Raw genomic sequence first — 72,089 nt, 5'->3', positions numbered from 1 at the left:
GCCTGAGTGGGAATATTAAATCTTGAAAAGCGGTTTTGGAGTGCTTTGGTGCCTGGAGGATCTGTGAGAGGGATCCATTACTGCTCTTTGATCCGCAAGGGTCGAAGGGATGAGGTGAGAGGCTAATCCAGAAGGTGGTTGGATTCATAAGATCTATATACACCCAGATACCTGCACGATTTGTTTCACCTGTGGTCACTTACAGTATTATTTGGAAACACCGTTTACTGTTTTGTTCACCTTCAACATTCTATTTTTGGACTTTGAGTTTTGCGTGTATCATTATTATGGTTATTTTTTCACTTCACAATATGCACGTGTGATTTAATTATATGTATGTGTATTCTTTTATGCACATACGTATAGATACAGTTTTGTGTTTTTCATCTTATTGGGTGATTTATTTGATATTTTTGATTATCAGTAAGCACGTATAGATTTATATTGTCATTATTATTGTCACAATTTTGATTTGAGATGTTGGATTCCACATTCACATAAATTAGTTTGAATGTAGCGCAGCATTGTTTATGGTTTACAGTCTTTGAGCATGTCGGTCTCTGCCAAAGTGCACGGCAGCGCCGACGTGTGGAGCTGTAACTACGGTCAGGGACAGTATATGTCATTTACGGCCCACTGGGTGAACGTGGTGCCGGCACAGCCGCACCAGCAACTTGGACAGGTCACGACGCTTTTGCCTCCACGTTTGCACGTCCTTGGTCCAGCAAACATGTCCGCCTCTACCACCTCTTTTTCCGCCGTGTCCTCAGCCGCCACCCCCGTGCCAAGTCCCATTACCCGACCGGCATATCACATGTGCAGGGCGCAACGGTGTCACGCTGTGCTGCACCTGGTATGCCTTGGCGAACGTAGTCACACAGGGGAGGAACTTCTGAGTGTAATGAACAGAGAAATCGACAGATGGCTGTCTCCGCGCAAACTGAAAATCGGAACCATGTTGACCGACAACGGAAAGAACATGGTGTCTGCTCTGTGTCAAGGAAGGTTGTGCCATGCGCCATGCATGGCTCACGTGTTCAATCTGGTTGTCAAGCGGTTCCTAAAATCCACCATCCCACTGCAAGACATCCTTAAAATGTCACGTAAACTGTGCATGCATTTCAGCCATTCCTACACCGCAAAGCACACCCTCATTGAGCTGCAGCGGCAGAACGGAATTCCACAGCATCGCCTGATCTGCGACGTTGCAACAAGGTGGAATTCAACCCTACACATGTTAGACCGCCTTTACGAGCAGCGAAAGGCCATCACCGATTTCCTGATGTTACAAGCGGATAAAGGTACTCCCCTGTGTAACTTCGATGTCAGCCATTGGCAGCTCATGCGTGACACCTGCCGCTTGCTCAGGCCCTTTGAGGAGGCCACGCTATTCGTGAGTCGGCAGGACTATGGGATGAACGACGTCATTCCTCTGTTGCACATCTTGGAACAAATGCTGTTAACAATGGCTGGTCAGGGTGCGGTAGACGTGGCGCACAGATCTCAACGCCACATGACCCCTGTGGGGCCAGGACAGGAAGAAGAGGAGGAGGTAGAGGAGGACATTTGTGCTCAGGAATTTTTGAGTGAAATGGGTGGTTTTTCCACTCAGCGGACAGGAGTGGAGGAGCAGGAGCATCTGGTAGAGGAGGAGGAGGAGGAGACAGAGGACCAAGACGCACCGTGGCAGTATGCTGTGGAGATGGAGGCAGGGAGTCCCTCGCATTCCTTGGCACAAATGGCCCATAGCATGCTTGGTTGCTTGCGTAGCGACAGCCGAATAATAACCATCAGACAGAGGGATGACTTTTGGCTGTCCACCTTGTTGGACCCTCGTTATCGTTCCAAAATGGTGGCCTTTTTCACACCTGCTGAGAGGGAGGCCAAAATTACGTACTATAAAAACCACCTATGTAGTCAGTTGGTCTCTGCCTTTGTGCGCCAACGTCCATCCTCAGACACTGTGGGCCCTGTGCGCTCGCGTTCCGCTGCCATGGCAGCAGGGGAGGGGTGGGGTGGTAGGAGCAGTGGCAGCTCCACCAGCAGCGGCTGCCTCAGTCTGCAGTCGATGATGAGTAGCTTTCTTCACCAGCGCAGTGAGGAAACTACTAACCAGCCGCAGCAGCAGCATCAGGTGGACCTGGAGCAGGAGCTCAAACAACAGGCTTGGGCCTACTTGGACAGCACCCTGCCAACCGAGGTAGACAATCCCCTTGACTACTGGGCAACGAAACTTGACCTTTGGCCCCAACTAGCTGAATTTGCCCTTGAAAGGCTGTCATGCCCGGCCAGTAGCGTGGCATCGGAGCGCGTGTTTAGTGCGGCAGGAGGTATTGTAACTCCGCGGAGGACACGACTGTCCACCCAAAGTGTAGAGAGACTCACGTTTGTGAAAATGAATCAGGCGTGGATTAGTCTGGATTTCAAACCACCAGTTCCTGACACAACTGACTAAATCCGCCATGAATCATGCCCCTGCCATGTGCCACTTTCAGGTCTCCTCACACACTGCTGGTGTGTTCCATTTTTTGTCATAGGGTGCTGGCAGATTACGGGCCTCCCATTGCTGCTGTCTCCATCGCCACACTCTGCCATGTGCCACATTCAGGTCTCTTCACACTGCTGTTGTGTTGAATTTTTTGACATAGGGTGCTGGCAGATTACGGGCCTCCCATAGCTGCTGCCAGGCCCCTAATCTGCCATGGGCCCCTATATACCGCCTCCTCATGCTGCTGCCAAGTCCAGAGTCTCTCATGGGTCCCTGTACGGCCTCCCATTGCTGCTGTCTCCATCGCCACACTCTGCCATGTGCCACTTTCAGGTCTCCTCACACTGCTGGTGTGTTCAATTTTTTGACATAGGGTGCTGGCAGATTACGGGCCTCCCATAGCTGCTGCCAGGCCCCTAATCTGCCATGGGCCCCTATACCGCCTCCTCATGCTGCTGCCAGGTCCACAGTCTCTCATGGGTCCCTGTACGGCCTCCCATTGCTGCTGTCTCCATCGCCTCACTCTGCCATGTGCCACTTTCAGGTCTCCTCACACTGCTGGTGTGTTCAATTTTTTGTCATAGGGTGCTGGCAGATTACGGGCCTCCCATAGCTGCTGCCAGGCCCCTAATCTGCCATGGGCCCCTATTCCGCCTCCTCATGCTGCTGCCAGGTCCACAGTCTCTCATGGGTCCCTGTACGGCCTCCCATTGCTGCTGTCTCCATCGCCACACTCTGCCATGTGCCACTTTCAGGTCTCCTCACACACTGCTGTTGTGTTGAATTTTTTGACATAGGGTGCTGGCAGATTACGGGCCTCCCATAGCTGCTGCCAGGCCCCTAATCTGCCATGGGCCCCTATATACCGCCTCCTCATGCTGCTGCCAAGTGCAGAGTCTCTCATGGGTCCCTGTACGGCCTCCCATTGCTGCTGTTTCCATCGCCACACTCTGCCATGTGCCACATTCAGGTCTCTTCACACTGCTGGTGTGTTGAATTTTTTGACATAGGGTGCTGGCAGATTACGGGCCTCCCATAGCTGCTGCCAGGCCCCTAATCTGCCATGGGCCCCTATATACCGCCTCCTCATGCTGCTGCCAAGTCCAGAGTCTCTCATGGGTCCCTGTACGGCCTCCCATTGCTGCTGTCTCCATCGCCACACTCTGCCATGTGCCACTTTCAGGTCTCCTCACACACTGCTGTTGTGTTGAATTTTTTGACATAGGGTGCTGGCAGATTACGGGCCTCCCATAGCTGCTGCCAGGCCCCTAATCTGCCATGGGCCACCAATATACCGCCTCCTCATGCTGCTGCCAAGTCCAAAGTCTCTCATGGGTCCCTGTACGGCCTCCCATTGCTGCTGTTTCCATCGCCACACTCTGCCATGTGCCACATTCAGGTCTCTTCACACTGCTGGTGTGTTGAATTTTTTGACATAGGGTGCTGGCAGATTACGGGCCTCCCATAGCTGCTGCCAGGCCCCTAATCTGCCATGGGCCCCTATATACTGCCTCCTCATGCTGCTGCCAAGTCCAGAGTCTCTCATGGGTCCCTGTACGGCCTCCCATTGCTGCTGTCTCCATCGCCACATTCTGCCATGTGCCACATTCAGGTCTCTTCACACTGCTGTTGTGTTGAATTTTTTGACATAGGGTGCTGGCAGATTACGGGCCTCCCATAGCTGCTGCCAGGCCCCTAATCTGCCATGGGCCCCTATATACCGCCTCCTCATGCTGCTGCAAAGTCCAGAGTCTCTCATGGGTCCCTGTACGGCCTCCCATTGCTGCTGTCTCCATCGCCACATTCTGCCATGTGCCACATTCAGGTCTCTTCACACTGCTGGTGTGTTGAATTTTTTGACATAGTGTGCTGGCAGATTACGGGCCTCCCATTGCTGCTGCCAGGCCCGTAATCTGCCATGGGCCCCTGTACCGCCTCTTCATGCTGCTGCCAGGTCCAGAGTGTCTCATGGGTCCCTGTACGGCCTCCCATTGCTGCTGCCAGGAGGCAGCAGGGTCGCAGCAGTGTCAGTGGAGGCAAACGGCCACGGAGTAGAGCACCAGCTCCACTGCAGCCTACCACCACGGCCAGTAGTGGTGCCGGTGTGCACGGAGGAAGTAGCAGTCAGCCAGTGAGGAGTAGCAGAGGCAAAGTTTCCTACTCTGCGGTGTGGCAATTTTTCGTCAAGCCGCCCGAGGAAGTAAACGTAGCCGTATGTCGACTATGTGGCCAGAAAGTCAAGCGTGGCCAGGGGGCCCATGTTGGGACTACAGCGTTGCGTCAGCATATGCAGCGTCGCCATTCGGTGGCCTGGGAAAACCGTGATAAAGATACGGCGGTTCTGCCTGCCCCAGCCCAGGGTTCCATTTTGTCATAGGGTGCTGGCAGATTACGGGCCTCCCATAGGTGCCGCCAGGCCCCAAATCGGCCATGGGCCCCCGTACCGCCTGGTCACGCTGCTGCTGAGCCCACAGTGTGACCTGGGTCCCTGTACGGCCTCCCATTGCTTCCACTCTGCCATGTGCCACTTTGAAATCTCCTCACACTCCTGCGTTGTCCATTTTGTCATAGGTTGCTGGCAGATTACAGGCCTTCCATAGGTGCCGCCAGGCCCCAAATCGGCCATGGGCCCCCGTACCGCCTGGTCACGCTGCTGCTGAGCCCACAGTGTGACCTGGGTCCCTGTACGGCCTCCCATTGCTCCCACTCTGCCATGTGCCACTTTGAGGTCTCCTCAAACTCCTGCGGTTGTCCATTTTGTCATAGGTTGCTGGCAGATTACAGGCCTTCCATAGGTGCCACCAGGCCCCATATCGGCCATGGGCCCCCGTACCGCCAGGTCACGCTGCTGCTGAGCCCACAGTGTGACCTGGGTCCCTGTACGGCCTCCCATTGCTTCCACTCTGCCATGTGCCACTTTGAAATCTCCTCACACTCCTGCGGTTGTCCATTTTGTCATAGGTTGCTGGCAGATTAGCGGCCTTCCATAGGTGCCACCAGGCCCCAAATCGGCCATGGGCCCCCGTACCGCCTGGTCACGCTGCTGCTGGTCCCACAGTGTGACCTGGGTCCCTGTACGGCCTCCCATTGCTTCCACTCTGCCATGTGCCACTTTGAAATCTCCTCACACTCCTGCGGTTGTCCATTTTGTCATAGGTTGCTGGCAGATTAGCGGCCTTCCATAGGTGCCACCAGGCCCCAAATCGGCCATGGGCCCCCGTACCGCCTGGTCACGCTGCTGCTGAGCCCACAGTGTGACCTGGGTCCCTGTACGGCCTCCCATTGCTTCCACTCTGCCATGTGCCACTTTGAAATCTCCTCACACTCCTGCGGTTGTCCATTTTGTCATAGGTTGCTGGCAGATTAGCGGCCTTCCATAGGTGCCACCAGGCCCCAAATCGGCCATGGGCCCCCGTACCGCCTGGTCACGCTGCTGCTGGTCCCACAGTGTGACCTGGGTCCCTGTACGGCCTCCCATTGCTTCCACTCTGCCATGTGCCACTTTGAAATCTCCTCACACTCCTGCGGTTGTCCATTTTGTCATAGGTTGCTGGCAGATTACAGGCCTTCCATAGGTGCCACCAGGCCCCAAATCGGCCATGGGCCCCCGTACCGCCTGGTCACGCTGCTGCTGGGCCCACAGTGTGACCTGGGTCCCTGTACGGCCTCCCATTGCTGCTGCCAGGAGGCAGCAGGGTCGCAGCTGTGTCAGTGGAGGCAAACGGCCACGGAGTAGAGCAGCAGCTCCACTGCAGCCTACCACCACAGCCAGTAGTGGTGCCGGTGTGCACGGAGGAAGTAGCAGTCAGCCAGTGAGGAGTAGCGGGTGCAAAGTTTCCTACTCGGCGGTGTGGCAAGTTTTCGTCAAGCCGCCCGAGGAAGTAAACGTAGACTAATGTCGACTATGTGGCCAGAAAGTCAAGCGTGGCCAGGGGGCCCATGTTGGGACTACAGCGTTGCGTCAGCATATGCAGCGTCGCCATTCGGTGGCCTGGGAAAAACGTGATAAAGATACGGCGGTTCTGCCTGCCCCAGCCCAGGGTTCCATTTTGTCATAGGGTGCTGGCAGATTACGGGCCTCCCATAGGTGCCGCCAGGCCCCAAATCGGCCATGGGCCCCCGTACCGCCTGGTCACGCTGCTGCTGGTCCCACAGTGTGACCTGGGTCCCTGTACGGCCTCCCATTTCTTCCACTCTGCCATGTGCCACTTTGAGGTCTCCTCACACTCCTGTGTTTTTTCATTTTGACATAGGTTGCTGGCAGATTACAGGCCCTCCATAGGTGCCGCCAGGCCCAAAATCGGCCATGGGCCCCCGTACCACCTGGTCACGCTGCTGCTGGTCCCACAGTGTGACCTGGGTCCCTGTACGGCCTCCCATTGCTTCCACTCTGCCATGTGCCACTTTGAGGTCTCCTCACACTCCTGCGGTTGTCCATTTTGTCATAGGTTGCTGGCAGATTACAGGCCTTCCATAGGTGCCACCAGGCCCCAAATCGGCCATGGGCACCCGTACCGCCTGGTCACGCTGCTGCTGAGCCCACAGTGTGACCTGGGTCCCTGTACGGCCTCCCATTGCTCCCACTCTGCCATGTGCCACTTTGAGGTCTCCTCACACTCCTGCGGTTTTCCATTTTGTCATAGGTTGCTGGCAGATTAGCGGCCTTCCATTGGTGCCGCCAGGCCCCATATCGGCCATGGGCCCCCGTACCGCCTGGTCACGCTGCTGCTGGTCCCACAGTGTGACCTGGGTCCCTGTACGGCCTCCCATTGCTTCCACTCTGCCATGTGCCACTTTGAAATCTCCTCACACTCCTGCGGTTGTCCATTTTGTCATAGGTTGCTGGCAGATTACAGGTCTTCCATAGGTGCCGCCAGGCCCCAAATCGGCCATGGGCCCCCGTACCGCCTGGTCACGCTGCTGCTGGGCCCACAGTGTGACCTGGGTCCCTGTACGGCCTCCCATTGCTTCCACTCTGCCCTGTGCCACTTTGAAATCTCCTCACACTCCTGCGGTTGTCCATTTTGTCATAGGTTGCTGGCAGATTACAGGCCTTCCATAGGTGCCGCCAGGCCCCAAATCGGCCATGGGCCCCCGTACCGCCTGGTCACGCTGCTGCTGGGCCCACAGTGTGACCTGGGTCCCTGTACGGCCTCCCATTGCTTCCACTCTGCCATGTGCCACTTTGAGGTCTCCTCACACTCCTGTGCTTTTCCATTTTGACATAGGTTGCTGGCAGATTACAGGCCTTCCATAGGTGCCGCCAGGCCCCATATCGGCCATGGGCCCCCGTACCGCCTGGTCACGCTGCTGCTGAGCCCACAGTGTGACCTGGGTCCCTGTACCGCCTCCCATTGCTTCCACTCTGCCATGTGCCACTTTGAGGTCTCCTCACACTCCTGCGGTTGTCCATTTTGTCATAGGTTGCTGGCAGATTAGCGGCCTTCCATAGGTGCCACCAGGCCCCAAATCGGCCATGGGCCCCCGTACCGCCTGGTCACGCTGCTGCTGAGCCCACAGTGTGACCTGGGTCCCTGTACGGCCTCCCATTGCTTCCACTCTGCCATGTGCCACTTTGAAATCTCCTCACACTCCTGCGGTTGTCCATTTTGTCATAGGTTGCTGGCAGATTACAGGCCTTCCATAGGTGCCACCAGGCCCCAAATCGGCCATGGGCCCCCGTACCACCTGGTCACGCTGCTGCTGAGCCCACAGTGTGACCTGGGTCCCTGTACGACCTCCCATTGCTTCCACTCTGCCATGTGCCACTTTGAAATCTCCTCACACTCCTGCGGTTGTCCATTTTGTCATAGGTTGCTGGCAGATTACAGGCCTTCCATAGGTGCCGCCAGGCCCCATATCGGCCATGGGCCCCCGTACCGTCTGGTCACGCTGCTGCTGAGCCCACAGTGTGACCTGGGTCCCTGTACGGCCTCCCATTGCTTCCACTCTGCCCTGTGCCACTTTGAAATCTCCTCACACTCCTGCGGTTGTCCATTTTGTCATAGGTTGCTGGCAGATTACAGGCCTTCCATAGGTGCCACCAGGCCCCAAATCGGCCATGGGCCCCCGTACCGCCTGGTCACGCTGCTGCTGAGCCCACAGTGTGACCTGGGTCCCTGTACGGCCTCCCATTGCTTCCACTCTGCCATGTGCCACTTTGAAATCTCCTCACACTCCTGCGTTGTCCATTTTGTCATAGGTTGCTGGCAGATTACAGGCCTTCCATAGGTGCCGCCAGGCCCCAAATCGGCCATGGGCCCCCGTACCGCCTGGTCACGCTGCTGCTGAGCCCACAGTGTGACCTGGGTCCCTGTACGGCCTCCCATTGCTCCCACTCTGCCATGTGCCACTTTGAGGTCTCCTCAAACTCCTGCGGTTGTCCATTTTGTCATAGGTTGCTGGCAGATTACAGGCCTTCCATAGGTGCCACCAGGCCCCATATCGGCCATGGGCCCCCGTACCGCCTGGTCACGCTGCTGCTGAGCCCACAGTGTGACCTGGGTCCCTGTACGGCCTCCCATTGCTTCCACTCTGCCATGTGCCACTTTGAAATCTCCTCACACTCCTGCGGTTGTCCATTTTGTCATAGGTTGCTGGCAGATTAGCGGCCTTCCATAGGTGCCACCAGGCCCCAAATCGGCCATGGGCCCCCGTACCACCTGGTCACGCTGCTGCTGAGCCCACAGTGTGACCTGGGTCCCTGTACGGCCTCCCATTGCTTCCACTCTGCCATGTGCCACTTTGAAATCTCCTCACACTCCTGCGGTTGTCCATTTTGTCATAGGTTGCTGGCAGATTACAGGCCTTCCATAGGTGCCACCAGGCCCCAAATCGGCCATGGGCCCCCGTACTGCCTGGTCACGCTGCTGCTGGGCCCACAGTGTGACCTGGGTCCCTGTACGGCCTCCCATTGCTGCTGCCAGGAGGCAGCAGGGTCGCAGCTGTGTCAGTGGAGGCAAACGGCCACGGAGTAGAGCAGCAGCTCCACTGCAGCCTACCACCACAGCCAGTAGTGGTGCCGGTGTGCACGGAGGAAGTAGCAGTCAGCCAGTGAGGAGTAGCGGGTGCAAAGTTTCCTACTCGGCGGTGTGGCAAGTTTTCGTCAAGCCGCCCGAGGAAGTAAACGTAGCCTAATGTCGACTATGTGGCCAGAAAGTCAAGCGTGGCCAGGGGGCCCATGTTGGGACTACAGCGTTGCGTCAGCATATGCAGCGTCGCCATTCGGTGGCCTGGGAAAACCGGGATAAAGATACGGCGGTTCTGCCTGCCCCAGCCCAGGGTTCCATTTTGTCATAGGGTGCTGGCAGATTACGGGCCTCCCATAGGTGCCGCCAGGCCCCAAATCGGCCATGGGCCCCCGTACCGCCTGGTCACGCTGCTGCTGGTCCCACAGTGTGACCTGGGTCCCTGTACGGCCTCCCATTGCTTCCACTCTGCCATGTGCCACTTTGAAATCTCCTCACACTCCTGCGGTTGTCCATTTTGTCATAGGTTGCTGGCAGATTACAGGCCTTCCATAGGTGCCACCAGGCCCCAAATCGGCCATGGGCCCCCGTACCGCCTGGTCACGCTGCTGCTGGGCCCACAGTGTGACCTGGGTCCCTGTACGGCCTCCCATTGCTGCTGCCAGGAGACAGCAGGGTCGCAGCTGTGTCAGTGGAGGCAAACGGCCACGGAGTAAAGCAGCAGCTCCACTGCAGCCTACCACCACAGCCAGTAGTGGTGCCGGTGTGCATGGAGGAAGTAGCAGTCAGCCAGTGAGGAGTAGCGGGGGCAAAGTTTCCTACTCGGCGGTGTGGCAAGTTTTCGTCAAGCCGCCCGAGGAAGTAAACGTAGCCTAATGTCGACTATGTGGCCAGAAAGTCAAGCGTGGCCAGGGGGCCCATGTTGGGACTACAGCGTTGCGTCAGCATATGCAGCGTCGCCATTCGGTGGCCTGGGAAAAACGTGATAAAGATACGGCGGTTCTGCCTGCCCCAGCCAGGGTTCCATTTTGTCATAGGGTGCTGGCAGATTACGGGCCTCCCATAGGTGCCGCCAGGCCCCAAATCGGCCATGGGCCCCCGTACCGCCTGGTCACGCTGCTGCTGGGCACACAGTGTGACCTGGGTCCCTGTACGGCCTCCCATTGCTTCCACTCTGCCATGTGCCACTTTGAGGTCTCCTCACACTCCTGTGCTTTTCCATTTTGACATAGGTTGCTGGCAGATTACAGGCCTTCCATAGGTGCCGCCAGGCCCAAAATCGGCCATGGGCCCCCGTACCGCCTGGTCACGCTGCTGCTGGTCCCACAGTGTGACCTGGGTCCCTGTACGGCCTCCCATTGCTTCCACTCTGCCATGTGCCACTTTGAGGTCTCCTCACACTCCTGCGGTTGTCCATTTTGTCATAGGTTGCTGGCAGATTACAGGCCTTCCATAGGTGCCACCAGGCCCCAAATCGGCCATGGGCCCCCGTACCGCCTGGTCACGCTGCTGCTGGTCCCACAGTGTGACCTGGGTCCCTGTACGGCCTCCCATTGCTTCCACTCTGCCATGTGCCACTTTGAAATCTCCTCACACTCCTGCGGTTGTCCATTTTGTCATAGGTTGCTGGCAGATTACAGGCCTTCCATAGGTGCCACCAGGCCCCAAATCGGCCATGGGCCCCCGTACCGCCTGGTCACGCTGCTGCTGGGCCCACAGTGTGACCTGGGTCCCTGTACGGCCTCCCATTGCTGCTGCCAGGAGACAGCAGGGTCGCAGCTGTGTCAGTGGAGGCAAACGGCCACGGAGTAAAGCAGCAGCTCCACTGCAGCCTACCACCACAGCCAGTAGTGGTGCCGGTGTGCACGGAGGAAGTAGCAGTCAGCCAGTGAGGAGTAGCGGGTGCAAAGTTTCCTACTCGGCGGTGTGGCAAGTTTTCGTCAAGCCGCCCGAGGAAGTAAACATAGCCTAATGTTGACTATGTGGCCAGAAAGTCAAGCGTGGCCAGGGGGCCCATGTTGGGACTCAAGCGTTGCGTCAGCATATGCAGCGTCGCCATTCGGTAGCCTGGGAAAAACGTGATAAAGATACGGCGGTTCTGCCTGCCCCAGCCCAGGGTTCCATTTTGTCATAGGGTGCTGGCAGATTACGGGCCTCCCATAGGTGCCGCCAGGCCCCAAATCGGCCATGGGCCCCCGTACCGCCTGGTCACGCTGCTGCTGGGCCCACAGTGTGACCTGGGTCCCTGTACGGCCTCCCATTGCTTCCACTCTGCCATGTGCCACTTTGAAATCTCCTCACACTCCTGCGGTTGTCCATTTTGTCATAGGTTGCTGGCAGATTACAGGCCTTCCATAGGTGCCGCCAGGCCCCAAATCGGCCATGGGCCCCCGTACCGCCTGGTCACGCTGCTGCTGGGCCCACAGTGTGACCTGGGTCCCTGTACGGCCTCCCATTGCTTCCACTCTGCCATGTGCCACTTTGAGGTCTCCTCACACTCCTGTGCTTTTCCATTTTGACATAGGTTGCTGGCAGATTACAGGCCTTCCATAGGTGCCGCCAGGCCCCATATCGGCCATGGGCCCCCGTACCGCCTGGTCACGCTGCTGCTGGTCCCACAGTGTGACCTGGGTCCCTGTACGGCCTCCCATTGCTTCCACTCTGCCATGTGCCACTTTGAAATCTCTTCACACTCCTGCGGTTGTCCATTTTGTCATAGGTTGCTGGCAGATTACAGGCCTTCCATAGGTGCCGCCAGGCCCCATATCGGCCATGGGCCCCCGTACCACCTGGTCACGCTGCTGCTGAGCCCACAGTGTGACCTGGGTCCCTGTACCGCCTCCCATTGCTCCCACTCTGCCATGTGCCACTTTGAGGTCTCCTCACACTGCTGGTGTGTTCAATTTTTTGACATAGGGTGCTGGCAGATTACGGGCCTCCCATTGCTGCTGCCAGGCACGTAATCTGCCATGGGCCCCCGTACCGACTCCTCATGCTGTGACGTTGCAACAAGGTGTAATTCAACCCTACATATGTTAGACCGCCTTTACGAACAGCGAAAGGCCATCACAGATTTCCTGATGTTAAAAGCGGATAAAGGTACTCCCTGTGTAACTTAGATGTCAGCCATTGTCAGCTCATGCGTGACACCTGCGCTTGCTCAGGCCCTTTGAGGAGGCCATGCTATTCGTGAGTCGGCAGGACTATGGGATGAACGAGGTCAAATCGGCCATGGGCCCCCGTACCGCCTGTTCACGCTGATGCTGGTCCCACAGTGTGACCTGGGTCCCTGTACCGCCTCCCATTGCTCCCACTCTGCCATGTGCCACTTTGAGGTCTCCTCACACTCCTGCGGTTTTCCATTTTGTCATAGGTTGCTGGCAGATTACAGGCCTTCCATAGGTGCCACCAGGCCCCAAACCGGCCATGGGCCCCCGTACCGCCTGGTCACGCTGCTGCTGGGCCCACAGTGTGACCTGGGTCCCTGTACCGCCTCCCATTGCTCCCACTCTGCCATGTGCCACTTTCAGGTCTCCTCACACTCCTGCTGGTTTCCATTTTGTCATAGGTTGCTGTATGGCCTCCCATTGCTGCTGCCTCCACCGCCACACTGTGGCTCCAAACACTGGTTTTGGCCCCGTGACTGGCCAAATGAGTGAAGTGTGCGGTGATTCTAAGATCGACGGCACTCATCTGCATGTCATACTGACTGACAGTATTATTTCTCTTCCCCAGCAGACTCCAAGGGCATTTAAATTAAAGGTACAGTGTTCTGCACTAATATTAAGTCTCTCTGAAGCCTAGAAACACCCTTTTTTAAGTTAAATTCACAGCGAATTTATTCGACTCGAATCGAATATTGTCCACGAATTCGCCGAATCAGTCGAATCAAATTTTTCATTTCTTCGCTCATCTCTAATTATAACCCCCAATCTATCACACGTATCATGGGCCACTATTGGATAGCAAGTCTGGGTCAAATTGGATGGATTCATGGACAAAGCCTTGCAACCTTACATATTCTCCGATCTCCCCATCAGTGACTTGATCAGGTCACAGACACGAGGTGGAGTTAATTGTTGCTTATATATAAAAATTGTCAATAAAATCCAAGCAATTGCTCCCCATACAACCATTAACATTTCAAAGATATATAAAGGAGTGTGACATTTATTCAGTGTATTATTCATTTAAAACTTTCACCATTAGGCTTTACTTAAATTTCACTTACCTTCCCTCTTGACAAAAACAAAATTACAGACCTTATTTACTAAACTGTAGCACATCGCAAAGTGTTATTTTCGCCTAGATTAGTACATCCTGGCAAGCTGCCAAGGTCTCCGTATCAGTACAATCAGTTTCCTGGCTTCCACCCAGCAATAAACCGGCTCCGCCCAACGAAAGACACTTTGGCTTCTGCAGTTAGTTTATTTTAACACTTAAGAATTAAAGGTAAGAAAATATAGATCACAGGGAGGTATATAGGAAAGGACAGACACGGCAGAGGATCCCAAACAGGCTTTAAGTCCGTTGCGATACACTGACTATGCTTTTTTGACGTCCCTGCCCCGGGGGAGCTTGGCACTTTCTAAATCTTGCAGAGTCTGAGAGATTAATGAATTGGTGGCCCGGGGCTTACCGAGGTGGTCCGCATGGACCTGGGAGCATCAAGGTACGCAACTTTGTGCTCAGGAGGGGCCCCCAGTAAACACCTTCTGTTCCCTATGAGATTTTAGCCAAAGTGATTCAGGTGAAAAGGCGTCATAAATCAGTGTAGAAATGAAAGTGAAACTTGATAGTAAAGATTATAAAACAGAACAGACAGATGGAGGAAGAAGATTAGACAGTTACTCTGCCTTTATATTTGTTTGTTATTTTTATCTCTCTCTCATCTGCTTAGCAAGAGGGTCACTTACCACAACCACATCTTACCCACAATCACTCACACAATCATAGCCCCTCCATTGCAGTCACCAGCTGAAATAGCAATGACCGTTCTTCTGCCCATAAGGGCTTACAGTCTCTGCTAATCAGAGCCTGTACTGAATCCCTCTCCTACCGCAAGGTTAGGTAAGGAAAAGCAGCAAACAGACAAAACAAACAGTACAATTAACAGATAGTATCTATCCATTCAGTCATACCCAGGGGCGGACTGACCATCCAAGCACTGCCCAAGGGCCCAGGGTCAGTAGGGGGCCCCATGAAACGCCCAGTATCTTTTTTATAGGCTTTTTTGAGTGTGGGCAAGGACACAGGGGCCCCATGGTCCCCTATTGCCCAGGGGCCCCATGAGTTGTCAGTTCACCCCTGGTCATACCTAACTGTTGGTGATTGCACGGACCGTCACTCGTAAGTAACTTTTTCCATGAATTCTCTTAGCAATTATTTTTACAGGATAGGTTGCCAGGTCTTTCCCCAACCCCCACCATGCAGGAGATCCTACATGGCCAGGGGTGAAACTAGGACAATTTTAGACAGGAGCCAATTAACCTACCAGCATGTCTTTGGATTGTGGGAGGAAACCCACACAAACACAGACAGAACATGCAAAGTCCATGCAGGAGGCACCATGGTCAGGAATCAAACCCATGACCCATTTACTCAACGGTAGACATGCTAACCACTAAGCCACTGTGCCGCCCTAACAGATACTACAATTAAAATATTTACATATGCTATCTGTGTCCTTCTAATCATGCGTTTTAGCAACTGGATCACTACACACTCTCCACTCCCCAAGCACAGGCAAATTTTTATGTGATCAACCCACCGTAGGCCTTTTGTTTGTCCGTAGTTGTGACCTGTGGAGTATGCAGTGACCCTTGCTTTTGCTAGATCCAAGCAACCGGCACCATTAATGAGAATGCAATTTTGAGGTTTCACCCTGAAATAATCAACCTGTCAGCATGAGAGCTCCCAATTATATATATTTATTGGTGAAGATACAGCTGTATGAGAGCACGTCCTCTGGACACCTAGTGCTCTGATTAAGTTGATTACAGTTCACATTTTTATAGTGTTTCTTTAGAACAGGCTACACCCATCATTGCTTATCAGTTTTGTGATGATTATGGCTTACAGCTCATGAAAACCCAAATCCACAATCTCAGAAAATGAGAATATTCCATGCAATCAATAAAACACGGATTGTACATAGAACAATATCGGACCTCTGAAAAGTAGAAGCTGCATATGTACTCAGTACTTGGTTTGGGCCCCTTTTGCAGCAATTACTGCCTCGATGCGGCGTGGCATGGAAGCTATCAGCCTGTGGCACTGCTGAGGTGTTATGGAAGACCAGGATGCTTCAATAGCGGCCTTCAGCTCTTCTGCATTGTTCGGTCTCATGTCTCCCATCTTTCTCTTGGCAATGCCCCATAGATTCTCTATGGGGTTCAGGTCAGGCGTGTTTGCTGGCCAATCAAGCACAGTAATCCAGGTTGAACCAGGTTTTGGTGCTTTTGGCAGTGTGGGCGGTGCCAAGTCCTGCTGGAAAATGAAGTCAGCATCCCCATAAAGCTGGTCTGCGGAAGGAAGCATGAAGTGCTCCAAAATCTCCTGGTAGAGGTCTGCGTTGACCCTGGACTTAATGAAGCACAGTGGACCAACACCAGCAGATGACATGGCTCCCCAAATCAACACAGACTGTGGAAACTTCACACTACTGGACTTCAAGCATCTTGCAGTGTGTGCCTCTCCATTCTTCCTCCGTACTCGGGGTCCTTGTGCCTCTCCATTCTTCCTCCATACTTTGGGTCCTTGGGCCTCTCCATTCTTCCTCCATACTCGGGGTCCTTGTGCCTCTCCATTCTTCTTCCATACTTGTGGTCCTTGGGCCTCTCCATTCTTCCTCCATACTCTGGGTCCTTGGTTTCCAAATGAGATGCAAAGGTTGCTCTCATCAGAAAAGAGGACTTTGGACCACTGAGCACAGACCAGGTCTGTTTTACTTTAGCCCAGGTAAGACGCTTCTGACGTTGTTTGTTGTTCAGGAGCGGCTTGACAAGAGGAATACGACATTTGAAGCCCATGTCCAGGATACGTCTGTGTGTGGTGGCTCTTGATGCACTGACTTCAGCCTCAGTCCACTCCTTGTGAAAGTCCCCAACACTTTTGAATGGCCTTTTCCTGACAATCCTCTCCAGGCTGCGTTCATTCCTGCTGCTTGTGCACCTTTTTCTTCCACACTTTTCCCTTCCACATAACTTTCTATTAATGTGCTTTGATACAGCACTTTGGGAACATCCAACTTCTTCTGCAATTACCTTTTGAGGCTTTCCCTCCTTATGGAGGGTGTCAGTGATGGTGTCAGGTCAGCAGTCTTTCCCATGATTGTGATTCCTACTGAACCAGACTGAGAGACCATTTAAAGGCTCAGGAACCCTTTGCAGGTGTTATGGCTGAATGAGCTGATTAGAGTGGGACACTTTGAGCCGAGAATATTCCACCTTTTCACAATATTCTCATTTTCTGAGATTGTGGATTTGGGGTTTTCATGAGCTGTAAGCCATAATCATCACAATGATGACAAATCAAGGCTTGAACTATCTTGCTTTGCGTGTAATGAGTCTCATATATTAATTTCACCTTTTAAGTTGCTGCACTGAAATAAATGAACTTTTGCATGATATTCTAATTTTTCGAGTTTCACCTGTATCTATATACGCATAATAATAATAGCCATTACTAGTGTAATGGACGTTACTCTAAGATACTCATGTACTTATTACATAATTGAACACTTTTGTTACTGTTATTTCATTAAGATGTATTATTGTGTTGTAGGATATAGCAAGGATCACTTTTATCCCTATACATGTCGATTGCAAACTTTTGGCTGAAAATTTTGCAGGTTTGCCACCAGGAATAAGGAGCAATGCAAAGCTTTTGCCGCAGGTCAGCTGAGTCATAAGATCCAATCATTTTCAGGAATTAATAGTCAAGTCCCCTTAAACAAAAGGGTGGGCCTACAGCAGCCATATTGTCAGCGTGTGTTGGAGACTTTAGGAGAGTTGACAGTTCTTTGTATGGAGAGGGTTTTTCTTAAGCTTTAGTAAATGTTCCCCTCATTCCCTGCCTCCCATGCCTTTAGTTTGACAATAGCTTGCCTATTAGCCCTAAAAATGGCCAAAACCAAATAACAAGATTTGCTTCCCATTGACTTCATTGAGGTTCACTGAAGTTGTGAACCGGTGTGGACTATCCCTCTGCATCATCACATCTACTGCAGGGCTATGGACCTTGCTTTAGTCTTAAACCCTTGGCACCGATGCTAAACCCAGCCCCGAAATTTGCTTCGGCCATGACCTTCCTTAGAGCACTATGGATTTTCTAACAAGTTCGAAGCAGGCGCTGTTTGCCTGTAGGCTGTCTCTCTCTGATTGAGACTGAAATCTGACTCACCCGAAGAGAACAGACAGAAAGGGGTGAAGTCACTGTTCTCATGACTCATTCAGTTTCAGCTTGACCTAAGGAGCTCTGCAAATATTGGGCTCCACCTGTTAGTTGAAGAGAAGAATGTCAAATGTTAATATGCACAAATTCATGTTTATCTTAAAATATATATAAATGTTGAACTGATATCTTTCCTGAAACATATGCCAAACCATTATGCAAAGGCCATGGCAGTCACACTCCTGGCTGTTTTGCAGCAGTGGTGTAAGCTTGTTGCCAGTTTTCCTCTGGTAGTTGAAGTGTCAAACACAAAAGTGGAGTATCAGACGATCAAGCTTGACAGCGGGAGGAAGTATTCCCTCACTTTTGTTGTAATAAACATATTACCGAAAGAAGAAGTTCCAGTTTGGTTCATACTCAGGACCTTGAATGCGAGAGAGAAGGGAAATGAGCTTTCGAAGAGATAATATACAAAAAAACAAGGATTTCAGAGTCATTTGCTTGGTTTCATCCCCTCGACGGGATTTCAACCTGAAATGATGACATGCAAGGCAGATCGCAGATTTCATTGCAGAGGTCAATAAAGAAAATGTAGGGGCAAAAGTATATATAATGTTACTGTCACAGCTGCTCCCCCCCCCCGTCTTTCGTCCTGCCGCGGCTCTTTGAAGCTGAGCCGCGCAGGACGAGAGGCGCAGCCCCTCTCACCTCTGCCACTATCTTGTCCCCATCCGGCGAGGCCGGACGAGGCAGGATAGTGAGGTTCACACCTCTCTGTGGAGAGGTGCAAGTCTCCTGCAGAGATGAGAGGGATCATGGCGACAGGCAGACGCCGCACGATCCACGTCATCCGCAGCGTGGGCACGGGAAGTTCCCACGCTTGCGGATGTCCTTGGACAAAGGTTGCGCTCACGAGAAGTGTGGCTCGTGTCCAGGGGGCGTGCCTCGTTGCCGGGCGATGAGGCACGTCGCCAGTTGCCAGGATGACCGGAGAGCGTCCTGCATCAGCTTAAGAGGCTGATGCCGGGCTCTCCGCTCTTCCCATTCTGCTGTGCAGTCACGAGGGAGCCCAGCTGCAGCCGGACCCTCATGACAAGACTCTGCCTGGAACCCCCAAGTCTAGGGGGAGATTGCCCACACCTGCCTGAGACCCCAAGCTAAGGGGAGATTACCTGCTACCTGCCAAAGACCCCCAAGCCTAGGGGGAGATTGCCTGCCAGTCTGCCGGAGACCCCCAGCCCAAGGTAAGATTGTCTGCAAGCCTTGCCTGAGACCCCAGCAAAGGGGGGAGATTGCCTGCCTACTGCCTGAGACCCCAGTCTAAAGGGGGCAGACCGCACAAGCCAGCCTGCCAGAGACCCCCAGCCCAAAGGGAGAGACCCCTTGCCTGTCCTGGACCTCCAACAGGTACCTGTGTCTTACTTTCTTATCCCTGGGAGACCGGACACCCTGTCGGATCTGTGGGCATATGCTTTCCCCTGTTTTACCTGAACTGTCCCTGTGATGATCCCCTAACCCCCCCTGTTGGATTACAATCAACTACATAGACTTTTTCTTTGCTCTCAATACTGGACTACAGGTGTTTTAGCCCCTCCTTGCTGTCCCCCTACTGGAGAGATCACCCTCCCTGCCATTTCCCCATTGAGTGACTGTCATTTTGTTATCTCAATAAAGCTTTGTGCGTTTGTCATCTGCTCTGTGTGTCCTGTCCTGCCTACCCTCCATCACAGTTACATATTTAATTCATCTTTTTAAAACTTTGAATGTAATTCTGGGTTCTGTTATAAGTATGGAAAAGGCCAGTTCACTATAGAGCTGTAAAATTTGAGAATTCTTTGATGTGATAAAAAGTGATGGATCAAACTTAACCACAACTCCCCCACATTGTTTCTTTAGAGGTCTCTAAATTTTTTTTAACAAAGGGCCAGTTTAATGTCCTTTGGAATTTAGAAGGGCTGAAGTTTGGGCAATGGCTTGGTTGTAAGTGTGAATAAAAATCTCATGCCTGTGGTCAATACGTGGATAAATAGTGCCTCATTATTGACACTGTCAGTGTCAGGAATGGAGTTCTATTGTTAATATTAGTGGGTGGAATTATGCTCAATAATTGGTTTCAGTGGGAGGAACAGTGTCAGTGTCAGTAAGAGTGCCCCATATTGATTGCCGTGTAAAGCTGGCAGGGGAGAGACTTGTGTGTAAACAACACAGGTCTCTCCCCTGTCACCAAGGACATTTTGCTGTGCATTTCTCTGCACAGCATGCCTCCCTAGTAAAAAAACACACAGCACACAGTTAACCCTTTGATTGGCCAAAAGTTAACCCCTTCCTGCCCAGTGACGTTAGTACAGTGTCAGTGCTTTTTATTAGCACTGATCACTGTATTGGTGTCACTGGGGATCTCAGTGGCAGTTATAGTCAGTTCCTCCCAGTGTCAGAATGCCCACCGCAGTCCCGCTATAAGTTGCTGATCGCCGCCATTACTAGAATAGAAAAAATTTTATTCCAGTATCTATCCCGCCATTTGCAGACGCTATAACTTTCACGTAAACCAATTAATGTACACGTATTGGGATTTTTTTTTAGCAAAGGCATAGAGCAGAATACATTTTGGCCAAAATTTATGACAACATTTAATTTTTAACATTTTTTTATTGGGTATGTTTTATAGCAAAAAGTCAAAAATATTGTTTTTGGTTTTTTTTTTTCAAATTTGTCGGTCTTTTTTTTTTATATTGCAAAAAAAACAAAAAACAAACAGGTGATCAAATACCACCAAAAGAATGCTCTATTTGTGGGGGAAAAAAGTACAGCGTTGCATGACTGCACAATAGTCCGTTAAAGTAATGCAGCGCGGTATCGCAAAAAATGGCCTGGTCAGGAAAGGGGGGGGGGGGTAAATCCTATGGAAGGCAAGTGGTTAATATGAATAATTCCACATTTACTTAAAAATGTTTTATGTACATACACACACTACTCTGCAAAATTTTAAGCAGGTGTAATAAAATGCTGAGGATTAAAAATGCTTTCCGAAATAGAACTGATAAAAGTTTATTTAGGGTTAAGTGTGCTGCGAGTTTATCTTGGGCAATTAAAGTGTTACAGTCAATAAACACAAAAGTGATGTATCAGATGATTAGGCAACCAGAGATGTTGGGTACACACAGGAAGCATCATTTCCTTTTTGCTTGCACTATACTAAGAGCTCACACCCTGAGACTAGGTTCTCGCTGTTTAACAGAAGTAAAGGAAACCTGTAATAGCTATGCGTGGTGCATTGCTGACCTTTCCATCTACTATTGCTACTTTGGTGTATTCAAAAGCTTTTAAGATACTGATTCAGGAAAGCTAATCTGCTTGGTTGTTCCAGGTCATTTACTCAGAGCTAGAGGTAGATAGGTACCAGGCATTTTTAGAAGGAACACAACAATGGCTGCCCACACTACCCAAAGCTGCTCCATTGCGGGGAAGTGGCCCACCTATGTTCACTGGGAGGCTGACAGTTCCAACTGATGATAAATGTGGTTTCCTACAGCCTTACGCTGGAACCTCCTATGTATACAGTATATATACACACACATTATATTGCCAAAAGTATTGGGCCGTCTGCCTTTCCACACACATGACCTTTAATGGCCCCCAAGTCTTAGTCCGTAGGGTTCAATATTGAGTTGGCCCCGCCCTTTCCACACACATGACCTTTAATGGCCCCCAAGTCTTAGTCCGTAGGGTTCAATATTGAGTTGGCCCCGCCCTTTGCAGCTATAACAGCTTCAACTCTTCTGGGAAGGCCATCCACAAGGTTTAGGAGGGTGTCTATGGGAAGGTTTGACCATTCTTCCAGAAGCACATTTGTCAGGTCAGGCACTGATGTCGGGGGAGGAGGCCTGGGTCGCAGTCTCCACTCTAATTCATTCCAAAGGTGTTCTATGGGGTTGAGGTCAGGACTCTGTGCAGGCCAGGCAAGTTCCTCCACCCCAAACTGGCTCCTCCATGTCTTTATGGACCTTGCTTTGTGCACTGGTGAGCACTCATGTTGGAACAGGAAAGGGCCATCCCCAAACTCTTCCTACAAAGTTGGTAGCATGAAATTGTCCAAAAGGTCTTGGTATGCTGATGCCTTAAGAGTTCCCTTCACTGGAACTAGGTGGCCAAGCCTAACCACTGAAAAACAACCCCACACCATAATCCCCCTCCACCAAACATTACACTTGGCACATTGCAGTCAGGCAAGTACTGTTCTCCTCACCACCACCAAACCCCAATACATCCATTGGATTGCCAAACAGAGAAGCATGATTCATCACTCCAGAGAACACGTCTCCACAGCTCTAGAGTCCAGTGGCAGCGTGCTTTACACCACGGCATTCGACATGTTGCATTGCACTTGGTGATGGAAGGCTTGGATGCAGCTGCTCGGCCATGGAAACCCATTCCATGGAGCTCTCTACGCACTGTTGTTGGGCTCATCTGAAGGCCACACCAAGTTTGGAGGTATTTAGCTATTGACTCTGCAGACAGTTGCTGATTTCTGCACACTGTGCATTTAGCATGCACTGACCCTGCTCTGTCATGTGACGTGACCTACCACTTGGTGGCTGAGTTGCTGCTGTTCCCAGTTGCTTCCACTTTGTTATAATCCCACTAACAGTTGAGCGTGGAATATTTAGTAGCCAGGAAATGTCACGGATGGACTTATTGCCCAGGTGGCCACCTATCACGGGACCACGCTTGGAGTCACTGAGCTCCTGAGCGCGACCTATTCTTTCACCAATGTTTGTAGAAGCAGTCTGCATGCCTAGGGGCTTGATTTTATACACCTGTGTGGATTGAAATACCTGAATTCAATAGTTTGGAGGGCGGGGCCAATACTTTTGTTGAATGATTAAGTTGAATTATCATTATTAAACAGGATTTCTATAGTGCCAACCGTTTATGCAGCTCTTTGAGATAGAATGATCTTTAGGAGGGTTTTTTTATGTTTTATGTTTTTTTTCAAAAAGGACATCGTGAACAAACAAAAGATTTCCCAGCACACTTACCAGTCAGCCTGCAAAACAACCAAATTTCTCTGTCTAACACTTTACATGGATGGAGGCTCTGAAAATTATATCATTAGGACCGTAATATATAGAGAAGTCCCTAGCCACGGGACTGTGGCTCATGCATGCATTTGCAAATGTGTGCAAACAAAACCCTCTGTTTTTAACATAAACTGTTAGACGGGGCCAAATTGGCTGTTTTGCAGGCTGGCTGGTAAGTGTTGCTGGGAAATATTTATTTTTTTTGTGATGTGTGTTGCCCTTCTATGTGCTCTTTACTACAAAGGCTAGTTATAGGTTGGGGTGGTTGCCATTTTTGTACAGGTTTTCAAAACAAACAATTTGCTCAGTAAAGTCTGTATGAGTTTTAAATATTATTATTATTATTATTATTATACAGTATTTAGTGTAGTTTGTTTGATCCTTGGGCACCACTAAAGTCCACTATTCAAAAACCTTCTTTCTTGTTATATAAAGTGCTCAGCGTAAATGAGTACACCCCAACAGATTTGTCAGAAAACCTTTACTCTCCTTTCAGAATCCAAATTTTCAAATTTTCATTGGGACACTATACTACAAAATACTCCCTAGAGTTGTGGTATGTTATCTTATAAACTTCCCCTTGAAAGAAGAGGTTCTCAGGAGGGACAGAAACTATAACCCCCTCCTATTCCCAGGCACTGGAGTTTAAATATACCAAGACCTCTCCAACATCACCCTGTAGCATAGAAGGGAACTACGTCCTGTACTGGACCTCCTGCATTCCAGAGCTATCACATTATTATTCAGTATTATTATTCAGTATTTATAAAGCGCCAATAGTTCGCTCAGCGCTGTACATTACAAAGGGGGACAGAACATGTGACAGAACAATACCAATACAATGCAAAACATGAGGGGATCGAGGGCCCTGCTCTTTCAAGCTTACAATCTAGGAGATACCACTGTAAGTTTCCCTTCTGTCTCTCCGCAACTGCCCAGGGCTCAGCATGCATAGCATGAAGATGGCATCTTCCTACAGGAAACCCATTTTAGATCCAATGCCATAACTAAACTTGAAAACGTGCATTTCTCCCATGCATACCAGTCTAGATCCTTCTATCCAGGAACCTCCCCCTCCAGATCTCCGACACCTTCGTGGATGATTCTTGTGGGAGACTTCAATGTCCCCCTTGACCTCCTCCTAGACACGTCTACAGGCGCATCCTGTCTGCCACTATGCCAAATTAAACTCAGCCTCCAAGACCTCCTCCTACATGATGTCTGGCCTACCCTCCACCCAAATGAAAAAGACTTTACATTCTTCTCAGCCCCCCACAGTAGATACTCATGCCTAGACTACTTTTTCATCACTCAACATCACTCAACTCAACATCACTTCCTCTCCTATCCGCAGCTCACATAGAGCTTATGATACTCTCAGACCATCACCCAGTTTCTTTTGTCCTGACCTTTCCGGATTGCTTCCCCATCACCAAAATCTTGACCCGACCCTCTTACCCAATAAGACCTGGGAGGCTGAAGTACGCAAATGTCTCTCTGACTACTTTGCAAAAAATAATACCCCGAATACCTCACCTTTGACAAAATGGGAAGCCCACAAATGCATAATCCAGAGAAAACTCATACCTTGGCCTCTGTGGTAAAACACGACAAACAAGTGTGCTTGAAGGAGATTTTTTCCAAACTCAAACTCCTGGAAGTGAAACACAAACATACCCTAGCCAGACAAGCTCTCCAACAACTTACTGAAGTCCGCACCCTCCTTCTAGATGAGATGGCACAAAAAATCTGGCGGAACTACGTTTTGCACAAAAATTCTTCTACAAACACGTCAATAAAAGCAGTAATCTATTAGCACAAGCTCTCTGTTCCAAGAAAGCTAGGGCAAGGGTTCATCAACTCTGATCCTCTAAAGGAGTGCTATTAGAAAACAGTGCAGACATAGCGCAAGAATTTGAAACGTATTACTCCGCCTTATATATCCTCTCTTCGACAGAGACCCCCTTACTCTCTCCTTCTTCCAGATCGACTCTCCTGAGAGAGTTGTTAGCTAGTCCTTGCCCTAAATCTACTCCAACAACTGCTAAAAAATTGGACCTTCCTATTTCCCCTAAGGAATGGCAACTTGCACTCAAACAGCTGAAACCAGCTAAAAGTCCCAGAAGATGGTTTCATAGCCACATACTACAAGACGTTTTTGGGCGTCCTTTCTTCCCTCTTCCTACAAGCTTTCAACTCCCTATCATCCTCTGCTCCCCTCACCCCAAAGATGCTGGATGCTCACATGGCCATTATGCCCAAAGCAGGCAAATACACCACCCAAGCAGCCCACTATCAGCCGGTCTTTCTTCTTAACGTCGATATCAAGATCTTTGCCAAAATTATAGCTTCTCACTTGCTTCCTCTTCTCCCATCGATTGTTACAACTAACCAAGTGGGCTTCATCCCTGGATGGGAAGCCAGGGACAACACCATTAAAGCCATTAACCTGCACCACCTCTTGATGTCCTCCTTTCCTTAGATGTGCAGAAGGTGTTTAACAGGGTGGCCTGGGACTACATGGAGACTGTTCTACAGACCATGGGTCTCAGCACTCGTATGTTAACTTTTGTTACGTCCTTATACGCTTCACAGTCTACACGGGTTGGTGTTAACAACAGCCTGTCAAGACGCCTTCTCTATCCACAATGGTACCAGATTGGGGTGCCCCCTCTTCCCCATCCTTTTTGTACTAACACTGGAACCTTTAATGCATTGTCTTAGACACAACTCCACCATCAGAGGAATTATCTCTGCAGGCTGAGAGTACAAACTTGCAGCGTTTGTGGATGACCTTTTGCTATTATTCACGTAACCACACACAACTCTCCCTGCCCTCTTAGCAGAATTCTAACACTTTCGCTCCTTATCTAAGCTCAAAATAAACTTCTCGAAATCTTATACAATTAATGTATCCCTTTCACCGCAGGCTGTTTCCCACTGCCAAAACAACTTTCCTTTTCTCTGGAAACCAGACGCCATCACTTATCTTGTCATCCAACTTCCTACGTGCCTTTGAGATTTGTATTCCAAAAATTACCTGCCAATTCTGTGGGACTTAACAATCGATCTCAAATGCTGGAACAAACCTATCTTCTCATGGTTCGGGAGAGCATCCATTCTTAAAATGAATGCTCTCCCGTGCCTTCTCTACCTCCCCTAAACTGTACCCATTCACCTTCCTCTTGCTTTCCTGTGCTCCTACAAGAACCTATGTTCCAGTTTCCTTTGGAACAACCGCAGACCAAGAATCAGCTACGCGAGGCTGGCATTTCCCAGGCACAAAGGGGGAACGGATTTACCTGATCTCCAGAACTATTACCACACCTGCCACCTTTCCAGAATCGTAGACTGGAATGTTCACAAAACTCCTAAAGATTGAGTGAAGCTGGGAGACTCCTTCATACTCACACCTCTGGCCTCTATTTATCTTTAGCATCCCCTTCACACCTCCCCAGCTGTACCTCATACTGCACTGAAAGAACATCCTAAGCGTCAGACAATAATCTGCTTATGCTCCCCCTCTTCACTTCACAAGCTACTACTTTCTAGAATTGGGGGGACCCGTCACCCACCCTCCAAGTCCTAGAGGAGGATTAAGAGACAATACCATCCTGGCTATCTCTCCAGCTTACTGCCATTTTAATTCTTGCAGTTAACGTGTCAAACAAAAAAGGCACACATCAGACAGCAGGAAACTATGACTACAGGAAGCATTGTTTCACTTTCGTTGTAAAAATTATTAGCAAAAAGCAGAATCTCCAACTTGTTTATACAAAGGACTTCAATCGATACACAAGCGGTAAGTAAGCTTTACGAATCATTTTCTTGGTTTGGCTCCCTTGCCTCAAACAAAGAATACATTTGGTTTTGGATTTGGGATGGGAATGACAACATGAGAGCACCTTCTGCTTTTGAAGAAGCTGAATAATAGATTCTAATACAGAGGTAGATGAAGGAAACCAGAAGCAAAAATGTATACAATGTTAAATATTTTATACATATTTTTGAAACTTCAAATGTATTTCTAGTCTACTACAGGGCTGTAGGGTTGCAGCTTACTTGGGAGTGAAAAGTGTAAGCAGTTTCCCAGATAGTTACTTTATAAATGATCCTCAGTCTGTTGAATGCTTCCGACAGCCATTTTTCTTTGTCATCATATACCAAAGTCCAAATGACACCGGGGTCTTGAAAAAGGGGTGCACGTAAGTCTGAGGAACAACCTCCAAAGCTCAGGCACTTCTGCTAGAAAAAATATTCTGTGTGTTGGGACTGGCGTGTGTATGTTGGGTCTTGGATGGGCAATGAGTACAATGTATCATGTTGGAAAAACTGGTGTGGTCAATGTCCGACATTGCAGACTTGTTTGGGGTCAACCTTTTCTTTAGAAGTTCCTCAAAACCTCAAAATATTACAGGAAAAAAAACATTTCTGTTCAGATAAGCTACACACATTGAAAGAATTTTGTACGTATTTAGAAAGCTCCATTCCTGTGCACGTGCTAAAACTGAGTACTAAGGAGATGGGTCTTTCTAGTAGGACCTCTACAGTATGTAGTATAATCAGTGCCAATGTTGCTCCTGTGCACTCTCGGAAGCCAAGAGTTGTGTTGGAGGTCAGGCAGAAAAAAGGGCTTAAAATGACCTCTGACCCCAACCTATACTGTCCAGTTGAAGAGTCAGACAGCCTCTAGTAAGTTGTCTTGAACAGATGTAATGATATAAGATTCTAGAATATAATAGTGTTCAGATTTTAGCATAAGGCTCCATTCACACGGGGCGTTTTAATAACGCTGGTAGCATTAGCTATGTAAAGTCACGTTAAGAATGCATGTTTTTCAATGTTGTTATAGCATTTTTGCATTAGCGTTTAGCCACGTTTTTCCGCGTTTGCATTTTTAGAGATTTAAAAAAAAAAAAAAAAAGTTTTGTTCAAAAAAAGTCCAAAAACGCTGGTTTGTCGCATTTTACCGCCTTTTACTGCATTTTTCAGCATTAGAGCATGTTGAAAAACTCCTCTAGAAACCCACTAGTTCTGGGGGGTTTTCTCCAGCCGAAAAACTCCCCTGCCAAAAAATGCTGATTACGTGGACACATGATAACATGCTTGGGAGTTTACTGGCTGTAGAAAAAAATGCCAAAAGCCAAAAACAGCAGCTGTAAAAACTGCCAGTGTGCATGAGGACTAAGTGTGGCCCTGGCTGGTTCTCTTGACGGTGCACATAATGCCTACTGGGACAAATTTATACCCTTTTTTTAAACAAAACTGGCGTTTTTACTGCAAGCAGTTACAGTGGGGATGGAAAGTTTGGGCACCCCAGCTAAAAATTTGTATTAATGTGCATAAAGAAGCCAAGGAAAGATGGAAAAATCTACAAAAGGCATCAAATTACAGATTAGACATTCTTATAATATGTCAACAAAAGTTAGATTTTATTTCCATCATTTACACTTTCAAAATAACAGAAAACAAAAAAATGGCGTCTGCAAAAGTTTGGGCACCCTGCAGAATTTATAGCATGCACTGCCCCCTTTGGCAAGTATCACAGCTTGTAAACGCTTTTTGTAGCCAGCCAAGAGTCTTTCAATTCTTGTTTGAGGTATCTTTGCCCATTCTTCCTTACAAAAGTCTTCCAGTTCTTTGAGATTTCTGGGCTGTCTGTCACGCACGGCTCTTTTAAGGTCTATCCATAGATTTTCAATTATGTTGAGGTCAGGAGATTGTGAAGGCCATGGCAAAACCTTCAGTTTACGCCTCTTGATGTAATCCCCCGTGGATTTCGAGGTGTGTTTAGGATCATTATCCATTTGTAGAAGCCATCCTCTCTTTAACTTCAGCTTTTTCACAGATGGCATCAAGTTACCATCCAAAATTTGCTGAAATTTTATTGAATACATTTTTCGTTCTACTCGTGAGATGTTCCCTGTGCCACTGGCTGCAACACAACCCCAAAGCATGATTGATCCAACCCCATGCTTCACAGTTGGACAGAGGTTCTTTTCATTTAATTCTGTGCCCCTTCTTCTCCAAACGTACCTTTGCTCATTCCGGCCAAAAAGTTAAATTTTAACCTCATCGGTCCACAGAACTTGTTTCCAAAATGCATCAGGCTTGTCTATATGTTCATTTGCAGAGTTCAAACGATGATTTTTGTGGTGAGGACGTAGAAGAGGTTTTCTTCCTATGACTCTTCCATGAAGACCATATTTGTACAAGTATCTCTTTATAGTGGAATAGTGTACCACAACTCCAGTGTCTGCCAGATCTTTCTGGAGGGATCGTGCAGTCAAACGTGGGTTTTGAATTGTTTTTCTCACAATCCTGCGAGCTGTTCTGTCTGATATATTTCTTGGTCTTCCAGATCTTGCTTTAACTTCCACTGTTCCTGATGACTGCCATTTCTTAATTACATTCCGAACAGAGGATTGACATATGAAAACGCTTTGCTATCTTCTTATAGCCTTCTCCAGCTTTGTGAGCGTCAACTATTTTCAGTTTCAGTTTTCTAGACAACTGCTTAGAAGAACCCATGGTGCTGATTGTTGGGGCAAGGTCAGATGAGTCTGGGCATTTAAAACCTTTGAGATTGACATAACCTGGTCTTCCCAGACGATGATTGAGAACAATCCATGACACTGGCAGGTCTCAGCTTTGCAAAGGGGGCAGTACAAGATATTAACTCTGCAGGGGGCCCAAACTTTTGCAGACGCCATTTTTTTGTTTTCTGTTATTTTAAAAGTGTAAATGATGGAAATAAAATCTAACTTTTGTTGACATATTATAAGAATGTCTAATCTGTAATTTGATGCCTTTTGGAGATTTTTCCATCTTTCCTTGGCTTCTTTATGCACATTAATACAAATTTTTAGCTGGGGTGCCCAAACTTTTGATCCCCACTGTACAAGTGTCTCCCGAGTAACGTACTTATTTAAAGGCAATCTGTCACAAAACAAGATACATGTCTCAAAAGTTTTAGAAGCTATTGGGGAAGCAGTCATTATCTATCTCTGGCGTATCCCAAATCTGATCCAGGGACTTCATCTACACTGAATTGATTCGGTTTCACCTGGACCTGGGATCTGGAGAATGGCAAGCGTTATATGAGATTATTTGATTGGGATCTTTGCTTTGTGATGGTTCCCTTTAATTCACTTTCTCTTTTTTCTGTCCTAATATGTCACAAAAACTGCTCCAGGTCAGCAGAGATGGAGGAATTAGTGAACCTGAGAGAGAGGGTCCTCAGGTACAACCTTAAAAGCTCTGAGATAGAAAATTTGGGCTACAATCGGATCTTGCTCCAGGTCTGTGGTCAAACTGGTCATGGAAAATCATCCTTCATCAATTCTCTGAGATACGCCATGCATGGTGGCAGATTTGAGGCCACAGCTTCTGAGGCATCGGCAGCTGAAAGCTTCGGAGGGAAAACCCGGAGAAGAACATCGTACCGTCTGACTGAAGTCATCACCCTGGTGGACAATCGAGGGTTTGGAAAAGCAGACAGCTATGAGAAGGAGGAAATTTACACTCAGCTTGGTCAGTGTTCTTTATTTCATGTCTAATAATTGTACAAATTCTAGTGCCAGCATTCAGTAGAGGCCATCAATGCATTACATGAGATCCTCCCCGAGGAGCTTACACTCTAAACATCCCACTGCTGTCCCAGCATTTTAGAATAATATTGTTTTTGCATATAAAAGTGTTTTTCTGCATTATCCGTGTAACTTTACAAAGGACATAGAATTGTTCACATCAAGCCCTATCACTCAAATCAGCTCAAAATCTAATTTGTCTACAACTAAGGACATTAAAAGTGGTTCCATAGGCTCAGGGTTTTATACCTTAAAGTGTTACTAAACCCCCAACAGTACAATCAGTCTGTAGATGCAGCAAATCATGCTGGTTATACTCACTGTGGAACCTAAGGGGTTAATCCTCTGCATTGTGCAAAAAGGCTTTTTGATCTTTTCTTCTCTGTTCCTCCCCTTTTTCAAGTGACCACCGCTTATCTCCAAACTGAACTGTAGGCATGCACATGCTCAGTTTGGTGTATATTGCTAGAAAGTTTTTATTTTTTATTTTTGGGAGAGTGCATGTGATCAGCACAGGGCCAATCAGCACTGTCCAGACAGAGGTCAGGGGATTTCAATCCTCCTAGAGCAGAAAGAAAACTCCTTCTACAAGCTTTAGCTAGTGCTGGTCTGGACACTGATAGAAGTCACAAGACTTCTATATACTGCTGATGAGAAAAGGTATTATATTTACTAAAATAATTGCACTTCCATGTTCTATGTACTGTGGGAGACTAGATATAGTGTATGCAGGGTCCGGGGAGAGCGGATATAGTGAATTCGGGGTCTGGGGAGAGCGGATATAGTGGATGCGGAGTCCGGGGAGAGCGGATATAGTGAATGCGGGGTCCGGAGAGAGCGGATACAGTGAATGCGGGGTCCGGGGAGAGCGTATATAGTGAATGCGGGGTCCGGGGAGAGCGGATATAGTGAATGCGGGGTCCAGGGAGAGCGGATATAGTGAATGCGGGGTCCGGGGAGAGCGGATACAGTGAATGCAGGGTCCAGGGAGAGCGGATATAGTGAATGCGGGGTCCGGGGAGAGCGGATATAGTGAATGCGGGGTCCGGGGAGAGCGGATATAGTGAATGCGGGGTCCGGGGAGAGCGGATATAGTGAATGTGGGGTCCGGGGAGAGCGGATATAGTGAATGCGGGGTCCGGGGAGAGCGGATATAGGGAATGCAGGGTCCGGGGAGAGCGGATATAGGGAATGCAGGGTCCGGGGAGACCGGATATAGGGAATGCAGGGTCCGGGGAGAGCGGATATAGGGAATGCAGGGTCCGGGGAGAGCGGATATAGTGGATGCGGGGTCTGGGGAGAGCGGATATAGTGAATGCAGGGTCCGGGGAGAGCGGATATAGTGAATGCGGGGTCCAGGGAGAGCGGATATAGTGGATGCGGGGTCCGGGGAGAGCGGATATAGGGAATGCAGTGTCCTGGGTTTAGTAACACTTTAATGCATTCTTTGCATAAAAATAAAAAGCCTTCTGTACAATAACATTTCCTCCTCAGCTGATCTCAATCCAGCCATGTGCACAAGCGCAACGGCTCTCACCTCTTTCTCCTTCCCCACAGTGCAGATTGATAGTATCAGGACTCATTGGCTTTCACTGCCGTCAATCAAATCCTATGATAAAGGAGTGGGGACAGGGATGTACTCCACTGTCTGTTTATGGACATAAACAGCAGGGCTCAGGAGTGAGCCCACACCAGTGCCCCCATAGGAAGCGGCTTCCTATTAGGGCACTCGCTGAAGAGGAGGAGCCAGAAGCTCCAGTGGGGGACCCAAGAAAAGCAGGCTTAAGGATGTGATATATGGAGAGGAGATATGATAGAGGTATACAGATACCTCAATGGTGATCCCAACAGAAAACTATTCAGCTTCAGGGACCTTAAGAAGACATGTGGCCACTCCATGAAATTGGAGAAGCAGTTTAACCTTAAAGCGGAGCTCCACCCAAAAGGGGAGGTTCCACTTTAAGGACTGCCCCCCTACTCCCTATTAAGGATTGGCACCTTTGGGGTGCGGGGAGGGATCGGGTACCTGAATTTGACAGGTACCCACTCCCAATTCTGGTCCAATCGCCTAGGTGATCGGAAGCGGAAGGTGTCCTCCCTCCCTCCCTGTAGTCTTTTGGGACATGTGACAGGTCCCACAAGACTACAGGGCCTTTCACACAGTACAGCACTTCTCGCGCATGCGCAGTGGGTACCCGGCTGTGAAGCCGCAAGCTATCGCAGCCGGGTGCCCACACTGAAGATGCCGGCCTCCTGGAATACAGGACGGCTGGTGACATGGGCTGCGGGGGACACACCACGGGACAGGTAAGTGGCTGTTTTTTTAAAGTCATCAGCTACAGTTTTTGTAGCTGCTGACTTATTTTTTCACAGGGTGAGTGGAACTCCGCTTTAAACTGCACAGGGGATTCTTTACTTTTAGAGCAGTAAGAATGTGGAACTCCCTTTCACAAGCAGAGGTGTCTGTGGGAAGTATAAATAGTTTCAAATGACTCTTAGATGGACATCTTAGTGAATGCATACCTCTCAACTTTTTGGGATGGAAATGAGGGACACCTACTAGCAAATGTATGAGGGCATAGGGCACACCCCCTGTCAAGCCCCCTTAAAAGGAGAATTATACAAAAAAAGATTAGTTGAACCCACAAGTGCTTTTTTTTACCATTTTATTCCTTTATACTGGCTTTTTGAAGTTTACAAATACAACAATTTAGAAATTGGAGCAAAGGTATAGCTCTGGGAAACACTTTTTGAAAGATAAAAAGTGCATTTTATATACAACTATTCAGCATTCAGCAAATCTCAAGAAGGATCTGAGCACAGGATTCAGAAATGCAAGACAAAAGTACAAACCATTCAGTGCTGGGGCAGGATTACGGTTCAGGATTAGGGCCAAACATGTTAGGTTAGGATTATGGTGAGCTATGTTAGGAATATGCAAAATGTTAGGGACAGGTTACAGGTTAGGTTCATTATTCCATGCACATTATTTCCCCCCATGCTGAAAATCTGCTAAGAGCTTCTGGTGCTGAAATCCGATGAACCAAAACCCAAGAGTTAGGCTAAGATTTATGGTATAAGGCGAGGGCTAATTTAAAGGGTTCCACTAAGAGTTCTGAGCTAGTCTTAGAGGAGGGAATTGAGACGGCTGAGTTTGGATAGAGTTGGGGTCAAATTTAGGGGCTGATTGAATGGCTGAGATAAAGAATGAAGGACAAGTGTGAGGGTCTAGGGTCAGGGTAGTTTAAAGATACGGTTGGTGTAACGTAAGGGCAAATTTTAGGGGTTATGGTATAGGTTAAGGCAAGGTGTTTGGGTTTGGGGGGTATGGTGATGATATGGCTGAGTTGGGTTAGTTTGGGATGGTGTCAGAATGAGGGGTAGGGATAGGATAAAGATCAGGCTTATTATTCCCCACTCACCTTATATTTGTTTTCACTTTTAGAAGCCCGCTGTGAAGAATTAAAGTGATAATAAAGGCTCTCTTTTCCTTTTTAATTATTATTATTATTATTATTATTATACAGCATTTATAAAGCGCCAATAGTTCGCTCAGCGCTGTACATTACAGAGGGAGACAGAACATGTGACAGAACAATACCAATACAATGCAAAACATGAGGGGATTGAGGGCCCTGCTCTTTTGAGCTTACAATCATAACAAACATGTTATACTTACTTGCCCTGTGTAATGGTTTTGCACAGAGCAGCCCCAGTCCTCCTCTTCCCAGGTCCCAAGCTGATGCTCCAGGCTCCTCCCCCCTGCCCAGTGCCCCCATAGCAAGTCTTTTGCTATGGGGGCACTCATGCCTGCTTTCTCCTGAGCCCTGCTCTGTGTGTCTCTGTTGGACACACAGATTCACAACGCACACGTTCCTGTAGAAATAAGGGGTGTATATAAGTGGGTGCTGAAGCAACCACCGACTGGAACCGTGAATAGTCAGAGCGAGAAAATATCACCAGCACACCATGGATCTCCAGAATGGGTTCAAAGCAGGGGCGGACTGACCATTTAAGCACTCGGGCACTGCCCAAGGGCCTGGGGTCAGTAGGGGGCCCCATGAAATGCCCCTGGTACCTTTTTTATAGGCTTTTTTGAGTGTGGGCAAGGACACAGGTGCCCCATGATCCCCTATTGCCCGGGGGCCCCATGAGTTGACAGTCCACCCCTGGTTCGAAGCTTTATTCAGTGATCACATCGTTGCAACAAATAGCAACATTTCGGAGCCTCGCAGAACCCAGATCATAAGCCTGATTAAAGGGTCCTGCGAGGCTCCAACATATTGCTATTTGCTGTAACAATGTGATCGCTGAACAAATCTTTGGACCCATTCTGGAGATCCATGGTGTGATGGTGACATTTTCTCGCTCTATAGTACACACCAAGAGCAGCTCAGCCCTGCCCCCGCTCTCCCCTCACTGGCTGTAATTGACAGAATCAGGAGCCACAAATCAGATACAAACCTGAACTGAAACAGGAGAGTCAGAGCAAAAACATCTGAATAGGATTTGTGGCTTTGGGGTAACATAGGTTACTCTTAATATAGATTGATAAGTATGACCCTCTATGACCCTAGTTCAGTATTTCATTGTCAGTCCATAAACATTTAGAAAGTGTGATGATCTTCCATATATATTCCAGGAAACTTGCAGCCTCTGGATGAAGAGGTGATTTGGGAAAGTTGTTTTGATAAGAGGATGAAAGCAATAACCACGGCCAAACTTAACTCCAAAGACCTTCTACTGCCGATATTCATCTACAGGTGACCTTCTATCATTATTTGTGGTTAGCGTGTGTTTCTTTGGGCTCCTGCCCTGCGCTTTTTCATCAGAACTTCACCAGAAATTAGATAGGATTCCACATGATACTATGGGAAATAATCTGTTTCTATGTGCCTGGGAAAAGTTTGACGGAAGAGAAATACATTTAAAAGAACATTGTCCAACTTCCCCCCCTCAGCTTCCATGAACCCTTCGCTGTGTGTACAGGAATAGGTCCAGGCACTTGGCTTGGAAATATTGGCACTCAAGTAAATGACAGTGGCCTAAATGATCAGCCAAGATGACCTTCAATATGACACTGACCTGCTGGTTGATTCAGTTTCTTGTCTAATGACTCTCTGTGATTTATGAATGTCGAGCAAAGACTGACTCCAGATCCACCATCCTGGCTGTGTGCTTTGTCCCCTCCACTCCCAGGCATTCCAGACATTGGACACAGGTCTGACAGCCAGGAGACAGCAACAGAACTTACACTCAGAGCAACATTCTTACCAAATAAAGGCACCATGAGGCTGGATGTGGATTATGATCTTTCACTTAAAGCCTCAATCTATGCATGTAATGTATGATGAAATCCACGCCTGAGAATTATCTGTAGCTACTGCCACCACAATAAATGCAATAGATCACAAAAATAGATCCTAAATAAAATGTAAAAATCCAGCTGCTAGATTAATCCTTCCCTCTTGGGAAGGTGCAACATGTATATATTAGAGTCCAGCGTGCAAGGCCAACATAAAATTATTAGTTCTCTTTCACAGTCATATGAAATTGTTTATGTTGAAAGATTCTCTTCAGTTCTCCATATATTCTCACCACATAACAAATTTGATCAAGTTCTTCAATTTATACATGAATCTGTAAACATGTGAACCATTCTTCCATTTCTTCTAAGATAATTCTCTCTCCCCGGTGTGAACCTCCTGCGCTCCTAGATAAGTGTCCTATTAAGAGAAGCTGCTAACATTAAATCATATACCTGTGATCTGTGGTTTAAAATCAATAAATAAATGTAGCGCTACTCACATATATAATAAATGAAAAAATACAAAATCAATAAATGTACCCTTATGTGAATAAATAACTAATGACAAACCGTGTAAAATAAAGCACAATGGTGATACAAAAAAAAAAAAAAAATATTCACAAAATGTGTCACAATCAAAAAGTGAAATACCTGTGAAACAATATACCACCATGCGATGTGACACGTAGATACACTACCTCAAATATTAGTCTTCTACAGCTGGACTAAAACGTGAAAGTGAATAATAGTCCAGTGAAACCAGTGATACGTCAATACCACTGCAGGCTCAATATAGGATGTATAAAACATGCATAGGACTAGTGATTTAGTTGAGGACTAAATTGTCCAGTGCTTATCTGTTCCTGTCCTAATTTATCATTCTAGCTTTGGAATGTGCGCACACTGGAAGGGACTCACGCTGACACACAAGTTCAGTCTATGAATACTTCTAGTTTATTATAATGAGAAAGTGAGCTTATATATGCAGAATGATGCAAGAGTCATGTGACAACAGTATAAGCATTATATTAGTCTTTGATTGGTCATTTCCACACAAAAACAATCTCCGTCATGGTATAGGTGTGATCTTCTTCCGTCTTATCTTATAGAAAGAAAAACATTCCTTTGTCTTCGAAATCACACGATGGGAGGGGGTCGGTGCCTGTGAGCAAACATTTCTAAAACAAGGATTTCTTAAAGTACCACAAAGCCCAGCAGGCAGAAAATATTCACACAACATATGTATTCATGCTAAACATTTATAAATATGAAGAAAGAAATAGTATTAAAGTATAAAAATAAATATGTAGAAAAATGTGTAGAAAAACGTATATATATATATTCAATAGGAAACCAAATAGGCATTTTACCATATCCATCACACTAGTACATATAAATGTATTGTAAACAAACTCACCAAAAACTACTAGTGCCACAATATATAACAGAGGATATGTACCATCAATAAGTGCAATATATGAAAATCTCAATAAGTGCAATAAATATACATACATCAAACAGAAAATAATATGTGACAAAAAATGTGCAAATAATGTGCAAACAACACACTAATTAGATCAAACTAAAAAACGTCTGATCTTGTGCTCCAAAGTCCAATGAGTGGATAATACCACTTATTCAAATACGACACTCGTGCTGATGTAAGTGACTGGGGGCAACTGCTGGTAAAGAAAATCCAACCGACGGCTAGATTAGCCTCTCACCTCAAAACTTCGACCCGTATAGGTCAAAGCGTATTGTGGGATCACACCCTCAGATCCTTCTAGCATGCAGCCTCTCCACTTGTCTGCTCTCCCCGAACACAGATCTCCCTCTCAGGGGGTCAGCACTCAGGTAGTAGCTCCTCTCCAAATAGGGTACGGGTATGTGCCAGGGGCGGACTGACAACTTATGGGGCCCCTGGGCAATAGGGGATCATGGGGCCCCCTATTGACCCCGGGCCCTCGGGCAGTGCCCGAGTTTCCAAATGGTCAGACCGCCCCTGGTATGTGCTTTTTTGCTGGTCTTTATTTCAGGGCACTCCTGCACAGAGGCAAAGTTTCACAGTGGATTACTGCACAGATCTGTGCAGCTCCATCCAGAGTGGGCACCAGTGAGAACCATGAAGAGGAAGGCCAGTCACTGAATGAATATACGCTTTGATGCCTTTTATCTTGTCCCAGTGCAGCTTAGTGTGCTTTGTGCTGCTGGGCTTCCCACTCCTCTCCCCCTTACCATCCACTAACTGATCTAGCTGAAGTTGTAGTAAACGGCTTTTTTCTTCTACATACAGATAAGTCTATAGTAAGGCTGACTTGTAGGCTCAGTTAATAATATTTCCTAAAGGTGAAAGTTTAAGAAATATTTACATGTGTGGCAGCTGGTGATGCCACCAATGCATGTGCACTGCGCATGCCGTCCATTGAGAGAGCTGTGCTGCCACCAAGACTCCCACACGCATGCATGGGAGTGACATCATCACGGCTTAGCCATTCTATTGGCCAGAGCCCAAGAATCCAGGAGGAAGATGAAGATGGAGTCCCGGTCAGTGGTGACAACGCGCCACTGGAGAAATATGTTTTTGTCAGGGAGTGAGGAGCCAGACACACAAGGAGGTGCAATTAAAGGTAGGTTTATTAATATAAAAATAAGACAAGAGTCTATGCAAGTCCAACAGCGGAAATTGTAGCCAAAGCCGGGATCAAGAGCCGGGAACAATCATGCCAGAGTCGGGATCAGGAGCCAGGAAGAATCGTCGCCAGAGCCGGGATCAGGAGCCAGGAAGAATGGTCGCCAGAGCAGGGATCAGGAGCCAGGAAGAATGGTCGCCAGAGCCGGGATCAGGAGCCAGGAGGAGTCTTAGCCAAAGCCGAGTCGGTATCCAGGAAAGCAATTAGTAGCTAAACAGGAGCTTGTTGCTGTGCAAGAGACAGGACACAAATGCAATGGACAGCTACAAACAGCAGACTTATATGTGATAAGCCGCCACCTCCTGGGGGAGGAGCCGCAGAGGGCTGAAAGCATAAAGGATCCCACAATGCTTTGCAGACACCTAAGATGGATGCCAGTACATGGAGCAACACAAGCCGTAGGACCTTGACAGTTTTTTAGGTAAGTCTGTCATAATGATATTTCACCAGAGCCCATCCCTCCTACCTGACAGGGCTGTTCAAAAAATTGTTAAAAAAATATAATGAAGCACTCCATCCCATAGGTACTCTGTGTGAAGGAGGGCTTCAGACTGGAGCTGCCTGCAATTCAGAGGAGATGCAGCGGCTGTATGAACACAGCCACAGGTCCTAATTTGACAAATGTGCAGATGTGGGTGAGTGGCCCCAGATGCACACTGTGTTCGGGGCCATACACCTGCATCCACACGCCTGTCAAATTAATACCTGCGGCTGTGTTCATACAGTTCCCGGTGGCTCCAGCCACATAAATGAGCCACTGATTCACACTGTACAGGCCACAGCGCCCATGTGAATGAGCCCCAGACCTCCTCCACAGAGAGCTTTGTTTATTACCTCAATACTGATGTATCTTTTAGATTTAGCAGGAATTGTGTGAGGTATAATGTGTCCGCTAAGAATGATTTTCATGTATTTTTATCAAAATATCACTGATGTTTTCTTGGAGGGGCCCTGTCAGGTAGCGTGTACGGGGCCCCGTGATCTCTATCAGCAGTCCTGTGGCCGATGTTTCAATTGAATAAAAGGGAAAAACCTCCTGCGCTCAAATCTAATAAACTGAAATCAGCTGCTACACCTGCACCTCATTACCTAAAGTGAAAAACCATGAATATAAACAATTGGTGTAGCGCTCTCTAAACAAACCTAGAACCTATAACATAGAATATTAACAATAAAGTGAGAAAACACAATAAGGACCTGTAAAAATAGGGTCACAATAAAGTGCAATATAAACAAAGACTTTATATATGGTGAAAAAAAAACTATGACCCAGACCCTGGGGGATACATAAAGAGTGATAAGTGCTCTGTGTCAACACACACAATTCAACACCAGTATATAACACTGAAGAGGGATAAAAATCCAAAACAATGGTGAATATGACAAATAACTCGCTCACAGATATTAGGCATAAACTGATATGTGAAACCTGTGTCCACAGCAATACATAAACAAACCCATGCAAGTGAATCTTGTGCGTAGTAGGCTCAGGTGCTGACTCCACACACAGCTAGATTGGCTCCTCACCTCTGAGCCTTATGGATCACTCCTGGATCCTTCCTGGGTCAAAAAGAATCCTCCAGCAAAGGCAGCATAGGTACTCCAAACCAAGGACCAGCTCGATATCCCCTTTTCTCAAATGGCTCTTACTCAGTATAACCAGCTCCCAAATGATCCACAAAGAGAAAAACCTCCATAGCGTGATACCGTTTATTAACCTCCCTAGAGGTTTTCCTGAGTGTAGCTCGGGGTAAAATTTCAATACCAAGAGCGGTAACCCCGAGCTACACTCGGGCTTACCATGCGGCGTTACTCTCGGGGTCCTTGCAGCACTTACCTTTTCCTTCGCTCCCGCGATGTGTCCCCTGCAGCGTCCCCGGCCATCTCCTCCGGCCGATGCCGGCATCCGGCTTCCGTGTTCTGGTCCCTGTGACGTCGGGACGTACGGGCGCCGGAACGCGGGAAATTTGAAATTTTTAAAAAATGTCATTTTTGCTGTCATTGCTGTTTCAATGAATTTCACATACATTTTGTCCCGAGTGCTTTGTCCGGCGCCCTGCCTGCATTTTTACTGTTCTTTCTGCCTGGAAACTTAGAAAAGTCCATGGCATCCAAAAAGCGTCCCTTTACGTCAAAAGCGGTTTTAGAACAGCGATAGTAAATCAGAACCACTTGCAGAATTGAGTGATAATGATTTGTGGGGGAAATTCGTCATCAGACACTGAAAACGATTTTGCGACTTTGCTCTGCGATGTGCGAATTTGCCTCTGTATTTCAAATTTCAGTGTTTTTGGTTTGATTATATTATTGAATTAAATTTATTATTATTATATTATTTTTTTTTTTTTGATTATTTATTAAATTATAATTTATGATTTTGTGTTTCAAGTTTTACCATATCCAGAATGTTTACTAGACTCTTGTTCGGACAGATTTCAGTGAGTTATTCCCAAAAATTACAGCCTACAATAAAAAAACTACATATTTCCATGCAAAAAAATGGTACCGCTTTCAGCACAAAAAATCGGAAAGAATCAGACCGCCGAGGAGGTTAAGCAGAAAATGAATATAAAACTGGAAAACTCATTGTAAATCGTCTTGTACATTGCCTTTAGAACCTCATGTATGGGTGTAACTGCATGGGTTCTTCTGAGAGTCCAAAGATGGCGCCCGCGCCGGAAGTGACGTCACCTACGCATTGCGTCACTAATCACGTGACTTCGTCAGGGTCACACTTTATTATTAATATTCTATGGTATAGGTTCTAGGTTTATTTAGAGAGCGCTACACCAATTATTTATATTCATGATGTTTCAAATGAACTTACCTTCGACTCGAACACCAAACCCATCATTAGTTCTGGCATTTTTTTCTGTGAATGGACCCTAAGACCAGTGTTTTTAAGCCCTGTGTGCATGAGGCCTAAGGACACAAGGCTTTTGAGAAGAATAATCCTCATACATTTGTTCATAAAGAGATTGGTAATGATACAAATATACCCGCCCCTATATGCTACAGATCTCTTAGATTGTATCTCTAGTGAGCCGGGCCCTCTGTTTCCTCTCGTATTGTAACTGTAATGTGCTGCACAAACTGTTGGCGCTATATAAATCCCCAATAATAAAGCAGCTCTTTTTCTTATTGGAACTCTCTTTCTGCTTTATACTTTCAGTGCGCAATGTGCAATTGATGAATCGACAGAAGAAATTAAAGAATTTCTTAAAAATGCTCAAAAGCTTACAGGTAACACCATTCTACTTATTCTATCTTATCAACTCCAGTCAGGAAACTTTGACCAAAATGATGTCCCCAGTCTGCTGCAGGCAAGAGTAAGCATTTCCTCAGTCCCCCCTCCCCCCAGTGATCAGACTGCAACATTGTAACTTTGTAGCTAGTCGAGAGGTTCAATGATGAATACACATGATGACTCTTGTATTTAACCTTGTCATGATCGCGGCGTCAGACCCCAGACCTTCTCACCCAAACTCATGACTGAAGGACTAGCCAATCTAAAACTGCAATGTGACGTGTGTAACAATGCCACACCCAGCTGCACCCTGCACAATGATTTTCCAGCTAATGGACCACAATCGATGTACCGGCAGCCTGGGCGATTGTTACTGGGTCAGGTTAATTACGCAATTAACCCTTCACACTGCCACCACCTCCTTTTTGTACAGAGAAAGAGGAAACTCGGCGTTATCAGCTATAACACAATACTGATTGAGATGATCGTTTGTATAAAACGGTCCGCAGGCCGGTTATACAGAGGTTTAAACAAACACAGTAGCGTTCTCTTTAGAGGCAGGGATTCGTAAATTGCAATACAGAGCTATAGAAACAATTCAACACTTTCACAAAGAAAGATTTATTACTAAAAGGTCAAAACGGGTGCAATAAAAATATTTACAGAAAAAGGATGTAACTAAGATATATATACATATACAGAGCATAACAGCACAGCAACGAGATAACAGAGAGAGGTTAAAGGGTTAAGGTACTTGCCATTAAGCCTTGGATGTAAGCAGATCAAGTTTCAGAGCAAAAGGCAGGGGTCTTCCCAGGTGGTATTGATGTTAAAAATGGGAGACGTCTTCAACTTCTTCCTCTTAGGTCTGTGAGCCTATTTTGTAGTCCCCAGCAGGGGGTGTCTCTTAAGTCCAGGCCCAATAACCCGTTTAGGTGTGTAGTTATGGGCGGATGCCTCAACTAGAGCAAAAATCATCCATAATTCATATTTTGGCCCATAACTGTCCATCTGTACAAGTGACATTCCACCCGTGAGTAGATTATTATGCAGCCAAGTCTGAGGATTGATTAGATATGAATTATGAAAGTGTACACTGTATGGTTCGCGAGATCTATTTTTCTGCTTTCCGGTGTGTTCGAGACAAGGCGAGTGACCCATCAAACTGTTCGCCTGCTCATTGGCCATCTGATGATATGTCTGTTTTTTATGTTAGTCTCTCATATTCCAAGGTATGAGACATAGGGGAAAACATGGTTTTAACAGAGGTTATCTGATTCTATCACCTATGGTGAGCTAGGTTTATGAGATCGGAATCTCTTTCAACTCTTGGGAAAGCTTGCCTTATCTCTTCCGAGGTGTGAAATGGCACAGCTTTTCCAGACAGCTAGGCACCTAGCTCAGAGATGTTTATAGCTCTGGGGTTCCCTGCTGCCTTGGCCTGCCAGTGACCCACAACCAGCACACACACACACACACACATACACACACGCTGGCCAAATATCTCCTCTCAGAGACAGGGAGGGGGAGGGAAGAATAAGGGAGAAATGGATACTCTAAACAAAATGGAGTCTGCGTCCTTCACTGTGTGTTGCGCACGTTTGCGACAAACCTATTTTCACATTAGTGCATGATGGGAACACACAAAAAATGACACGCTTTCCCAACACGCACAGAAACACGCTGCCCTTTAGCAGATGCTCAGAGGTACCATTAAAGTTATTAAAAAGGCATATTTTAAAAATAATAAACATGTTATACTTATCTGCTCTGTGCAGAGGTTTTGCACAGAGCAGCCCGATCCTTCACCCACCAGCACTCCTGGCTCCTCCCCCATGCTGAGTGCTTGCATACCAGGCCACTTGCTATAGGGGCACTTGTGTGTGCTTACTCCCGAGCCCCGATCTGTGTGTCCATAAGATATACAGAGTGTGGCTTAGCCCTACCCTCTGCTCCCTCCTCAATGGCTGTGATTGAGTGCAGTGGAAGCCATGTCTCTGAGCCAATGAGGAGGGAAAGAGCCAGGAGAGCCTCTACACTCATGCACATTGCTGGAATAAGATTGGGCTCAGGTAAGTATTGGGAGGGCTGAGGGGGGAGCTGTATTCTAAAGCTTTTTTTACCTTCATGCATACAAAACATGAAATTAAAAAAACCTTCCAGCTTTAGAACCACTTATTAATGGTACCCCCAGGCTTCTGCTGATGTGCGCAGTTTTGTGCGCACCAAAACACATGGCGCCAAATCAACATGCTATTCAGTGCAAAACAATTGTGAAAAATGGTCAGGGACTTCTTTTCTGCATTTCTCGTGCTTAGGGCAGCCCATCAAAATGAAGACAAGCAGAAAGGTGCGTTCACTATATTGCACCTGCATAGTGTGAACAGCCTTAGACAATATTTTCCTATCCCAGAGTTCAGCTTTAAAAGAAAGAGTTTGTCTTTACACTCAGCTGGATAGCCGACATCAGGCTTTTAGTGGTTGTAGTGGTTTATTAGTAATCTAAAGGAGCTGCCATGGTTACCCCTAACGCAGGTCAGACACTATAGCTGGCTTCTGTGTTCTTCACCTATAGCAACCCTCTTTCCCATAAGGCAAGCAGGCCTACCGGTATGGTTTCTCCCAGGTCTTACACACAATGCTATAGTGCCTGGACCCAGCACAGTACAGCAAACAGGTACTTGCAGTTGGCAGACAGGCAGAGTGGTTCAATAACAGTCCAGGTACAAGGCAGGCAAGGTTCAAAATAGTCAGGGTCAGATCCTTAGTCAAAAGGTAGGTAGAGTTCAGAGAACAGTTGATATCTGATCCAAGATCATCAATAAGGGAATCCAGAGATCAGAGCAGGGCAGACAGACAGTGAGCTTGAGCACGTGTAGCCAGCGCTATCACAAGCATGAGACTGTAGGCTTGGCTGGCTTAAATCAGGTTTGGTTTCCACCCAGAGACTGACCATATCAATCACCTTCCAGGTGGACAAGCAGAGAGGGAGAATCAAAACCAGGATGTTGGAATGAGACCGGCAGCCACGATGGAGCAGGAGAGCTAGACGCTCCTATCAGAAAACTAAAGAGAAGGCGGGTTGTTAGCAGTACTAGAGGGAAGGAATACTCAGAGGAGACTCACCCAAGCATAGGAAGAGCAAGCAAACTCCATACTCATATTGTCCTGGCCGGGATTTGAACTGTGGACAGTATTGCAGCCAGACAGAAGTGCTAAATATTGACCGCTTCCCCTCTGCCCTATAGCAGAAATACTGCTACAGGGCGGCAGAGGTGCGCAAAATCACATATATAAGCGTGATTTTGCATTTCTGGCATTTGTGGCCCTGGCTGTCAATCACTGGGTCCTGGCCAGTGATTACTCGCCGGCACCCAGTGATTGCCGAGTAACTCAGACGGGGGAGAGACCTATGTATAAACAATACAGATTTCTCTCCTGTCAGCTCCTGCACACTGCTTTGTATGGCTCTGCATAGCAGTGTGCTTACAGAGGAAAGCACACACACAGCATACAGTAAAACAGCACACAGTTAACCCTTTGATCACTCCAGATGTTAACCCCTTCCTGCCCAGTTCCATTAGCACAGTGTCAGTGCTTTTTTATTAGCACTGATCACTGTATTTGTGTCACTGGGGATGTCAGTCAGTTCCCCCCCCAGTGTCAGAATGCCAGCCACAGTCTCGCAGTCCCGCTATAAGTCACTGATTGCCGCCATTACTAGTAAAAAAATAAGATTAAAAAAAAATCCAGTATCTATACCACCATTTGTAAACACTATAACTTCCACGTAAACCAATTAATTTACACGGATTGGGATTTTTTTTAGCCAAGACAAGGAGCAGAATACATTGTGGCAGAAATTTATGATAAAATTAGATTTTTTAAATTTTTTTACTGGATATGTTTAGCAAAAAGTCAAAAATATTATTTTTTCTTCACAATTGTTGGTCTTTTTTTGTACATAGTGTAAAAAATTAAAAAAAATTCACTGGCGAAAAAAAAAGCTGAAAAAAGCTCTATTTGTGGGAAAAAAGGACATACATTTTATTTGGGTGCAGCGTTGCATGACCGCACAATTGTCAGTTAAAGTAACGCAGTGCTGTATCTCAAAAAATGTCCTGGTCAGGAAGTGGGGGAAATCCTCTGGAGGGGGAGGGGTTAAACCTCTCTGATGGTTTAAGACTCATTTGCACCAGTGGGCGCGGGACAAGGTGCACGTAACATAACATGTGCTCCATGGCGTGTATTATGTATGTGCACTATGTGCACCAGAGAGCACCCTATTCCATTGTATGTACAGCAACTCATTGCCTTGCAGTATAGAATCGAATTTTGGGTAAAGCTGCAACATGCCCCTTTTTTTTTCAGAATGTTGGTATGAACGAAAGCAATGCACATTTCCTTGTCTATGTGTTGGGACTGTTTGGGGTGACATTACCCGATGCACTCCAATAGGACTGGTGGGAACGACCCCTGAAAGACAAGGCAATCACTTGGTCTGGTCACCCAGATGACTGCTGCCTGATTGGCCTCGGGGTCATTCCTCTTTCTTTAAGGATGCTAATGTTGTGTTTATCCTCTCCAGGATTTCTACCAATCATCATCCTCACCAAAAGATATCTTGGAGATGTCACGACTTTGGAGCGGCATTTTAGGGGCCTCGGGATGGAGCAAATATTCCCAGTGGAGAATTACACTTCTAAGGACCACATCAAAACCCCGGAGAAGGACAAGACCTTCCTGTCCATCCTGAACAAGGTACTGGATCAGGTGAACTTCCGGGACAACACGGCATCTTCCTATGGCACCCCGGAGGAGGAGCACCTGAAGAGGGTGCAGATGCTGCTCGAGATCGCACATAAGAATGAGACAGAGAGAGAAAAAGAAAAAATGAAAGCTGAATGGGATAAGGAACGAAAGGAAAAAAAGAAAAAAAAAATGTGCAGAATCATGTAACCATGTGGGACCAAAGGGTGAGGGACTATGAATTACTGAACTTGAATGTCACACATGGATATTATTATACCTTTACATGGCTCTGACATATACCACAGCGCTGTACAGAGAACACTGAGCCAGTCCCATCAGTCTCTGTACCAGAGGAGCTTACACTCTAATGTCCCCTCCCCCCACAGTCACATCAGTCTCTGTACCAGAGGAGCTTACACTCTAATGTCCCCTCCCCCACAGTCACATTAGTCTCTGTACCAGAGGAGCTTACACTCTAATGTCCCCTCTCCTACAGTCACATCAGTCTCTGTACCAGAGGAGCTTACACTCTAATGTCCCCTCCCCCACAGTCACATCAGTCTCTGTACCAGAGGAGCTTACACTCTAATGTCCCCTCCCCCACAGTCACATCAGTCTCTGTAGCAGAGGAGCTTACACTCTAATGTCTCCTCCCCCACAGTCACATCAGTATCTGTACCAGAGGAGCTTACACTCTAATGTCTCCTCCCCCACAGTCACATCAGTATCTGTACCAGAGGAGCTTACACTCTAATGTCCCTTCCCCACAGTCACACACTATTATTATTATACATTTATATAGCTCTGACATATACCACAGCGCTGTACAGAGAACACTGAGCCAGTCCCATCAGTCTCTGTACCAGAGGAGCTTACACTCTACTGTCCCCTCCCCCACAGTCACATCAGTCTCTGTGCCAGAGGAGCTTACACTCTAATATCCCCTCCTCCGCAGTCACATCAGTCTCTGTATCAGAGGAGCTTACACCCTAATGTCCCCTCCCCCACAGTCCCATCAGTCTCTGTACCAGAGGAGCTTACACTCTAATGTCCCCTCCCCCACAGTCACATCAGTCTCTGTATCAGAGGAGCTTACACCCTAATGTCCCCTCCCCCACAGTCCCATCAGTCTCTGTACCAGAGGAGCTTACACTCTAATGTCCCCTCCCCCACAGTCACATCAGTCTCTGTAGCAGAGGAGCTTACACTCTAATGTCCCCTCCCCCACAGTCACATCAGTCTCTGTACCAGAGGAGCTTACACTCTAATGTCCCCTCCCCCACAGTCACATCAGTCTCTGTACCAGAGGAGCTTACACTCTAATGTCCCTTCCCCACAGTCACACACTATTATTTTATATATTGTAATTAATATTATTTGTTTTTCCTTCAGCTACTGAAGATCAAGAAAAGTGAATGGAGAAAATCTACAAAGATTTGATTGATCTGTCAATAAATAATATTCCTCGATTGATACATAATATATAGCACAAGGATCTCTATACATTGTATAATACCTCTGACGTGTCATTACAGGTATACAGTATATATATATGACGTGATGTTCACAGTTCAGTATATCTATGAGTATAAAATAAAACTTCTGCCAGGAAATGTTTGTTATCAATGTGACCGTATTATAAAACCGAAGTATAATCCGAGAGGAACAAATCCTGCTCTGCCAAGACACACTCAGAAGATTATTTAGAAAACATTTTCATAGTTATTGATTCAGCAAAACTGAACAAATTCCTTCTATGGGAATTCATATTTTTGCTTATTATTCTTTGTGGAATTTTCAAACGTATACTGTATATAAAACCGGGGCTTTTGTGCAAATGGGGCGATATCAAATGTTTGTAAGGTACTTTCTCTTCTGGTTGAATATGAGCTATGGTTTCAGGCTATTTACTTTTCTGGTCAAATCTACACTGCTCAAAAAAATGGAAAGGAAGACTTAGTAATCAGAGTGCTAATGAAATTAACAACAGGTGCACTAGATGGGCAGCAATGAGAAAACCCTAAAACAGGAATGGTTTTACAGGTGGAGGCCACTGCCATTTTTTTCCCTACTCATCTTTTCTGACTGTTTTTCACTCCTTTTGCATTTGGCTAGGGTCAGTGTCACTACTGGTAGCATGAGGCCAAACCTGGACCACCCTACAGAGGTTGCACAGGCAGTCCAACTCCTCCAGGATGGCCCATCAATACCTGCCACTGCCAGAAGGTTTGTTGTGTCTCCCAGCACAGAATCAAGAGTATGGAGGAGATTCCAGGAGACAGGCAGTTCCTCTAGGAGAGCTGGACAGGGCCGTAGAAGGTCCTTAACCCATCAGCAGGACCGGTATCTGCTCCTTTGTGCAAGGAGGAACAGGATGAGCCCTGCCAGAGACCTACAAAATGACCTCCAGCAGGCCACTGGTGTGAATGTTTCTGACCAAACAATCAGAAACAGACTTCATGAGGGTGGCCCGAGGGCCCGATGTCCTCTAGTGGGCCCTGTGCTCACTGCCCGGGACCATAGAGCTCGATTGGCATTTACCATTGAACACCAGAATTGGCAGGTCCACCACTGGCACCCTGTGCTTTTCACAGATGAGAGCAGGTTCCCCCTGAGCACATGTGACAGACGTGAAAGGGTCTGGAGAAGCCGTGGAGAACGTTCTGCTGCCTGTAACATGGTTCAGCATGACCGTTTTGGTGGTGGGTCAGTGATGGTCTGGGGAGGCATATCCATGGAGGGACACACAGACCTCTACAGGCTAGGCAATGGCACCCTGACTGCCATTAGGTATGCGGATGAAATCCTTGGACCCATTGTCAGACCCTATGCTGGTGCAGTGGATCTTGAGTTCCTCCTGGTGCAGTGGGTCCTGGGTTCCTTCTGGTGCAGTGAGTCCTGGGTTCCTCCTGGTGCAGTGAGTCCTGGGTTCCTCCTGGTGCAGTGGGTCCTGGGGTCCTCCTGGTGCACAGCAATGCCCGGCCTCATGTGGTGAGGGTATGCAGGCAGTTCCTGGAGGATTAAGGAAATGATACCATTGAATGGCCTCCACGCTCGCCTGACCTAAATCCAATAGAACACCTCTGGGATGTCATGTTGCGGCCCATCCAACGCCGCCAGGTTGCACCTCACACTGTCCAGGAGCTCAGTGATGTCCTGGTCCAGATCTGGGAGGAAATCCCCCAGGACACCAACCGTGGTCTCATTAGGAGCCTCCCCCGACATTATCAGGCATGTATACAAGCACATGGGGGCCATACAAACTACTGAGGACCATTCTGAGTTGCTGCAATGACATTTCAGCAAAATGGACTCGCCTGCTGCATCCTTTATTCACTTTGATTTCACTGAGCCAGCTTTAAAGTAAAAGCCGGAAACTTTTCGGAACTTTTGACATTCGGATCGGTCGAGCAATTTTCAACCAATTTGAATTCCAATCATTCTGTAAAGTTGGAGTTTGTTTAAAAAAAAATAGTAAATGAAACAAAATTAAACTAATTCTTCCTTAAAAAAAAACCACACAAAACACATCAAAAACGTACTACATGCACTACAGCAGCATCTCCATTGAACTCTATTGAACCAAAAATGCTCCGTTTTGCGTTTTCCCCAACTGAAAGTCCCCAACCCTTTCCAAAAACGCAGCAGCTGAAGAATTCATAGATGTGAATGTATCCTATAGGGAACCATGTTAAATGGACTATAGTGTGCTTCTGCAAAAAGCACTAAAAAACACATTGGTGGGAACCAGGCCTAAATCTACAAGATTATTTTGGAGACAAAACAATTCCACAACATCTAATGGAGTGCGGTAAGTAGTGTAAAAACTGCAAAAAACAAAAGACAGGAGACAAAGAAAACAGGAGGCAAAAAAGACAGAAAACAAAAAAGGAAGGTTATACTGTACCTGCTACAGGACGAATATTAACATTTTCCAAAATATTATAAAAAAACTACATATATTAACATATCAGAAATATAAAAGAATAATAAACAGCTCACAGGGGAGGGAAGGAAGACAAAGCAAACGTGCAGATTGATATATTCCTCTTGTAGACTAAAAATAAAAAATTATATATATATAATCATGGCCACAAATCTTGTCCCCGCTGCATTTCTGTCAGATATGGCACCATTTCATCCAGACATTTGCTGCAACTACACATTTCAGCATTCTCGTGTTTCTCTCTTTTGTTTGTATCAGTATGACACGAAAAAAGTGGAGAAACAAAAAGCTAGATCTGACACATTCTATATAAAACCCCAAAATTGACATGGACAAAATTATTGGTACCCCCAATTTAATATTTGGTAGCACACACCTTGGAAAAGTACCTGAAATCAATCTCTTTACTGGAATTTTGGATCGCTCTTCTTTCACCAACTGCTCCGGGTCTCTCAGATTGGAAGGGTTCCTTTTCCCAACTGATGTTCTGAGATCTCTCCACAGGAGCTCTATGGGATGGAGATCTGAACTCATTCCTGGCCAGTTCAGTCCTCTCCAGCGCTTTGTCTGAAACCATTTCTGGGGGCTTTGTGATGTGTGCTTTGAGTCATTGTCCTGCTGGAAGAGCCACGAAGACCCAACTTTCTGACACTGGGCCCTACATTGCACCCCAGAATTCTTTGGTAGTCATCAGACTTCATAATACCATGCACACGGCCAAGACATCCAGTGCCTGAAGCAGCAAAGCAACCCCAAAACATCAGTGACCCCCCACCATTTGTGACTGGATTCTTTTCTGTAAAGACCTCATTGCTTTTTCTGAAAACAGCAGAATGATGGGCTTTACCAAAAAGTTGGAATTTTGTTTCGTCTGTCCACAGCACATTCTCCCAAAAGGATTTTGGCTTCCTCAGGTAAGTTTTGGCAAACTCCAGTCTGGGTTTTTTATGTTTCTGTGTCAGTAGTGGGGTCCTCTGGGGTCTCCTTCCATAGCATCCTTTTCAGTCAGATGGCGTCGTATAGTGTGAGTGGACATAGTTGTACCCTGTGCCTGAAGGTCAGCTTGAATTTGTCTGAAAGTTGATCGAGGTTCTTTAGCCACCATTCCAACAATCCTTCATTGCAATCTTTGATCACTTTTTCTCTTTTGTCCATGTCCAGGGAGATTAGCTACAGTTCCATGGGCTGTAAACTTCCTGACAATGTTGTACACAGTGGACACAGGAACATTAATATCTCTGAAGATGGACTTGTAACCTTGAGATTGTCCATGCTTTTCCACCATTTTTGTTCTTCAATCCTGACAATTATTTGCTGCTCTTTCTCTTCTCCATGCGGCACACAGAGACACACAACAGAAAGGTGGAGTCCATTTTTCACCATTTTCCCTGGTTGCCGGTGTGATTTCTATATTGTCAGCACCTGGTCATTGATACAGGGGAGTTTAATTACAAATTACAGGAGCATCACAAATTAGAAATGCAATTATTTATTACAATTTTGGGAAGGTGATCACTCACTGTGCTCATTCATAACTGAAGCAAAGTAAACTGTTTTTTGGGGGAGTAGGGGGGGCCTGTCAGGTTGGCTGTATGGGGCCCCGTGGTTTCTAACAGCAGCCCTGTGGCTAAACATATGGAGACTCAAAATCAAGCTTGACATACATGATCATCCACTCTGCGGTAATGTTGTGTTAAATAAGACAAAGGATAGAGTTGGTCCCATCGTTCACCCTCACAGACCTTTTATCATGTTTGTGTAGCCTACCAGGTAAGCGAGGACTCAAAGAAAAAGAGAACTTTAGAGGCCTACAAAAAAAAAAGAGAATAACTTCACTCACTATACTTTGTCAAGATATAAAATGAGATGATTTGAAGGAAGTCCAGCCATATATGGAAACCAAGGGGACGTACCTTGGGACAACTACCTTGGTTTAGGCACTGAGAGGATGACACCATCCACACCTCATAAAGAACATGGGGAACTGGGGAGGAACTAAGGAGGATAACAAAAAAGAAGGAAGAGGCATGGGGGGGGGGGGTTGACCATAAGCGATCCCAAAAGTCATAGAAACTGTTTAATTACTTATACAGTATCAGGACATGTGCTTCAGACTAGAAAGACATGAAGTCAAGTAGACAGCCCAGGGGCCATATGCAGTGAGCAGCAGTTGTGTGGAGGAAAATGTCTTGTTGATGTCAGAGGTCAGAGGAGAATGGGCAGACTGATTCCAGATGATGAAAAGGCAACAGTAACTCCAATAACCACTCGCTACAACCAAGGTATTCAGAATTATTATTATTATTATACAGTATTTATAAAGTGCCAATAGTTCGCTCAGCGCTGTACATTACAAAGGGGGACAGAACATGTGACAGAACAATACCAATACAATGCAAAACATGAGGGGATCGAGGGCCCTGCTCTTTCCAGCTTACAATTTAGGAGGGAGGGGATGGTGGCACAGGAGGAGATAGCTGTGGGGGATAGAGTGGTAGGAAGAGTGGAGGAGGTCGGCAAGTTAGCAGGGGGTGGGGTAGGCTTCCCTGAAGAGATGGGTTTTCAGGGTGCACCTAAAGGAGAGGAGAGTAGGTGATAATCTGATGGGTTGGGGCAGGGAGTTCCAGAGGATGGGTGACACCCTGGAGAAGTCCTGGAGGCAGGCATGGGAGGAGGAGACCAGGGAACTATAGAGAAGGAGGTCTTGTGAGGAGCGGAGTGTGCGTGCTGGGCGGTACTTGGATATTAGGTCGGTGATGTAGTTCGGGGCAGTATGGTGGACGGCTTTGTACGTCAGTGTTAGGATTTTGAATTTGATCCGTTGTGCAATCGGAAGCCAGTGGAGGGATTGGCAGAGGGGGGTGGAGCCAGTGGAGGGATAGGCAGAGGGGGGTGGAGGACACTGAGTGGAGGCCAGTGGAGGGATTGGCAGAGGGGGGTGGCGGAGATGGAGCGGTTGGAAAGGTGAATGAGTCTGGCAGCCGTATTCAGGATCGACTGAAGCGGGGATAGCCAGCGGCGAGGCAGGCCAGTGAGGAGGGAGTTGCAGTAGTCGAGTCGTGATATGATGAGGGAGTGGATGAGCTGTTTAGTGGTTTCTGGGGTTAGGAACGTGCGGATTTTGGCGATGTTGCGGAGGTGGAGTCTGCATGAGTTTGTTAAAGATTGGACTTGGGGCTGAAAGGATAGGTTGGAGTCCAGAATGACACCAAGTACTATGGCCTGTGGGGCGGGTTTGATGGTGACGTTGTTGGATGTGATGGAGAAGTCAATGGGGGGTGGTGTCCGGGCTGGGGGGAAGACAAGAAATTTGGTTTTGGAGAGGTTCAGTTTAAGGAAGTGGAGCGACATCCAGTCTGATATGTCGCTCAGTAGGTGTGTGATTTGGGCAGAGACCGAGGGGGTGAGGTGGGGGGTTGAGAGATAGATTTATGTGTCATCGGCATATAGGTGGTAGTTGAAGCTGTGAGAGTGTATGAGTTGGCCATTGGAGGAGGTGTAGATGGAGAAGAGAAGGGGCCCGAGGACGGAGCCTTGAGGGACCCCAACAGAGAGGGGGAGGTGGTAGCATTATAGGTAACGCTGAAAGAGCGTTGTGACAGGTAGGATGAGAGCCAGGAGAGAGCAGAATCTCTGAGGCTGAGAGAGTGTAGTTTATTGAGGAGGAGGGGGTGGTCGACTGTGTCGAAGGCCGCAGAGAGGTCAAGGAGTAGGAGCACTGAATAGTGGCCATTAGCTTTGGTGGTTAGCAGGTCGTTGGAGAGTGTGAGTAAGGCAGTTTCGGTGGAGTGTAGGGGACGGAAGCCGGACTGTAGGGGATCGAGGAGGTTGTTGTCGTTGAGGTGAGAGCTTAGGCGGGTGTAGACGAGGCGCTCGAGGAGTTTAGATGTAAATGGGAGCAGGGAGATGGGTCTGAGGTTGTTCGGGTCATTGAGGTCCAGGGAGGGCTTTTTAAGTATGGGGGTGATGTGTGCATGTTTCAGAGGAGAGGGAGAAATTAAAGATGTGGGTGAGGGAGCGTAGGATGGAGGGGGAGGGAGGTCGTAGGAGTTGTGAGGGGATAGGGTCGAGGGGGCCGGTGGTGAGGCGGGCATCAGAATACCATCTCTGAATGCACAACACATCCAGCCTTGAAGCAGATGGGCTACAGCAGCAGAAGACCACACCGGGTGCCACTCCTGTCAGCTAAGAACAGGAAACAGAGGCTACAATTCACACAGGATCACCAACATTGGACAATAGAAGATTGGAGAAATGTTGCCGGGTCTGATGAGTCTGGATTTCCCTAGAGATGGTTGTGTGTGCAAATCCCAGTAGATCAGCAGTTTTTGAAATCTTCAGACCGTCTAGCACCAACAACCATGCCACTTTCAAAGTCACTTAAATCCCCTTTCTTCCCCATTCTGATGCTCAGTTTGAAGCTCAGCAAGTCGTCTTCACCACGTCTAGTTTCCTAAATGCATTGAGTTGCTGCCATGTGATTGGTTGATTAGCAATTTGTGTTACCAAGTAATTGAACAGGTGTATATACTGTGTATTATGTTTTTATATTAATTAGTCTACAAGGGGAGTATAATTCATATATGAAATGTATGCATTTAATATTAACCACCTGAGGACCACCCACCTGTACTTGTACATCGTTGCCTGTTTCTGGGTTTCAGACATGCATGTGCTCCCTGTCCGCCTGCTCCCATTGTGTGTACACAGCAGTTCCCGGCCAATGATTTGCAGCTGGGACCTGCTGACCGCTTATGTCCAATCACAACCCAGAGCCCTGTGCTGACAATCAACACAGAGCTCTGTATAGAGGAAACAATTTCCCTATTTCTTATCCCTGCTTTGCAGGGATGAGACACTAAGAGATCCCTTAGTAAAAGCAGCACATACTACATATAGTTAGGCACACATTTAACCCCATGATCACCCCTAGATGTTAACCCCTTCCCAGCCAGTGTCATTAGTACAGTGACAGTGTACAGTATTAGCCCTGATGACCGCAATAATGTCACTGGTGATGTAAGTTTAAGTTAGTCAGTTCCCACCCAGCCTCAATTAGTGTCAGATTTCCCACCGCACTATCGCAGTCCCATTCTAAGTCTCTGATCACAACGATTACTAGTATTAAAAAAAAAATTCCAGTATATATCCCATAGTTTGTAGATGCTATAACTTTCACACAAACCAACGTGCAGTATATACATGTAGTGGGATTTTTTTATTTTTTTTTATCAAAGATAGGTAGCAGAATACATTCTGGCAAAAATTTATGAAGAAATTTTATTTTTTTTATTTTATTATTTTTTATTGGACACTTCATTTAGCAGAAAGTAAAACATATTTTTTTCACAATTTTAGGTATTTTTTTGTTTATATTGCAAAAAAAACCAGCGGTGCACAAATATCACCAAAATAGTGCTGTATGAAAAAAAAATGATATTTTGTTTGGGTACAGAGTTGCATGACCAATTACCAGTTAAAGTAGCGCAGTGCAGTGTTAAACAGCAAAAAATGGCCTGGTAATGAAGGGGGTAAAATTTTCCGGAGCCCAAGTGGTTAATAAAGTGTGTGCGTGTGTATATATATATATATATATATTTTTTTTTTTTTTTTTTTTTTTTTTTTAATTTTCTATGAATGTAAGCTGGTGTGTACGAGTAGAAGTCTTTTCAGTTTCGGACCCATATATAGAGTTAAGATTTTTGCTTCTGTCTGTAAATCCGTTGGGTAGATTTTCCTCATTTCCTATCCCTGTGACATGACAAGAAATGGTGGGGAGGGGTTGTCACTATGACATGAAGGCCTGGACAGCAACACAAATATGGTCATCACTTGTAACCCTTCCCCACTTACATTTGTGCGACTTATCGTGTGACTTTGGGGTCCAATGTTTTCCAGTGACTACCATTCATATCTGTGAGATTATCGCAGCGACTTGAAAGTAGTTTCTGCACTACTTTGGTCCTACTTTCATGGGACTTGAGGGCCATAGACTTCAATGTAAACCCACCAAAGTTGCATGAGAGTCACACCTAAGTGATATACATGTGACTTGTGTGCTACTTTGTACAGCAGAAACAATCGTCCTTGTTTAAAGCCAAAGTTTCACTCATCCAAAGTTGTGTCAAGTTGCACTGTAAAGTCGCATTGAAAATCACACAATTTTGAAGTCGCATCTTTGTGAATGGAGCAGGAATCTGTGCCCTCGTTGGGGAAATTTCCTTCAGAAGACAGCTGACTAATGCAGGCCATAGATGGGGAGAAAACTGGCTGATTTTTCTTTAAAAAATTGAAAAATCGGTCGTTCAATCGGCCGACGTTTTCAGGATGGTAAAAAAAAATCGGTCGGTTTTCATCCTGTCTACAGCCGGCAAAAAGTGTCCCTGCAGAGAGCTCTGCTATTTCTTTGACATTTATAGCGGCTGCATCATTGTATCTGTTTGTATCCATTTCAGATACAGATGTTTTTATTCGGAAACAGATACAATGTTGCAGCTGCTATAAATGTCAAAGAAATAGTGGAGCTCTCTGCAGAGACACTTTTTGCCGGACTGGAATTCTTCTTCTTCTTCATCCTCTTCTTCTTCTTCATCCTCTTCTTCATCCTCTTCTTATTCTTCATCTTCTTATTCTTCCTCTTCTTCTTCTTCTTCATCCTCTTCTTCTTTATCCTCTTCTTCTTTATCCTCTTCCTCCTCTTCTTCTTCTTCTTCATCCTCTTCTTCTTTATCCTCTTCTTCTTTATCCTCTTCCTCCTCTTCATCTTCTTCCTCTTCTTCTTCCTCTTCTTCATCCTCTTTTTCTTCTTCTTCATCTCTTCCTCTTCTTCTTCTTCATCTCTTCTTCTTCTTCTTCTTCCTCTTCTTCATTTTCTCCTTCATCCTCTTCTTCATCCTCTTCTTCATCTTCTTCTTCATTCTCTTCTTCTTCTTCTTCTTCTGCTTCTTCTATTTCTTCATCCTCTACTTCCTTCATCCTCTTCTTCATCCTCTTCTTCCTCTTCTTCTTCAGCCTCTTCTTCTTCATCCTCCTCTTCTTCTTCATCCTCTTCTTGTTCATCCTCTTCTTCTTCTTTTTCTTCTTCTTTTTGTGTTCCTCTTGCAGGTCACGGCTCATGCGCAGATTATTTACCGGTAAAAAGATCGGCCGATTTGGCCATAATTGCCATGAAAATCGGCCGATCTTTTTCCAACTTTACCGATAAAAAAATCTACCAAAATACCAAAAAACGGCCGACCTATTAACCCACTAACGATTCGAAAATAGTCCGATTTTCGACCCATCTATGGCCTGCATTAGTATGGTTCACACTCATGTGGTTGATTGTCACTGATGGACAGCACCTGTTCCTGCAGCCGAAACCACCTGTACATAAAAACATGCTGCTGCTCAGGAGATGCATGGGGGTACTATTAATCCTGATGGCACCCCATGCACTGGATATTGCAGCATGGCTTCCCGCACTGGGACCCGCGCTACACTGTGCAGGTTCCCCGCGACCGCATCTTCTGAAATGGGGAGGGAACTTTTCCCTGCACAGTGGCTAAGTGGTTAACACTTCCACCTGGCAGTCCTGGGGTTGTTGGTTCAAATCCCAACCAAGGCACCATCAGCCTGGATTTTGAAATGTTCTCCCTGTGTCTGCCTTGGGGGTACTCCGGTTTCCTCCTACACTCTAATAACAGTCAAATGAATAGACTGCTGTACACAAGCAACACAGTTGCAGGGTAAAGCTCACAAATGTGACCCCAACCTCATCAGGTTTCTAACAATTCATGTTGTGCAGCTCCCTCCCACCTCCTGTCTGCACACTCATAACGGTTTCTGCAACAAAGTTTCACTTTCACTTCTTGCATTGATGAGCTGGGTGTGAAGGCTGCATCACAGATTCCAGAATAATCGGTGAGTAAGATGAATAATTGGGGTGTAAGAGTATGTTGGGGGTGGGGGGAGTAGGGGTGCAGTTGAGACTGCCATCATTTGTTAGGAAGAGGAGTAACCCCTTAGTGGCAACAACCTCAACTCATATGAGCGCATTCCAAGTGACGCACTTGTCAGCCAGGATGGTGTCAGTACTGCCGGGACCGAGAAGGGGGGCGTAGAGACCCCCAAATAGTGTATCGTGGACAGGACTCCACTGTGTTCAACAAGGAGATACATCTCCCACTAATGCCGGCCATACTCGGGTCAAATTACAAATTAATTTTCTTTAGAAAATCAGAAATTTGCATTTTGTAATCCAAAGACGCCAATTAGAGATGAGCGAATCGAACCAGGCGAACCGGAATTCGAGTCGAATTTCAGGAAATATTCGATTCGCGTCGAAACCGAAATTTTGCCTACTTCGGGTGCGCGAATCGAACATTTCCCGATCAGCCGGCAAAAGTGTCCCTGCAGTGAGCTCCGCTATTTCTGACAGTTCTCTGACAGAAGGAACACATGTTTAGCGGTTGAAACATTGTATCTATTAGTTTACATTTAGGATACAGATGTTTCAACCACTGTTCATGTGAAGAAGCTGTGAGAGAACTGTCAGAAATAGAGGAACTCTGCACATACACTTTTTGCCGGCTTGGAATTATTCTTATTTTCATCCTACTTCTTCTTTTTCTTCTTATGAGGATGAGGATGAAGAAGAAGAAGTAGGATGAAAATAAGATTAATTCCAAGCCGGCAAAAAGTGTATCTGCAGCGCTCCTCTAAGTGTATTTGCAGAATGTCATTTATGGAAAAAAAATAGATACAATGTTTCAACCGCTGTATGGAGTGAATGTCCCAGAACTGTCAGAAATAGACAGAAACTGTCACAGAACTGTCCTTCTCATCCTTCTCCTTCTTCTCATCCTTCTTCTCATCCTTCTTCTCATCCTTCTCCTTCTTCTCATCCTTCTCCTTCTTCTCATCCTTCTCCTTCTCCTTCTTCTCATCCTTCTCCTTCTTCTCATCCTTCTTCTCATCCTTCTTCTCATCCTTCTCCTTCTCCTTCTTCTCATCCTTCTCCTTCTCCTTCTTCTCATCCTTCTCCTTCTCCTTCTTCTCATCCTTCTCCTTCTCCATCTTCTCATCCTTCTCCTTTTCCTTCTTCTCATCCTTCTCCTTCTGCTTCTCCTTCTCCTTCTTCTCATCCTTCTCCTTCTTCTCATCCTTCTCCTTCTTCTCATCCTTCTCCTTCTCCTTCTCCTTCTTCTCATCCTTCTCCTTCTTCTCATCCTTCTCCTTCTTCTCATCCTTCTCCTTCTTCTCATCCTTCTCCTTCTCCTCATCCTTCTCCTTCTCCTTCTTCTCATCCTTCTCCTTCTCCTTCTTCTCATCCTTCTCCTTCTCCATCTTCTCATCCTTCTCCTTCTTCTCATCCTTCTCCTTCTTCTCATCCTTCTCCTTCTTCTCATCCTTCTCCTTCTTCTCATCCTTCTCCTTCTCCTTCTTCTCATCCTTCTCCTTCTCCTCATCCTTCTCCTTCTCCTTCTTCTCATCCTTCTCCTTCTCCTTCTTCTCATCCTTCTCCTTCTTCTCATCCTTCTCCTTCTTCTCATCCTTCTCCTTCTTCTCATCCTTCTCCTTCTCCTTCTTCTCATCCTTCTCCTTCTTCTCATCCTTCTCCTTCTTCTCATCCTTCTCCTTCTTCTCATCCTTCTCCTTCTTCTTCTCATCCTTTTCCTTCTTCTCATCCTTCTCCTTCTTCTCATCCTTTTCCTTCTTCTCATCCTTCTCCTTCTTCTCATCCTTCTCCTTCTTCTCATCCTTCTCCTTCTTCTCATCCTTCTCCTTCTCCTCATCCTTCTCCTTCTCCTTCTTCTCATCCTTCTCCTTCTCCATCTTCTCATCTTTCTCCTTCTCCTTCTTCTCATCCTTCTCCTTCTTCTCATCCTTCTCCTTCTCCTTCTTCTCATCCTTCTCCTTCTCCTTCTTCTCATCCTTCTCCTTCTTCTCATCCTTCTTCTCCTCATCCTTCTCCTTCTCCTTCTTCTCATCCTTCTCCTTCTTCTCATCCTTCTCCTTCTCCTTCTTCTCATCCTTCTCCTTCTCCATCTTCTCATCCTTCTCTTTCTTCTCATCCTTCTCCTTCTTCTCATCCTTCTCCTTCTCCTTCTTCTCATCCTTCTCCTTTTCCTTCTTCTCATCCTTCTCCTTCTTCTCATCCTTTTCCTTCTTCTCATCCTTCTCCTTCTCCTTCTCCTTCTTCTCATCCTTCTCCTTCTTCTCATCCTTCTCCTTCTTCTCATCCTTCTCCTTCTTCTCATCCTTCTCCTTCTCCTCATCCTTCTCCTTCTCCTTCTTCTCATCCTTCTCCTTCTCCTTCTTCTCATCCTTCTCCTTCTCCATCTTCTCATCCTTCTCCTTCTCCTTCTTCTCATCCTTCTCCTTCTTCTCATCCTTCTCCTTCTTCTCATCCTTCTCCTTCTTCTCATCCTTCTCCTTCTCCTCATCCTTCTCCTTCTCCTCATCCTTCTCCTTCTCCTTCTTCTCATCCTTCTCCTTCTTCTCATCCTTCTCCTTCTCCTTCTTCTCATCCTTCTCCTTCTCCTTCTTCTCATCCTTCTCCTTCTCCTTCTTCTCATCCTTCTCCTTCTTCTCATCCTTCTCCTTCTTCTCATCCTTCTCCTTCTCCTTCTTCTCATCCTTCTCCTTCTTCTCATCCTTCTCCTTCTTCTCATCCTTCTCCTTCTTCTTCTCATCCTTTTCCTTCTTCTCATCCTTCTCCTTCTTCTTCTCATCCTTTTCCTTCTTCTCATCCTTCTCCTTCTTCTCATCCTTCTCCTTCTTCTCATCCTTCTCCTTCTTCTCATCCTTCTCCTTCTCCTCATCCTTCTCCTTCTCCTTCTTCTCATCCTTCTCCTTCTCCATCTTCTCATCTTTCTCCTTCTCCTTCTTCTCATCCTTCTCCTTCTTCTCATCCTTCTCCTTCTCCTTCTTCTCATCCTTCTCCTTCTCCTTCTTCTCATCCTTCTCCTTCTTCTCATCCTTCTTCTCCTCATCCTTCTCCTTCTCCTTCTTCTCATCCTTCTCCTTCTTCTCATCCTTCTCCTTCTCCTTCTTCTCATCCTTCTCCTTCTCCATCTTCTCATCCTTCTCTTTCTTCTCATCCTTCTCCTTCTCCATCTTCTCATCCTTCTCTTTCTTCTCATCCTTCTCCTTCTTCTCATCCTTCTCCTTCTCCTTCTTCTCATCCTTCTCCTTTTCCTTCTTCTCATCCTTCTCCTTCTCCTCATCCTTCTCCTTCTTCTCATCCTTCTCCTTCTCCTTCTCCTTCTCCTTCTTCTCATCCTTCTCCTTCTTCTCATCCTTCTCCTTCTTCTCATCCTTCTCCTTCTTCTCATCCTTCTCCTTCTCCTTCTTCTCATCCTTCTCCTTCTCCTTCTCCTTCCTCATCTCCAAGGGCATTTAAATTAAAGGTACAGTGTTCTGCACTAATTTAAAGGCTCTCTGAAGCCTAGAAACCCTTTTTATAAGTCATCTTCGTAGCGAAGAAATTTGCATCGAATCGAATTTCACACTGGAATTCGCCAAATCAGCCGAATCGAATTTTTGAGAAATTCGCTCATCTCTAGCGCCAATGTTGATGTAGAAATTCGACCAACCAAGCCTTCAGTTTCACCTCCATGTGGCTGCAGAAAAGAATTTTCGTGCCCAAGAATCTTCTTTCCTCTCCAGGTCGCAGCTCACGCTCATTTCTTTTCAATTACATTTGTCGCACGATTCTCCCATCATTGATTAGAAATTAATTTGTTTTAAAAAAAAATTTCCAACATGTCCGATCACTCAAATTCGATGGTCGATCAAAAATCATCCGTCGCGGTGGCCCAAATAATGGTGCGAAATTCAAACAAAAAGATTTGCAAAAGAAAATTCTTTGGGAATTTGACCCGTGTATGGCCGGCTTAAGGCTAGGTTCACACCTATGCAGTTTGCGTTTGATCCGTTTCTGCAGTGCGTTTTGTGTTTGACGCATTTTTGATGCGTTTTGCATTTGTTTTGTTTTTTTCTTGTTGCTGGGCAGATGAAAACACATCAAAAGTGCAGCAAAAACCCACTACATGCTTTTCTGCAGCATCTCCATTGAAGTCTATAGAACCAAATATGCAATGTTTTGCATTGAAAAAGATGTGAACCTGTCCCATAGGGAAGCATGTTAAATGGACTGTTGTGTGTTTGACGAAAAACGCATTAGTGTGAACCTAGACTTACAGAGGACAGATAACGGGCCGGCAGATGTGGTTGTACCATGAGTGACACATTGGCGGGGGGGATTTACTAAAGGCAAATAGCTTGTGAACTTTGAAAGTGCAGTAGAGATTGGTATATGAGGGAAAGTTCTGCTGACTTTTATCATCCAATCAAAGGCAAGCAAAAATGATGTTTTTTTTTTTCTTTTCCTGGCATGTGATTGGGGATTCTTTGCAAAGTGAAGCTTCTCCTCATTTACTAAGCTCTGGAGTAACTGTACTTTCAAAGTGCACGGTCTATTTGCCTTTAGTATTGCATCGCCTTCATGGCAGCCCAGGAAGCACAATTGTCACCTAGAGACACTATATGTAGCGGGACCGATATCTCCGGGGGAGGGGAATATCAGGGACTTTTCTTTTTCCATTGAATCCCTCCAAGCATCTGGATACGCCATCAGCTAACACAGGAAACCGGAATAAACTGCCGCCACCCACAGGAACAGTTAACCCCTTTATTACTGGACACACAGCAACCATCACTGTTTATGTTCTTTTGTGTTGTGAATAACCCCTTCATCTCCCCCCCCCCCCCCCCCCCGTACAACCCATAGGGAGCAATTTCCCATTCCTGCTATGGGCCTGTTTGTTCAGTGATAACTTAAAGTGGATCTTCACCTTCTAAGCAATCTTCCCTCCCCTCCACCCTCCAGGCTGCATGCCCCCAGGGGCATATTTGCCTTGGGCAGCATTTTTCTAGGGGGGCAGTATAGGGGGCAATTGTCCTCCCACTGAGGGCAGACTATATCAGATGACAAGGAGCTCGACTTGGCTTTGGCAGGGAGGGTGGTCTCAGCTGGGGTGTGTTCAGGCAGGGGTGGTGGTCTTGGCTGTGCTCAGGCAAGGGTGGTGGTCTTGGCTGTGTTCAGGCAGGGGTGGCGGTCTTGGCTGTGCTCAGGCAGGGGTGGTGGTCTTGGCTGTGCTCAGGCAGGGGTGGTGGTCTTGGCTGTGCTCAGGCAGGGGTGGTGGTCATGGCTGTGCTCAGGCAGGGGTGGTGGTCTTGGCTGTGCTCAGGCAGGGGCGGGCTCCACTGTGCTTGGATGAGTTTGGCTGTGATCTTAACCCCTCGCCTTCCAGAGGATTCCCCCCCCCCCTTCCTGACCAGGCCATTTTTTGCGTTACGGCGCTGTGTTACTTTGACTGACAATTGCAGGTTAAGTAACGTTGCACCCAAATTAAATTTACGTCTTTTTTTCCCCATGAATTGAGCTTTCTTTCGGTGGTATTTGATCGCCTGTGCATTTTTTTTTTTTTGCACTATAAACAAAGAAATGGCTGACAATTTTTAAAATACATATATATATATTTGATTGTTTGTTATAAAACGTAAAAAAAAATAAAAAATACAATTTTGTCATAAATATAGGCCAAAATGTATTCTGCTCTGTGTCTTTGCTAAAAAAAAACAAATCCCAACACATGTAAATTAATGGTTTACGTGAAAGTTATAGCGTGTACAAATGGCGGTATAGATACTGGAATTTTTTTTTTTTTTTATTAGTAATGGCGGCGATCAGCGACTTATAGCGGGACTGCGGCGGGTGGTCTGACACTAACTGACACTTACTAACTGCCACTAACATGCCAATGACACCAATGCAGTGATTAGTGCTAATAAAAAGCACTGACACTGAACTAATGGCACTGGGCAGGAAGGGGTTAACATCTGGGGTGATCAAAAGGGTTAACTGTGTGCTGGGTGTGTTTTACTGTGTCGGCACATTGCTTTGTATTGCTCTGCTATGCAATGTGCAGGAGCTGACAGGGGAGAGGTCTATATTGTTTACATACAGACCTCTCCGCTGTCAGTGATATTTGGCGAACACCGGGTGCCGGTGGTGAATCACCAGCTGGGACTCGATGATCGACAGCTGAAGCTATCACTGGTAGGGCAGAGAAATGTGCAGAGAAATACAGCACCATGTCCTTGCTGGCAGGAGAGAGACCCATGTTGTTTACACACAGATCTCTCCCCTGTCATTGTTACTTGGTGATAACCGAGTGACGGCGGAGACCCAGTGATTGACATCCATAGCCGCCACTGGCGGAGCGGGTAGGGCGGAGAAATACAGCAGCATGTCCTTGCTGGCAGGAGAGAGACCCGTGTTGTCTATACACAGATCTCTCCCCTGTCAGTGTTACTCGGTGATCGCCGAGTGCCAGCGGAGACCCAGTGATTGACATCCATAGCCACCACTGGCGGAGCGGGTAGGGCGGAGAAATACAGCAGCATGTCCTTGCTGGCAGGAGAGAGACCCGTGTTGTCTATACACAGATCCCTCCCCTGTCATTGTTGCTTGGTGATCGCCGAGTGCCGGCGGAGACCCAGTGCTTGACATCCGTAGCCGCCAATGGTGGAGTGGGCAGGGCGGTGTGTGCGCCTGCTACCTGGAAATGCAAATCACGTATACGTAGGTGAGTTTGTGCAGGCCTGCCGCCCTGTAACAGTATTTTTGGGCAACTGGTTAAATACGGTGCATGGAATCACGTATTTATTCTTTTTATACATATATTTTTTGGAATGTATATGAATTCTTCATGAATTGTTTCTTTTTATTTTTTCACTAAATTGATAGTTTTATCACATTGTATTTGCTATTTAAAGAGACAGTGCATTTATTTTTCATTACTTAGTTATGAATTGCTGGGATTGAATATGAATTGATTGAATTTGAGTTGATTAATTTGATATTTTCAACACTCTTAATTTATTTGGTATTTAAAGAGACAGCGCATCCATTTTTCACTATTAGTTTTGTATATCCAGTATCTGGGGATTGGATTGCTGCAGTCTTTGGTGTTTTTAGTTTGTTTGGTGGTTTGGTAAGTGGAAATACATCGATTTATCTCCACTGCAAGACCCACAAGTGCCTCTACTCCTGTTTTGGATTGAATGGATTTCTTTGTGGGTGAGAGTGCAAAATCTGGTGCAGCTCTATCTAGAAACCAATCAGCTTCCAGGTTTTATTGCCAAAGCCTACTGGAACAACCTGAAGTTAGAAGCTGATTGGCTCCCATGCACAGCTGCACCAGATTCAGAGTGCTCCAGTTTCAAGCCATACTTTGGTCGAATTCTGAATTTTCTTTAGAGAATCACAATCATTTTTGTTCGACTTTCGTACCATTATTGGGACGCAGCAACAGTTTATTTTCATGCAGCCATGGAATTTGAGTGATTGGGCATTTTGGAAATTTTCTGAAAATTGTCCACATTTTTAATCAATGACGGGAGAATCGTGCGAGAAATGTAATCGAAAAAGAAATGAACATGAGCTGTGACCTGGATAGAAAAAAATATTCCCAGCCACAAAATTTCTTTCTATGACATGAGGTGACATTGAAGAGTTGGTTGGTTGAATTTTGAAATCAATGGAGGCACCATCTGATTGCAGAATGCGCAAAATTGCTGATTTTTTAACAAAAATTCTTTCAGAATTCGACCCATGTATGGCTGAGTGTTAGTAAATCTCTCCCATAGAGCAGGTTGGCTTCCCTTGGGACTGTCCGGGTGCCATTCATTCATAATGGGACCCCAAACGCGGTGAGACTTCGCTGTGGTTGTCATGCGACAAAACATGAAAATCGCAGCAAAGTGAGAAATGCACCCGGCTCAGTGTCAAAATTTGGTACATGAGCTTCTTTAGGGTCCTTTTCAAAGAAAAATCGGATGAGTTTACATTCATTTTTTCATCCTTTTTTATCCATATACATTGGTTTACATCTGTTTTTCAGCAGTTTGCATCCGTTTTTCATCCGTTTACATCTGTTATTGGTCCGTTGATATTCGTTTTTCATCCGTTCCGTTTTATTTGCAGAAGACAAATAGGGTTTTCTTCTGTTCAAAAAAATGGATGTTACCGGATGTGGACATTAACGGGTGTAAAAAGATGTTCATCCGTTTACATCCGCAAGTCCATAGAAATACATGGGGGTTCGTTTTTCATCCATAAACAGACAGAAGAAAATTGGACATACGGAACTCCCATGTGAAAGGGGCCTTAGCATGATGAACGTGCATAGGGCAGCCGTTTCACTTGAATTTGCTGACCTATGCGCGAAACGTGGAAATCACAAAAAAAAAAAAATTTTGAGCAGGAACATTCAATCCCACTACCTGAAATGTGAATGAGGCCTAAAAGTTAAATACTGAACTTATCGAAAAAATATATTTTCCATTTAAATACAGAACAGGTATAGAGGAACTCATGGGTCTTGCATCAGAGATACAAAATATATAATGATGTAAATCAATGTATCGCCACTGAAAGACCCATAAATGCCATTATACCGGTTTGTGGATTTGTCTAGATTTCTAGTGGGTGGGCACCTGGGCATTTACCTCATACATGGAGTATAGTGGGTACCCTTGGCACTGTTTATTATTTTCCATTTGATGTAGATATAATGTGTGCAAATCATATATTAGTGTTTTGTTCAGTCTCAGGTGCCCGGAAGATGAGGTGTTGTGACAACTTAAAAGTCGGAATATTTTCCAGAGAAGACCGCAGCACCTATGAATGGCTGATAACTATGATTACCAGCATACAGGGGGTGACAGATGTGCGGCCCATCCAGATCACCAATACTTTGAGAGATTTTTCAGATCAAGTCCCCAATTGTTCCTTCGGCATCCTTTACCACAGCAAAAAAACAGGACGCCTAAACATCACTAATGTCACAGACAGCCTGTATGATATAGAACTGGAATACTTATCTAAGGCATATGGTAAGTCTGAGACATGAATATCCTTATGGAGAATGGTGAAGCGCTACCCTCTTGAGACCCCCTGGCTTTGGGTCCCCCTTATTTCCTGCATCAGGCAATGCGCATTTCCCAGCTGGTATCCAGACACAAAGGAACAGTCCATGGGTTTGGTGTTTAGAATTTATTATGGAATCTAACTTGGATAGGGTAAGAGGATTATGGGGTGCCCAACTTGATTGAAGAATAACCAAGTGAGGACAGTTTCCTTCTCTAGAATACTGCAAAATGACAAACGCTTGACTGCATTCCAGTCAGAACTATGACAGTCTTTAGCAAAGTAATCCCCTCTTAGAAATGTGATGCCCCCTTAGTGGGTTTTCAGCAAAGTGACAACTTGTAGGAGCTCTAGGTCCCCTTTTTGAACAAAATACCAGCCCACTTGGCTTTGGTTCCTGATCCCAGGACAATGGATTGGGTAAGCATTAGACTGTCCCCTGAAGACTTGCCAAGAACTTGCATCCAGCAGACTTCTCCCTTCTAGGCCCTGGGGGTGTAGATGGGCTCACACTGTCCTTGTCCTGCAGCTGTGGATAGAACTGATTTCAGGTTTTCCACTGGGCTGGTTCTTTTCCAGACACTGCAGGCTGTCCTTCCTTGGTGGACTTCAGGGCAGTGGAGTAGTATGTGTCTTTGCCCCTCCCACTATGGGGAGATTTACTTGCAGTAGTTGGTGACTCTGCCCCTCCCACAAAGGGGAGATTTCCCCTCAGTAGTATGTGTCTCTGCCCCTCCCACAATGAGGAGATTTTCCTGCAGTAGTTGGTGTCTCTGCCCCTCCCACAATGGGGAGATTTCCCTGCAGTAGTATGTGTGTCTGCCCCTCCCACAATGGGGAGATTTCCCTGCAGTAGTATGTGTGTCTGCCCCTCCCACAATGGGGAGATTTCCCTGCAGTCATTTATGTCTCTGCTCCTCCCACAGTGGGGAGATTTCCCTGCAGTAGTATGTGTGTCTGCCCCTCCCACAATGGGGAGATTTCCCTGCAGTCATTTATGTCTCTGCTTCTCCCACAATGGGGAGATTTCCCTGCAGTCATTTATGTCTCTGCTCCTCCCACAATGGGGAGATTTCCTTCAGTAGTTTGTGTCTCTGCTCCTCCCACAACAGGGAGACTTCCCTGCAGCAGTTTGTGTCTCTGCCTCTCCCGCAATGGGGAGATTTCCATGCAGTAGTATGAGTGTCTGCCCCTCCCACAATGGTGGAATTTTTTCACCAATGGTTTGTGTCTTTGCCCCTCCCACAATGGGGAGATTTCCCTGCAGTAGTTGTGTCTCTGCCCCTCCCACAATGGGGAGATTTCCCTGCAGTCGTTTGTGTCTATGTCCCTCCCACAATGGGGAGATTTCCCTGCAGCCATTTGTGTCTCTGCCCCTCCCACAATTGGGAGATTTCCCCGCAGTCGTTTGTGTCTCTGCCCCTCCCACAATGGGGAGATTTCCCCGCAGACGTTTGTGTCTCTGCCCCTCCCACAATGGGGAGATTTCCCCGCAGTCGTTTGTGTCTCTGCCCCTCCCACAATGGGGAGATTTCCCCGCAGACGTTTGTGTCTCTGCCCCTCCCACAATGGGGAGATTTCCCCGCAGACGTTTGTGTCTCTGCCCCTCCCACAATGGGGAGATTTCCCCGCAGACGTTTGTGTCTCTGCCCCTCCCACAATGGGGAGATTTCCCCGCAGACGTTTGTGTCTCTGCCCCTCCTTCTATGAGATTTCTCTATTTCTTTTCCCCTCCCACAATGGGCAGATTTCCTCCACTGTAATTTACCTCAGCTCCTCCTACAATGGTTTTATACATATATGAGCACAAGGTGTGCAGCTTCTGCCTGGGAATATAGACAGTTGTGCTCAAAAGTTTGCATCCCCTGGAAGGAATCATGACATTTCGGCATTGATATGGAAAATCTGACTGATCATGCCAATAAGCTGTCTTTTATTGAAGGGTAGTGATCACATACAGGTGTCCTTTTATGACACAGAGAATAGCTGCGATTTAACGGATCTCAGCTATTCTCTGGTCATTCACAGTTTATGACACCCAGGAGATCATGTCAGCCCTTCTCTGGAGATCTGTGTTCTCCCTCCAGATTCTCCAGCCCAGAGCTGGAGAATCGGAGGGACCGCAAACTAAGCAGAGATAATTTACCTCTGTTTAGTAAACTGATCTTTTACTGTAATCTCGCGCGATTATAGTAAAATGAGCCGTTTTCCAGAGTTTGTAGACCATTCTCCAGCGTTTGGAGACCGTTCTCCCTTCGTTCGGAGAACTGCTTCATAAACTGCATTCACAGGAGAACTGTGTTCTCCGAGAATGCCGGAGAACTGAGCAGCGATCTATTACCGCTGGTTCACAAACGGACACCTAAGCCATTTATTATCATATAGTTGTTTGGCCCGGATCAGAGGTTTCCCTCCCCTGGAATATTCGTCCTTGGTACAGACACACAGGTGGCACACACAGGTTACCATGGCAATTAAAGGGAAATTTCCCACATCTGTGGCTTTTTGCATTGCAATAAGTGTTTGTGTACAAATAGTCAATGAGTTTGTTAGCTCTTACATGAGCAGGCTGGAAACTGAGCCATGGGGAGCAGAAAAGACCTGCGTAACAAGGTAATGGAACTTTATAGAGATGGAAAAGGATATAAAAAGATATCCAAAGCCTTCAAAATACCAGTCAGTGGAAATGGAAAATTCAGGGAATCTCTTGATACCAAGCCTAGGTCAGATAGAGGAAGAAAGATTGCAGCCACAACTGCCAGAAGAATTGTTCGGAATACAAAGAAATACCCACAGGTAACCTCAGGAGATATACAGGCTGCTCTGGAAAAATACAGTGTGTTTTTTTTTAAGGAGCATTATACACCGATACTTGAATATAAATGAGCTGCATGGTTGAGTTGCCAGAAAGAAGCCTTTACTACACCATTGCTACAATATGCCTGACAACACCTTGGCATGTCTTATCGGGCTTTTTTGTGGCATTAGTGCAGTAAAGGCTTCTTTCTGGCCACTCGACCATGCAGCTCATTTTTGTTCAAGTATGGTCATATTATGCTCCTTAAAAAGAAAACACATTGTCTTTCTCCAGAGCAGCAGTATTTCTTCTGAGGTTACCTGTGGGTTTTACTTTGTATCCCGAACAATTCTTCTAGCAGCTGTGGCTGCAATCTTTCTTGGTCCACCTGACCTTGGCTCCGTATCAAGAGATCCCTGAATTTTCCACTTCTTAATAGGTGATTGAACAGAACACTCAGACTAGCCCGTCTGACAACAACCATGCCACGTTCAAAGTCACTTAAAACCCCTTTCTCCCCCATTCTGATGCTCGGTTTGAACTTCAGCAAGTCGTCTCCACCAAATCTAGATGCCCAAATGCATTGAGTTGCTGCCATGTGATTGGCTGATTAACAATTTGTGTTATAATGCAATTGAACAGGTGGACCTAATAAAGTGGCTGGTGAGTGTATGTGGATGCTGTACTGGGTTTTATTCTGTGTTCACTGACACTCCCACAGCTTTCCATTATCATTTATGGACCAATCTGGCCACTTTTAGCTGAGATAGAAGGTCAAGCACATCCATAATTCTCTGCATGAGCTTCCTGCCCTCTCCACCACTGAATATTCAATGAGAAAGTCCAACATCCTCTATGTCCACATCTATATTAATACAGAGAAATGAGGCTTCTATAATAGTGATGTGTTCAGTTCAATCACCGTACAATGCTAGTGATCTCCCCTTCTGTGTGATTCATACAGGACGAGAAAACGTGATCGTAGTGGTCGGTGACGTGGAGGACAGCAGTAATGAGTATAAGGCTTTCATCCTCAGAGAACAGCCCAAGATTGGTCAGTTGACGAAAGATCTCTTCCTCTTCAATGAAATCAAAGATGGTGGAGCTCCTTTGGAGGGGCCAAAAATGGATGATTTGAAGAAATGTATCCCAAAAAGAGGTGAGAAGTGAATCTGTTGAATGTATAGACTAATACTTGTATGGAACTCTCTCTATAAAAGATCTGAAGAGGAAATCTTGAGGAAAGCTCAACTCCAGCCAACTGATAGGATTAGGGAAGGATTGGGATCGCTGTATGGTTCTTAATTGGGGTGGGTCGTTTCCCCTCAATCCTGGTCTGGACACAAAGTGAAGAAATATCAGTCTTCATCAGGGCTAAAATCATAGACATTAAAGTATATAATAAATTCTAGTCTCATTTAGAATGATGTAAATGTGTTCACAACATACAGTGGGTCTGTTTATAAAACATTCGTTGAGCGAATGTCAGAAGCATTGAGAAAGTTGAATGCAGCGTCACTGTTTTTTTTTTTTAAAGAGAGTAACTCCTTTCCGCTGACTGTACATATACACTATATTGCCAAAAGTATTGGTATGCCGGCCTTTCCACGCACATGAACTTTACTGGCCTCCCAGTCTTAGTCCAAAGGGTTCAATATTGAGTTGGCCCCGCCCTTTTCAGTTATAACAGCTTCAACTCTTCTCGGAAGAAGAGTTTAGGAGGGTGTCTATGGGAAGGTTGGACCATTCTTCCAGAAGCACATTTGTCAGGTCAGGCACTGATGTCGGGGGAGGGGGCCTGGCTCACAGTCTCCACTCTAATTCATCCCAAAGGTGTTCTATGGGGTT

At 46.6% G+C, this 72,089-nt stretch overlaps 1 protein-coding gene across 1 annotated transcript; it reads left to right on the top strand.

Moving 5' to 3' along the window:
* The first annotated feature begins 26,601 nt into the window (after positions 1-26,601).
* LOC149451985 (uncharacterized) lies at positions 26,602-48,130 on the top strand. The gene is made up of 6 exons (XM_089689937.1): positions 26,602-26,733; positions 30,127-30,464; positions 35,163-35,283; positions 41,691-41,761; positions 46,354-46,741; positions 47,910-48,130. Exons 2-5 carry the CDS (start codon positions 30,137-30,139, stop codon positions 46,722-46,724), a joined length of 891 nt encoding a protein of 296 aa, XP_089546063.1. The 5' UTR covers positions 26,602-26,733; positions 30,127-30,136; the 3' UTR covers positions 46,725-46,741; positions 47,910-48,130.
* The last annotated feature ends 23,959 nt before the right edge of the window (positions 48,131-72,089 follow it).

This window comes from Staurois parvus, unplaced genomic scaffold (assembly GCF_062004578.1).
Source record: "Staurois parvus isolate SC_StPar_1 unplaced genomic scaffold, SC_StPar_1.0 ptg000503l, whole genome shotgun sequence".
Lineage (NCBI taxonomy): Eukaryota > Metazoa > Chordata > Amphibia > Anura > Ranidae > Staurois > Staurois parvus.
This window is presented reverse-complemented; position numbering and strand designations above follow the sequence as displayed.

What these genes read in the sequence shown, in the direction of transcription:
- LOC149451985 (XM_089689937.1), top strand. Translation starts at nt 30,137, where the DNA reads ATGGAGGAATTAGTGAACCTGAGAGAGAGGGTCCTCAGGTACAACCTT. An exon ending in GGAAATTTACACTCAGCTTG is followed by an intron (nt 30,465 to 35,162) that starts GTCAGTGTTCTT and finishes TATATATTCCAG; the next exon opens with GAAACTTGCAGCCTCTGGAT. An exon ending in AAATGCTCAAAAGCTTACAG is followed by an intron (nt 41,762 to 46,353) that starts GTAACACCATTC and finishes TATCCTCTCCAG; the next exon opens with GATTTCTACCAATCATCATC.